General features: G+C 43.5%; 13 protein-coding genes across 13 annotated transcripts; 10 read left to right on the top strand and 3 right to left on the bottom strand.

The window, feature by feature from the left end:
• Positions 1-23,749: 23,749 nt before the first annotated feature.
• On the top strand, positions 23,750-24,723 carry K441DRAFT_657328 (uncharacterized protein; the record flags this gene model as incomplete). Its single annotated transcript, XM_067648161.1, has 5 exons — positions 23,750-23,913; positions 24,001-24,079; positions 24,126-24,220; positions 24,250-24,294; positions 24,442-24,723. Exons 1-5 carry the CDS (start codon positions 23,779-23,781, stop codon positions 24,721-24,723), a joined length of 636 nt encoding a protein of 211 aa, XP_067506119.1. The 5' UTR covers positions 23,750-23,778.
• A 1,667-nt stretch (positions 24,724-26,390) lies between these two features.
• On the bottom strand, positions 26,391-28,501 carry K441DRAFT_676009 (uncharacterized protein; the record flags this gene model as incomplete). Its single annotated transcript, XM_067650905.1, has 7 exons — positions 26,391-26,812; positions 26,865-27,216; positions 27,268-27,556; positions 27,611-28,035; positions 28,093-28,205; positions 28,259-28,365; positions 28,419-28,501. The coding sequence occupies 7 exons, from the start codon at positions 28,499-28,501 to the stop codon at positions 26,391-26,393; spliced, it is 1,791 nt and encodes a 596-aa protein (XP_067506118.1).
• Positions 28,502-30,090: 1,589 nt separating this feature from the next.
• Positions 30,091-32,364, top strand: K441DRAFT_551550 (uncharacterized protein; the record flags this gene model as incomplete). Its single annotated transcript, XM_067643106.1, has 2 exons — positions 30,091-30,514; positions 30,566-32,364. The coding sequence occupies 2 exons, from the start codon at positions 30,091-30,093 to the stop codon at positions 32,362-32,364; spliced, it is 2,223 nt and encodes a 740-aa protein (XP_067506117.1).
• Positions 32,365-32,967: 603 nt separating this feature from the next.
• Positions 32,968-34,818, top strand: K441DRAFT_676007 (retrograde regulation protein 2; the record flags this gene model as incomplete). Its single annotated transcript, XM_067650904.1, has 2 exons — positions 32,968-33,017; positions 33,162-34,818. The coding sequence occupies 2 exons, from the start codon at positions 32,968-32,970 to the stop codon at positions 34,816-34,818; spliced, it is 1,707 nt and encodes a 568-aa protein (XP_067506116.1).
• A 1,078-nt stretch (positions 34,819-35,896) lies between these two features.
• K441DRAFT_657321 (NAD-specific glutamate dehydrogenase) lies at positions 35,897-39,816 on the top strand. The gene is made up of 4 exons (XM_067648160.1): positions 35,897-36,625; positions 36,682-39,391; positions 39,441-39,541; positions 39,600-39,816. The coding sequence occupies exons 1-4, from the start codon at positions 36,294-36,296 to the stop codon at positions 39,631-39,633; spliced, it is 3,177 nt and encodes a 1,058-aa protein (XP_067506115.1). The 5' UTR covers positions 35,897-36,293; the 3' UTR covers positions 39,634-39,816.
• Positions 39,817-39,916: 100 nt separating this feature from the next.
• On the top strand, positions 39,917-41,040 carry K441DRAFT_51479 (uncharacterized protein). The gene is made up of 2 exons (XM_067642107.1): positions 39,917-40,146; positions 40,237-41,040. The coding sequence occupies exon 2, from the start codon at positions 40,289-40,291 to the stop codon at positions 40,952-40,954; it is 666 nt and encodes a 221-aa protein (XP_067506114.1). The 5' UTR covers positions 39,917-40,146; positions 40,237-40,288; the 3' UTR covers positions 40,955-41,040.
• A 410-nt stretch (positions 41,041-41,450) lies between these two features.
• K441DRAFT_704544 (oligosaccharide translocation protein RFT1) lies at positions 41,451-43,283 on the bottom strand (the record flags this gene model as incomplete). Its single annotated transcript, XM_067653540.1, has 4 exons — positions 41,451-41,612; positions 41,673-41,833; positions 41,888-42,587; positions 42,637-43,283. The coding sequence occupies 4 exons, from the start codon at positions 43,281-43,283 to the stop codon at positions 41,534-41,536; spliced, it is 1,587 nt and encodes a 528-aa protein (XP_067506113.1). The 3' UTR covers positions 41,451-41,533.
• A 297-nt stretch (positions 43,284-43,580) lies between these two features.
• On the top strand, positions 43,581-44,162 carry K441DRAFT_551462 (acyl-CoA N-acyltransferase; the record flags this gene model as incomplete). The annotated part of the gene is made up of 2 exons (XM_067643100.1): positions 43,581-43,654; positions 43,709-44,162. 2 exons carry the CDS (start codon positions 43,581-43,583, stop codon positions 44,160-44,162), a joined length of 528 nt encoding a protein of 175 aa, XP_067506112.1.
• A 1,035-nt stretch (positions 44,163-45,197) lies between these two features.
• Positions 45,198-47,918, top strand: K441DRAFT_657316 (FabD/lysophospholipase-like protein). Its single transcript, XM_067648159.1, has one exon. It carries the CDS (start codon positions 45,547-45,549, stop codon positions 47,587-47,589), a length of 2,043 nt encoding a protein of 680 aa, XP_067506111.1. The 5' UTR covers positions 45,198-45,546; the 3' UTR covers positions 47,590-47,918.
• Positions 47,919-50,487: 2,569 nt separating this feature from the next.
• On the top strand, positions 50,488-52,068 carry K441DRAFT_51277 (alpha/beta-hydrolase). The gene is made up of 3 exons (XM_067642102.1): positions 50,488-51,235; positions 51,320-51,653; positions 51,703-52,068. The coding sequence occupies exons 1-3, from the start codon at positions 50,651-50,653 to the stop codon at positions 51,810-51,812; spliced, it is 1,029 nt and encodes a 342-aa protein (XP_067506110.1). The 5' UTR covers positions 50,488-50,650; the 3' UTR covers positions 51,813-52,068.
• On the bottom strand, positions 51,824-53,344 carry K441DRAFT_633098 (WD40 repeat-like protein). The gene is made up of 2 exons (XM_067646369.1): positions 53,025-53,344; positions 51,824-52,965 (listed from the first exon to the last, which is right to left on the bottom strand). Exons 1-2 carry the CDS (start codon positions 53,186-53,188, stop codon positions 52,071-52,073), a joined length of 1,059 nt encoding a protein of 352 aa, XP_067506109.1. The 5' UTR covers positions 53,189-53,344; the 3' UTR covers positions 51,824-52,070.
• Positions 53,345-53,481: 137 nt separating this feature from the next.
• Positions 53,482-55,488, top strand: K441DRAFT_607846 (uncharacterized protein). Its single transcript, XM_067645454.1, has 5 exons — positions 53,482-54,129; positions 54,291-54,475; positions 54,531-54,995; positions 55,047-55,222; positions 55,287-55,488. Exons 1-4 carry the CDS (start codon positions 53,497-53,499, stop codon positions 55,138-55,140), a joined length of 1,377 nt encoding a protein of 458 aa, XP_067506108.1. The 5' UTR covers positions 53,482-53,496; the 3' UTR covers positions 55,141-55,222; positions 55,287-55,488.
• A 1,114-nt stretch (positions 55,489-56,602) lies between these two features.
• Positions 56,603-58,517, top strand: K441DRAFT_686067 (uncharacterized protein; the record flags this gene model as incomplete). The annotated part of the gene is made up of 2 exons (XM_067651952.1): positions 56,603-57,895; positions 57,951-58,517. The coding sequence occupies 2 exons, from the start codon at positions 56,603-56,605 to the stop codon at positions 58,515-58,517; spliced, it is 1,860 nt and encodes a 619-aa protein (XP_067506107.1).
• Between the last annotated feature and the right edge of the window lie 10,776 nt (positions 58,518-69,293).

Here is a 69,293-nt window from a genome sequence, read left to right as displayed (position 1 = left end):
ACTTAGTAGTCCTCTACGAGATATTCCTAAGCAGCCCTATATAGAACTACCCTATCTTTTAGTATAAGGCCTATTTACCCTTTACGTAGAAGGTTAAAGCCTACCTATGGTAGGAGGAAAAAGGCCCTAGCTAGCTATTAATACTCTATTAGGCTGTACTGGCTATTACGGACTATTTAAAGATTATAGACGCCTAGAATAACCTAAGAGCACGCGAGAATAATAAGAGAGTATATAAGCTATAGGCGTTGTTTAACCGTATAGCTAAGTCCTAGTAGGCGTAGTCTTCGTAGCTTTAATTGCTTACGTCTAGTAGCCTTATATAAGGGTTATTTTGGCCCTTACTCGGCTGCATCGCCTAGGGGTCGCCAAGGCTAGCCTTCGGCTAGCCCTTGGCACCTCCTTATAAGCACCTCGGGCTTACAGCCTTCTTTCTCCCCTATCGGTTCGTCTTAGTACGAGGCTATTGCCTACCTCATTACCATATCGTCCTCTTCTATCGACTCCCTATATGACTTATGCTCGGCTTGCCTGCTCCCTACTATACACCCTAGTAATACTGCCTTATACCTTACCTTTTAGCTTAAGGTCCCTTTAGTACGGCCACTAATAGTATATCTACTAACGGTACGTCTACTAATAGTATGTCCACTAGCGCCTCTATTTATCGCGGGATTAAGCTAGTATACGTCGGCCTAGGTAAGCACTATAGCTTCCCCTTCGCCGGCGCCGCCGTAGCCGCAGCTATAGTAAGGGCCTAAGTCTAAGCTTAAGCTTAAGCTCTAGCCTAAGTAGCCGCCTATATATTGTATATGCTACGCGGTAAAGTCTATACGGGCCCTTTAGCGCGAGTAGACTAAGGGGCTTAAAGGTAATCCTTTTATAGTAGCGCTAGATTCTAAATAGGGCAGTAGATAGCGGGCTAGCTAGTAGAATAAGCTCTAATAATACTCCTTATAGCTTAAGGTTATTAAAGAGATTAAGCGGGTTATATAGGCTTAGAGGGTTAGTAAGAAAGCGGCTATATAGTAGGATAATCTATAGTAGGAGTAGATATAGTACTTATTAAATTAGCTTTATAAACGGCTTTAAGTAGGTAAAAAAGCTATTAAATAGTATATATCTCTAAAATACTAAGGAGTTTTTTATTAAAACCTTTACCTATAGCCCCTTAGGGGCTTATTTTAGTGCAGTATAAGTTTAGTAGGGTGCTTATATAATAGTAGCGCCTAACTTAAAATATAAATATCTTTATTAACCTATAGCTAATTTTTACTATTCTAGTGTAAGTAAAGAGCTCTTAGCTAGCTCTATATATAGCGCTTAATAGGTATTAAAAGCGTAGTATCGCTGGCGATTATAAATTAACCGTAAATATAGGGTAATATCCACATACGCTAAGCGCACGGGCCTCTTCGCCTGCAAAATCTGACTTAGCGGCTGATTTAGCCATATAAATCGAACCGTAGATATATTAATATGCACGACTAGCTTCTACCCCCCCCTTTAGCGAGTGCTCTAAATTTTTAAATTCGGTACGCGCATCTAATCTCGCTAGTAATTGTAGTGAACGGTTATAGCTACACGTAAGGACTATCTTAGTTGCTATAAAGAATTATTCTAGTTGGCCGGGAGAATTAAATTTAGAACTTGCTTGACAACGCTCCCCTAATATATTTCCTTAACGTACGCTTCCTCTTTTGCTTATGCCTTCGCCAAAACGTAAATACAAAGCCGTCTCCGCAATTGCCGATAAAATTTAGCAATGTTGTATGGGTGGAAACCTACAATATTAACGAAGATCATAATACTATAGAACTAAAGTTCTTGCAGCCAAGTATGCGGCTTCGCTACAATTACTATATATAGTTAGTGGCAACTAGGCGAGATTAAATGCGCGTACCGAATTTAAAAATTTAGAGCCCTTGCTAAAGGGGGGGGTGGAAGCTAGTTATATATATTAATAGTATATCTACGGTTCGATTTATATAGCTAAATCAGCCGCTAAGTTAGATTTTGTAGGCGAAGAGGCCCGTGCGCTTAGCGTATATGGATGTTACCCTATATCTATAGTCGATCTATAATCGCTAGTAATACCGCGCTCTTAATACCCGTTAAGCGCTATACGTAGAGCTAGCTAAGAGCTCTCTGCTCGCACTAGAATAGTAAGAATTAGCTATAGGTTAATAAAGATATTTATATTTTAAGTTGGGCGCCGCTATTATATAAGCACCTTATTAAACTTATACCGCACTAAAATAAGCCCCTAAGGGGCTATAGGTAAAGGTTTTAATAAAAAACTCCTTAGTATTTTAGAGATATATACTATTTAATAGCTTTTTTACCCGCTTAAAGCCGTTTATAAAGCTAATCTAATAAGTACTATATCTACTCCTACCGTAGATTAACCTACTATATAGCCGCTTCCTTACTAACCCTCTAAGCCTATATAACCCGCTTAATCTCCTTAATAACCTTAAGCTATAAGGAGTACTATTGGAGCTTATTCTACTGGCTAGCCCGCTATTTACTACCCTATTTAGAATCTAGCGCTACTACAGAAGGATTACCTTTAAGCCCCTTAGTCTACTTACGCTAAAGGGCCTATATGGACTTTACTGCGCGGCATATATAATATACAGGCGGCTGCTTAGGCTAGAGCTTAAGCTTAAACTTAAACTTAGGCCCTTACTATAGCTGTAGCTGCGGCGGCGCCAATAAAGGGGAAGCTATAGCGCTTGCCTAGGCCGACGTATACTAGCTTAATCCCATAATAGATAGAAGCGCTAGTAAACGTGCCGTTAATAAATATGCCGTCGGTAAATATACTGTTAGTGGCCGTGCTAAAGGGACCTTAAGCTAAAAGGTAAGGCTACTGGACATAAGTAATTAAAGCTACGAAGATTACGCCTATTAGGACTTAGCTATATAGTTAAATAACGCCTATAGCTTACGTGCTCTCTTATTATTCTTATATACTCTTAGGTTATTCTAGGTATCTATAGTCTTTAGGCAGTTTATAATAGCTAGCATAGCCTAGTAAAGTATTAATAGCTAGCTAGGGCCTTCTTCCTCCTACCGTAGGTAGGCTTCGACCTTTTACGTAAAGGGTAGATAGGCCTTATACTAAAAGATAGGGTAGTTCTATATAGAGCTGCTTAGAAATATCTTGTGGAGGACTACTAAGTCCTATAAAATAACCTCCCAGAGGTAAAATAGGAGGTTTATAACGCCTATAGCTGCGAGGTTGTTAATTTAGCCTACCTAAGGGCTGAACTAACCCTTCTAGACGTCTAGCTCTGGCTAAATTATTAATAGTAGTATATTAGGGGGGGCGACGCTTGCCCTATAAATCTTAAAGCAGCCTATCTATAGCGTATAGCTGGCTATTATCTATATAAACTCCCGCGGTAGCGAGTTTAAGTAGTAGCTAACTATTTACTCCTAGTTCTACCTACTAGCGTATCTAATTTAGTCCTCGCTAACCTCTTTTAGCTCCGCCGTTTTAGCGCTAGCGCTTTATCTAATATAGGTCTTCTTCTATAAGAAGACGCCGATATACTAAAACGCCTTAGCAACCTACTCCCGCTATAAGTTATATAAAAAGGCCGCCTTATAGTCCCTAGCGCTGCTCTTAATTAGGCGGATATTATACCACGCTAACCGCTTATTAAAGTCCAGAAATGGCTTGTTGCTAAGGTCTTAGTAATATAGGAGGTAGAAAGCTAACCCGCTAAGTATATAGATAAGCGGCTTTTTATTACGTAGAGCCCTAATAGTCTTAAGGCGGCTATACTGGTTCTACTTACTAGCGCGTATAGTAAATATTAGGGGTATATAGCGCGTAGGGCCTTCGCCCTTAAACTTAAAGGTAAATAGGTCTAAGATCTTGGCGGAGTGCCTATTGCCGCCGTGGGTAAGTATATAGTGGCCTAGTAGGATATCTATAAGCGTGCGGAGGTAGTATTCTAGCGAGGAGTCTCCGTGGGCCTATAGCTGGCGGCAGATATTCTTAAACTTGTCCTCTATATATCCGTCTAGCAGCGTATCCCTACCCTTGTCCGCGAACTAGTCCTTTTCCTACTACGCGTCCCTCTGTTATAGAATCTTTAGGTATTTCCTAACGTTATCCTCCTACGGGGACTAGTGGCTGTTTATCCCTATAGCCTTCTACGCCCGGTAGAGGTCCGTTAAGGCCGTAACATAGCCGCGAACTAAGCGCTAGGAGAGCCGCGTCTCGTCCTAGGGTACGTCGTTACTGGCCTTACGGCTTTTCGCTTTTAGTGGCCGGCCTATAACCTCCTTAACGAGGAAAAGAAGTAGCTTCTCTTTTGTAACGATATTGTTATTATTGACCCGAGGTATAAGTGGTCTATTACTTTCCTGTCCCAATTTTCAAACTTTGCCAAGCCGGTTTTTGATTAGTTAGAAAAAAGTGCCAAGTTAGCTTCTAATTGGCTAGAAAAAAAAGCGCGCGCGGTAAGTTACGGTAAAATCTACGTAACGAATATCAAAATATTATAAATTAAAATATCTTAGTATTGCACCTTCCTTTTTGTCGACACCTCTATTAATACCGCTATATATATAGCAAACATGGCAGATCTTACTGTAATTAAGTGTAGCAAGTGCCATATCTATAAGCCTCGCCTTAACTTTGTTAAAGACGGCCCTTTAAAGAAGCTTTTAAAGCTATATCAGTTATATCAGTTAAAGGCGCGTCTTCCCTATATACTACTTCTACTTCTGCTTACTTTTCTAGATCTCTAAATATAATTTAAATAAGCGGAGAGCTCTTGTAGAGTTAGGTTCTACTACTAAGAATCGTCCTATAAGGCGCCAGTGAACTACTCTACCTAAAAACAATACCGAGAACATCTTCCTGCCTCGCGGCCAGAATAGCTAAGATGCCCCTAAAATAGCTTAACGGCGGAAGACAATTAGGGCAATACAACGGGAGCACTGCCTTCTCGTTTGGTAGGGTGAAGCTTACTTACCTACTTCTCCACTATATACCACAGATAAAGCTAAAAGGGGTATCTAAGAGGGCCTAAATGCGTCCTTGCCGGGACTAGCTCCAATGCCTACTCTAGCGCTAATACCTGCTCTAGCGCCAGTACCTGCTCTAGCGCTAATACCTACTTTAGCACTAATACTACCTTCCTTATAGCAAGCTCCGGCTTCAGCTATACTATACTCTATTTTAGCTGTTAATTAGGAGCAAATTAAGAAGTTTAGGAGTATACTATAGGCTAAACGTATAGAGATATATAGTCGTTATAAGGAGCAGTGGTTCCAAATGGGCCTAGCTACAGAGGGTGACAATATAGGTATATGTAAAGCCTGCGTTAAGGATGCCAATAGCCTTAAGGATTTAACCCTTCTTTCCCTATTTAGTGAAAGCAACGGGCTCGATCTGGGGCCTATTCCTAGCTTCCTACCTATACTTACTGCGGTGGAGGAGCTTCTAATTGCGCGCGTATACGTTTATCTGCAAGTCATGCGTATACGCGGCCAGTAACACCGCTATACTAGCCACGTTTGCTGCTTTAGCTAGAACACACTAAAGACTTAGAGGCAGCTACCACGGCTACCTATTAAACTTAATATACTAGTCGTGAAGCCTACGGCAATAGAGGGTGGCAAATACCTAAGTTGGCGGTTTACTAAGCGGTATACCGTAAGGCGCTCTACTATAGTACGGTGGCTTTACTTTCTAAAGGTCAATTATCCTAATTATCGCGATGTTAAAATATGTAGCACCTAGCTTACTAGCTTACCTAAAAATGGCTCTATATTAGATTAGCTACCTTATATTAATAAGTTAGAGTCTAATTTTAGTGGCCCAACGGCTTACCCTGCTGCTCCTATACAATATTCTTTTATTATTAATCCTCTGCCTACCAAGCTTGGCAGTAATATACTAGATAGCGAATTCGATAATAATATACTAGATACTTTAATTCCTAATCTAGTGCCTAACCTTAATGAATTAGAGCTTTTAGGTCGCGAGGTTTAATACTAATAAGACCTACGAGCGGGCTTAGAGATTCCTACTGTGCGATAGATACCTCTCTCTAAGCAATTAGCTAACTTCATTATGCGCGGCGTCTTTCCTACTCTATTTCCTTATGGCAAAGCCGATTTTAACATACCACGAAGCCGTACGGTTACCCTAGCTGCGTACGCCAAGTATATACTTAAGTATTAGGACGGTCAGTTTAGCCGCCACCCCTTATTTCGCTACTACGTATTTAATCGGATTATAAGAGAGTAAGCCCTTAACGCCACCTGCTTCCTTTGCAGCCGATTAGATAAGAATAGTCTATCTTTAAATAAGCTTAATAATCTTATAAATGGTAGTAGGGGTAACTAAGTTTTAAATAAGATTATATAGTATGTATAGAAGCTTAAGGGCACTAGGCCTTACTAGAAGTAGAAAAGAAATAAGCTTACGGCTTATACTAAAAATATTAAAAGCGGGTCTTTATTTTTTACACTTAGCGCTGCTAATCTACATTGGCATAATCTACACTCTTATATACCTTTATTTAACGAATATAAGGCTGCCGATAAGGCTTAGCGCTACTAGATTGCTTCTTGGAATCTTAATAATAATCTATATATTACTGCTTACTAGCTATATCGCCGCTTTAATCTGTTTAGGAAGCACGTGCTTATAGGTCTGTTTAATAGCACTAACTTTTAGTCCTAATATAAGTGGTAGGTGTAAGGTAGCGGCTATATATATGGCTTCTTATAGAGTTTAATAGCCCTAAAGCTAGATCCGTTAACTAGTAAATTAAGGGCGGCTTTTACTAAGCACTGGGCTGCTTTTATATCCGCAATAAATCCTAATTAATCTAGGCCTCCCGATCTTTAATATCCTTCTACTCTTAGCTATAAAGAATAGCTTAATACTAGTAAGCTTCTTACTGCCTACCTTAATCGATTTTAACGGCACCACAATTGCACCGAATTTTACTGCTTAAGATTAAAGAAAGGCTCCGCTGGAGTAAAGGAGTGCCGTTTCTACTTTCTACGCCCTCTCCGTGATAAGGCCGCTATATTAAAGAATTAAAATCCATATTATTAGACGTTCTGTCTATAGCGTAATAATAAGCTTCTTAATAGCTACAATGCAGCTATAATACTGGCGTGGATGGCAAATATTAATACGTCGCCCGCTATAAGTATATTAGTAATAGTTAACTATATAGGCAAATATTGCAGTAAGGAAGAGAAGAAGTCGACTTTCTACCAGGAATTACTCTAATTAGTATAGCCGTACGCTAATAGCCTTTATGCCTTTAGTTCGGTCGTGGCTAGGTTTATAAATAAGCTTATTGCCAAACGCAATTAGTTAGCGTAGGAGGTATATTATCTGCTTCTTGATATTCCCCTTTATAAAGGCTTTAGGACTATAGTAACTTTAGACTACCACTAGGAGGACAATTAAAGCGCTATATATAAGCTTAAGGATGGACAGCTAAGAGGGTACGGACTGTCTGACTATAAGAAATATAAGCGCCGCCTAGATAGGGTAGAGGACGTTACTTTCCTTAATTTTCTACTCTATTTTAATTACTCTACTTATAAGCGTTGACTAAGAGCAAGGCCTTAAGTTATATCGTACTTTCCGCAATATAAAGACGATCCCTCTTATCCGCAGTATTCTGAGTTCTGCCGTATAAAGCTTATTCTTTATTATCCATAAAGGGAGTATAAGGAAGTAACTACTTATACTAATAGATTCGGGGCCCCTAATTATATGGCTTCCTATTAAGCTTGCGTTAACTCTTATTAGTACCTACCTAACTACTTCTGCAATCGGAACCTAGAGGAAGGTCGCGAAACTGCTAATAATATTAATAAGTTTAAGGGCGATTTCGTAGACGACTTGGAGCTATACTAGTCCTTTAAGGCCCTGTATACCCGCGTTTGAAATACTAACGGAGTTAAAATTAAGGATCTTAATACGCTTGGTAATAGGGAGCTTAATTATAACTACGACTAGAGTATATATTGGGGTACATACCCGCAGCTTAATAAGAGGACTTATTAGCAGAAAGCACGGCTATAGCCTCTACCGTAGAGCCGCCTATCCTAAATAGCAACTCCGTCCTCCTTATAACCAGGCTAGCGTTATATCTATAACGTTATAGTTAATTACTATAGGCAGATTTAAGTGGGCCTTGGCCCCTCCCTACTGCGGATTAATGTTAATAGAGAGGCAGGAACCGGCAAATTACATCTTATTACTGTCCTCTCTACTACGCTCTATAATATGGTAAGGGCTAATAGTAAGCCAATGCTATTAGCTCAAGCGGCCCCTACTAGGGTAGCTACCTTTAATATTAACGGCAGAACTATATATAATCTATTAAGGTTGCTAGTAAATCGCCCGTTTAAGGAATTACCTACTACTAGTCTTACGCCTCTATAATAAGCTTTTAAGGATATTTACTATCTCGTCCTTAACAAGAAATCTATAATTGGGTAAGTACATCTAGCCTAGATCGATCGCCGCCTCCATTAGATCTACCCTACGCGTAATAATAACTACTTTGGAGGCTTAAATATCTTGCTAGTAGGCGATTTCCATTAGCTTCCCCCTATAAATTAGGCGGCCTTATATAGCAATCTACCCGCTAGGCTGTTAAAGCTCGCTAGCTACGGAAAAGGAGCCTATAAGGCAATTAACCAAATAGCTATCCTAGATTAAGTTATGCGGCAAGGCGGTGATAACGCTAAAAGCTTTGCATTTAGGACCGCCCTCGCAAAGCTACGTAGTAATTCCGTAGGTAATTCGACCTAGAAGCTTCTTCTAACTAGGTATAAGCAGGGCCTATCCACTAATAAGGTTGCGGGCTTTAATAACGTAATTCGGCTATATAGTACACACGCTGCTATAGGTAAGTATAATACTACTTAGCTTCGCGACCTTTTACAGCTAATAGTGGCTATTAAGTCAGTTAATACTAGTGTAGGTGTGCGGAAAGTTACTCCTAATTAGTGCGATACTATAGAGAGTTTAGTCCTATGTATTAGCGTAAAAGTAATGCTAATATAGAATATCTGGGTTAAACTAGGCTTAGTAAACGGTACTACTAGTATAGTTAAAGATGTTATATAGAAGGGACACGCGGATATTAAAAAGGATTAGCCTTAGTTACTACTAATTACGGTAGATGGGTATAACAGACCTACCCTATTTACTCGGCAGGATAGTAAGAAAGTCGTCCCTATATTTTCCGTACTTCGTAAGTAAAAGGGTATAAGAGGCTTTTACTTACGGCGTTAATTTCCAATTACTTTAGCTTTTACTCTTACCGTATATAAAAGTAGTGCTTTTATTAAACCAAACCCAAACGGTTTAAACTATCTTATTAGACGTTTGATTGATATCAAACTGAGTTTATTTGGTTTAATAACTATTAATTAAACCAAACTCGATTAATCTAGTTTGACAATTAATTGTTTATATTACTCTAGCTGCAAGCCTACAGCTGTAAACCTTTGTGCAGTGCTCCTATTAATCCAAAAAGTTTTATTAATGATATAATTATCATTATTAATTATTATTAATTGGTTTGATTATAATAATATCCACGCCATATGGCGTAGGCACCCTTATACTAAGCAATAGGCGCCTTTTACCTAGCAACGGGCGCCTCCTACCTAGTAACGGGCGCCTTCTACCTAGTAACGGGCGCCTCCTACCTAGTAACGGGCGCCTTCCACCTAGCAACGGGCGCCTTCCACCTAGCAACGGGCGCCTCCCACCTAGCAACGGGCGCCTTCTACCTAGCACTAGCACGAGGCTTGAAGGATTTTAACGCCTCTAATATCTATGGCTATTGGCTCTCTACTATCCTACTAGAGCTTTATTTCTACTAAGAGATTAGTTCCTAAGGTAACTAGCTTATAATAAGGGCAGGAAGATTGTTCTAGCAATTTATTAAACCAATAGACGATTGATTTGGTCCAATCAGTTTGTTTAATTAGTTTAATCTATATTAAACAAACCTTAATTGGACCAAATTAATTAAACCAAACAACCGTCGATAAGGGTCCGGTTTAATGAAAGCACTGTATAAAAGCTAGGGCCTAATACTTAACTAGGTAGTTTTAGATATTAAGGAAAAGAATAAAATAGCCGGGCTAACCTATATAGCAATCTTATGAGTTAAGAAGCTTTTAGGGCTTATATTTAAACGTAGGTTTAATATAAAACGATTTTAGTCATCTATAAGTAAGACCAAAGAGGCACGATAAGAAGATTTTGTATAGAGGCAGCAGCAACTACTCGTAAACGACTTTTCCTAATTAGGAAATTATATACTGGCTTAAAGGTAAGCGGAGAATATAGCATTCGTCTTAGTTTCCTACCTTTTAAACAACTTAACCGCGAAATCCAATTTTCTAAATTTTAACCCCCTTATCTGTTACGGACGCTTTAAGTACAATATTACGACTACTAGGAGAGGAGTTAGAAGAAGCTAGTTGGTTAATACAGGCACGGTCTAGGATAAAACCAGTAGAACCATATAACGAGGAATGGTAACCGAGTCACGTAATGTAATCTGTATAATCTGTAGGATCCGCGTAATCTGTAACAGAGTAGATAGAGCATACGTACCTCACGTACAAGAAGGATTTCATAGGAGTACGGTTGTGTATTTAAGGACCCTTAGTCCCTACCTAGATAGTTCCTTCCTTGTAGTAATTCTCAGAATACAATTAGAGTTAATCTATTAGGCAACTACTCCACCAGTTGTTATTATATTATTGACTTCCTGTAATACCTACACACCTAGCCTATTAACAGAACCCATTGTAGTTACTACTACAAGGTTCCGTTACACAATTACTACCTAGTTACGGTCTTAAGAAGTCGAATAATATACCATTAAAAGTAGCCACCACGACGCTATTAACGGCGGCAACTACTTTAAGGTTAGGGGGTGACACTAGTATAGCGGACACTAACTCGCAACAACCTATAATAGTAGGATAATTATAAGAAATAGTTAACTAGTTAATAGAAAATAATATAGTACTCGAAAATAAGATTAACGGGATAGGTGCAGTAAAGGTTAAGTTACTATCGATTGAAAGATTCTTAGGAGAAAGATTAAAGCTTAAAGGATTCCTTACGTAAATGCACTTTAAGGTAATACAGGAGGGAGTAAAGCTGGTAATACCTATGGATCAAATAGCGTATGCAGGACTATTCTTAACAGGAAGGGCACTTAAATAGTTTAAGCCTTACCTTACAGAAATATAGGTAAATGGAATAATAACTACAAACCAAGAAGTACGGTTTATATTTTTAAGCTAGAACAGATTTATAGAATAACTTATATAAATATTTAGAGACCTAAAGGTAACAACTATAGTAGAAAAAAAACTCTAAGATATTATATAGTAAACCTTAGCAATTAAGTATATAATATAGTTTTAAACATTAGCAATATAAGTTAAGTAGAATAATAGGGCGCTTATGGCACAGTATAAGTAAGGACTTAAGGCTAAAGTCTAGGACGTAATTATTCTAATAGAAGATGCGGACACCCTAAGGGAATTAATAGATTAAGTAATAAAGATTAATAATAGGATCTACTAAAGGGAACAGACTAAAAGAGGTTAGGATAGAGTTCTATAGTTATATAAGGCGTAAAATACGCAATAACTAAAGCTAAGTTAGAAACTATAGTATGGCGTAGAGCTAATAGACCTAAGCGGTATAAAAGAAGCCTATAAGAGATAGAGTAAGAAATTATAAAAACCTAGAGGTTAAGGATTTAGTGATTATAGGACCAAGGAGTAGAGGCCAAATTAGGGATCTTAGCAGTAGAAGACGTTTAGGCGGACTCTACAGCAAAATTAATAGTTTAGAGGCGGAGCTTATATAAATTGCAAAAAACAAGGTCACTTTGCGAGGGATTATAAAGATAGTTAGAGTTACTATGTAATAAAGGGAACTAGGCTAATAATAGAAGACATACATATATAGAGGGATAATAGTATACTACAAGGAACAAAGGAATGTTTAATTAGAAGCTTTGCGTTTTATTACAACAATGCATACCAAATTTATAAAGACGCTAAGTATAGCGTAAGCTATTAGCTATAGGAGCCAAGTTTATCAAAATATTAAGGAACTAATAAACTAGCTTATAGATTGGACGTTAAGGACGACGAATTTAATAAAGGCGAAGCATTTCGTGACGATAAGGCAATAAAGGCGGTTTACTGGGAACACGCGGCTATTAGAGATATTACACTAGAGGTAGAGGATAATTCCACTATAGAATAGGGAACATTAGTAGGGATTGAAACCCCACTAGATATAATATCTATCGCTTTATAAGACGTAAGAGAAGTAGGATAGCGAACCACTTTGGTACTTAATAAAGGCAAAAGGCTAAAGGCTTAAGATTCTTATAATGAGATAAGAGACGACTAAGACGACTAAGACGAGATAAGGCAAGCTTAAGGACCTATAATAGACGATAACCGATGGAGTAGAGTAATAGCTTAGTTTAGTAATATACGAATGAGCTTAGGACAAAGTTTCCTAAAGGCATAAGACTCTTAAAGTAAGATAAGTGAGATTTAAGACTCTTAAGATAAGATAAGAACACTAAGTAAGCCTAGTTAGACTAAGGCTGGAGCTAAGCTTAAGCTAGAAGCAAGCTTAGGATTAAAGGATTTAAGGGACTAAGAATTCGGAGTATAAATTAGAACACCTATAAGTAAGAGGTAAGGAGCTTCTTTATAGATTAGAGAATCTATAGCGCAAATAGTAATTAGACTAGGAGACAGGTATATAGACCTAGAAGACTTACTAGGGGAACGCAGTGTTTGGCCTAAAGATTAAAAAGTTAATACCAAGATTAAGAAGTAAGAAGACTTTAAGGATTAATCTATAAGACGCAAACCAAAAGAAACTATAGAAGAGTTTAGGTAAAGAATTATTATATAGCAAGAATAGAAACTAGATAAGAGATCTAGCATATTAGGACGTATAAGGGATAGAGCACTAGTATAAAGAATCACTAATAGGCCGAGAGTAGGCATATTAAGAGCTAAGTGGCTTACTAAACTAGAAGATAAAGAGGATTTAGGAATCCCTACTAGGTTCGAAGAACGATATATAAAGGGCTATTATAATGCGGTAATAAGAAGATACTTTCTTATAGATAAGCCGTATACACTCTAATAGCTATACTAAAAGTGGTATAGACAACGACACAACGATAAGTGGGAAGATTTTTATATATGGTTGGATAAAAAAGTTATCTAGGACTACCTAATTATGGAAAAGGCTATAACTTATATTAAGGGAGCCTTAATTATAACGTTAAAGGATCTAGAGGAATAATTAGAGGACTAGAGAAGTAAAAGGCGCATCTTAGTACCTATAAATAAAGTTATAACGTTTAGATTAGCATAATAAAGGTTTAAACTTAAGGATAAAGACGAGCTAAGAGTTAACCTAAAGCACCTAGCATACTATACGCTATTATAGATTNNATNCGTAGANNATATATACNAAATNTATAAGAATCNAAAGNAAANGAATTAGAAATACCCTATAAGGATATACTAGATAATAGATAAATAATAGTATAGAAATACTAAATATATGCATAGATAGCATCTAGTAAAGGTTTAAGAGGAAGAAGACTTAATACTTTAACTAGGAAGATTCCTTACGGAAGAATGCTTAAACGGACGATAGTGGTGGGAATATCTAAAGAATACATGTCTATAGTATATTAAAGATAAGAAATAAATAAGGCATTGGCTAAAGAATAAGCTAAGTATAATAGGATTAAGTAGCTAACAGTTAGGAAAAGTAGAGGCCCACGGGACCAGAGGAAGCTAGTAGTAAAGCCTTAGACCCTTAAAGGAATTTAAGGACAACACCTAAATTTATAAGTTAGATGGTAGAATTAACAGTTTAAGGTATTAATAGATAGTAGAGCAATAAGGAACTATATCTCGCTAGCAGCAGTTAAAAGAATAGGGTTACTACACAAACAGAAGGAACGTTCTTACCTATTAGTGATAATTTTAGAAGATCTAATAGCCTATAGAGGAGGTATTATTAACCTTAAAATAGGACCTATTTAGATAACTATTAAGGGAAGACAAATCGAGATGTCTTTTAATATCCTACTATTAGGAAGGGATAAGGCAGTATTAAAGATCAATTGGATTACTAATTAAGTCGATATTAGAGATACTTAATGCCGCAAAATATAATAACAAGCTAAGTTAGTATAGTACTAGGTCGGAGCGATATATAAAGAGACTAAGTAGGGCTTAAGTTATATACCAAAAAAATACCATAAGTATAGTAAGAAACTATAGTTACCGGAAAGTAAGAAGTTGTTAGAATATATAGCATAGGACTATAAAATAGAATTAGAACTAGGAATAAGTCTAAGGTTCTTTCTAATCTATAAGCTTACCAAAGAAGAAGGTAGAGCATTAAAAGAGTTTGTCTAAGAAAACCTACAAAAGGGATACATTAGACTATCGCAGTTATTAGCAGGTTATCCAGTACTATTTATACTAAAGAAGAATAGCAAACTAAGGCTATGTATTAACTATAGACAGTTAAATAGCATCACTTAAAAGGATAGGTATCCTTTACCCTTAATTAGCGAAATTTAAGATAGGATAGGTAATATATAAATCTTTATAAAGATAGATCTGAGATAGGTATACTATTAAATTAGGATTAAGGAAGGCGACAAATAGAAGGCAGCCTTTAGGTCAAAGAAAGGACTATATAAACTATTAGTTATATAATTCGGGCTTATAAACGCACTAGTAACGTTCTAAAAGTATATTAATAATATATTAGGAGAACACTTAGATAAATTTGTTATAGTATACCTTAACGATATTATTATCTACTTAATAACTAAGGAAGAATACGGAGAACATGTTAAATAGGTCTTAAAGAGACTATAAGAAGAACAGATGCTAGTAGCAATTAAGAAATATAAGTTCTTTACTAGGAAGACCGATTTTGTTAGATTTATTATTAAACTAGGCCAACTTAGTATAGATCTAAAGAAGATTGAGGCTATAGTGAATTGGTAAGAACTAGAAAATATAACACAGTTAAGGTCATTTCTAGGGTTTTGTAATTACTGTAGAAGGTTTATAGCTTAATAGTTAAAGGATATTAAGCTACTTACGCAATTAACAAAGAAAGAAGAACTATAGGTATGGGGAAAGAAACAATAAAAGCTATTTAAAAAGGTTAAAGAATTGTTTACCTAGGAGCCAGTTCTTAAGATCTATTAACTAGGACTAAAAACGGTTATAGAAACAGATATATTAGACTATATACTAGGGGCGTGCTTTATATAAAAATATTAAGATAGATAGTACCTAGTGGCATATTATAGTCGGAAGATAATACTATTAGAGTTAAACTATAACATCTATAACAAGGAGTTATTAGGTATAGTTATAGCACTAAAAGAATAGAGAGCATTCTTATAAGGTATAGAGAAACTATTTATAGTTAAGATAGATTATAAAAACCTAATAGGATTCCTAATAATAAAGAAACTTAACTAAAGACAGATTAGATAGGCAGAGATGCTTACGGAATACCATTTCAAGATTTAGTATACTAAGGGCACAGACAATACGCGAGCAGACGCTCTAAGTTAAAAGGCTAAACTACAAAATAATAAGAAGCCATTAGGGGCTTTATTGCGAAAAGACATAGATAGGTTAATTAGATATAATTATCTAAAAATCGCAGCAACTTAAGAGGAAAAGTTAAAAAGAGTCTACGAGATACTAGAAAGCTTTTAGGTATAAAGAATTCTAAAAGCATAGCTAGAAGATCTATAAACGGATATATACGAGAACCGTAAAGCTAAGTATATCCTAAGAAGCATAGCAGAGTATTTTATAGAAGAATTTTATAAGGGAATAACTTAAGGACATAACGGAGCTAAGGGCTTAGTGTTAAGACTCTAAAAGGAGTATATTATTAATAGAATCTAAAGGTTAGCACGAAAAATCACTAAGGAATATCTAGATTACTAAAAAAATTAATTAATAAGGCATAAGCTATATAGAGGGCTATAACCTATTAAAATACTAGAGAGACTATGGGAGGTTATATTATAGGACTTTATTATAAAGTTACTAAAGTTAAGAGATCCTATTACCGGATAAGATTATAATATAATCTTAGTAATAATAGATAAGCTTATTGTTTGTATCAACTTAATGATACAAGTGAGTCATATCCCGGGGCACGAAATACGTATAGTATCGTATGCTCTTTGGGATGGTGGTGACTGTCGATTCTATTGAGGTAGACTACGTGGTCTATATACTGACGCGCCTCCCCCTGATTAGTCAGCACCTAAGTGGTTGGTGCACCAAACGCGTAACCACGCGTTTGGTGTACCACGTGCTGTAATCATACACTTATAAAATAGGGATACTTTATAGCATATACAGAAGAAATATTAGCGGAAGATATCGCTAGAATCTATATTAAAGAAGTATTTATAAGATACGGAGCACTAAGTAAAATTATATCAGACAGAGATCTAAGATTCGTAGCAGTATTTTAGGAAGTATTCTTAGTAGAGCAAGGAGTTTAAGCAGCAACTTCTACTATATATTATCTACAGACAGACGGTTAAACGGAGAGATTAAATTAGACACTAGAATAGTATTTAAGGCATTATGTTAATTATATATAGAATAATTAGGTATTGCTATTACTAGTTATATAGTTTATATATAATATAACACCTTAAGAAGAAATAGGCATATTACTATTTAAGGCGAATTATAGGTATAAGCTAAAAACATTATTATTACTACGGCAAGTAAAGAAAGTAAGTAGTATAGCTAAAGAAAGAATAAAGACGTTAATAAATCTTTATACAGACCTTATAAAAACAGCTAAGGTGGTATAGTAAAGGATGAAAAAGTACTACAATGCTAAGAGATCTAAAGGACTAGATCTTAAGGAGGGAGATAAAGTATAGCTACTATATAAAAATTTTAAGAGTTAACAACTAAGTAAGAAGTTAAACTATATTAGACTAGGACCTTTTAAAATTATATAAAAAATTTCATTGGTTATATTTAAGTTAAATCTACTAGCCAAAATAAAGATCTACCCTATATAGTATATTGCAATACTAGAGCCGGCACACGAAAATATTAAGCTACTAGTCTATAAGGCAGATATATATAGAGGATAAAAGGAAGATAAATAGTAAGTTTTAAAGATCGTTAGTTATAAGGATATAGACGATAAAATATAGTACGAAGTAAAGTAGATAGGCTATAACAAGACTACCTAGGAGCCACTAGAGAACCTAAAGAACGCTATAGGAAAGGTATAGGAGTATTAGAAGAGAAAAGGTTAGGTAATATTAATAAAGAATCGCCAAAGAATAAGTCACCTAAGGGGGACCTAGGAAGAGCAGTTACCGAACTACTTAGATCTATTTCCTTCTCTATTAAAAGAAAATCCGTTCTTTTATCGCTAAGTTCCTACAGACCTTATTCTATAAGTTTCTACTCTTTAAAATAAACCTTCTTACGAACCTTCTTAAGACGGATTAACCGAGTAAATGTAGCCAGATAAGAATTAAGGGCCCGTTGCTGAGCATTAGCCGCCTCCCTCTTAGCGTCGCGCAAACGACGAAGTTCCGCTAGGATAATAGATAGTTTATTATTAAGCTTTGCAGCAGTAGATTAAATATAAAACCCTATAACAAATTACTTAGGGAACTTAGAGACTATTAAGAGTTATAGGACACGCACACTTAGCGTTAGAAATTAAGCGAACATTATAAGATAATTAAATATTTACTTTAGTGCACTCTAAATAAGAAGAGGGTTATTAAGATAAAGGATTCGCTAACGTAACATATACTAACCCCTTTTCCATATAATAAGAACACAGAGATGGTATAACCTCACCTAGCGATAGTATAGAAGAAACTATACGCGTACAATAAAGGGTAGAAGAAAGAGAGAATGCTTTAGGTATAATAAGTAACGATATTAACTAAATTAATTAGACAGATATTATACCTCTAGTAAACAACTTAGAGATACTAGGTATCTTTAAGGATAAAGATAAAGAGGAGGGAGATAGTGTTACGGACGCTTTAAGTACAATATTACGACTACTAGGAGAGAAGTCGGAAGAAGCTAGTTAGTTAATATAGGTACGGTTTAGAATAGAACCGGTAGAACTATATAACAAGAAATAGTAACTAAGTCACGTAATGTAATCTATATAATCTATAGGATCCGCGTAATCTATAATAGAGTAGATAGAGTATACGTACCTTACGTATAAGAAGGATTTTATAGGAGTACGGTTGTGTATTTAAGGACCCTTAGTCCCTACCTAGATAGTTCCTTCCTTATAGTAATTCTTAGAATATAATTGGAGTTAATCTATTAGGCAACCACTCCACCAGTTATTATTACGTTGTTAACTTCCTGCAATACTTATATACCTAGCCTATTAACAGAACCTATTGTAGTTACTACTACAAGGTTCTGTTACATTATCCGTCCTACCTTCTTACCGCTTCTAGAGCTATTAGATATACATATAATGGTATATAGGGAGAATTAGCAGTACTGCCGGATTAATATTACTGCTGTCTATAGCGTTAATCAATTTTTAGAATTTTTCAATTTTTTTTTAAAGGGCGGAAATGTCGCTTATATAAGAAGTCACATGACCTTTAATAATACTTGGGACCGCATATTAGCAGCCACAACTTCTCTACACTATAGTTAAGATTTTATATATACCGCATCTAGAGCTACTTGCAATCACTATTACCTATAGATCTGCCGATTTATAAATTAAAAATTAAACGTGGTTAGAGCTGTCAGTAGGGGTCGTTAATCGCGCTCCCCGTGACAAAATTTTGGATTTTAGTGATCTAAACTAACGAATTAAATTAAAAGTTCGAAACGTCTAAATAAGGTTCTGCTAAGACGCTAGCTAGACCCTAACCTAGACCCTTTCTAACCTATTAAATTCTAAAAATGACGACCTCTACTGAATTAAAAATTAACCTTATTTAACAAGCTATCTGATTAGATTTAATGGTTCTTTATTATCCAATACATAGCTAAAACTAACGAGGTATAGTAGTATAGCGACCTATTTAAGAATAAAGACGATCTTCTAAAGCTAGAACTACTAAGTCGGCCTATACTAAGGGATATACTACCTACGGCTATATTAATAGCAAAGCTAGACCTAAACCAGCTTACTGCCTATAACTAGCTCTACGCTAAATATAATGATAATCTACGCGTACACTAGAAGTAAAAACAGGCTATAAATAATATTAATAACTACATCGTTCGCACTACATCGGTAGCCTACCTTCCACTCATTAACAGCCTTAGTAGTCGGTTACATTAAATATTTAAGGCGTCTCTACTACTGTAGTAGCCACTGCAGTAACAGAGACACCCTGTGTTTTAGTAAGTAATTAAGCCCATCTTATATAAGAATCTCGTGCTATTCGTACTTACCAAATCACGTGCTCGTAGGGCCTCCTCCCGTCTATAAATACTCCCTCTTCTATACCTTCCTTTCTTCTTTTCTTTTTCCTTATAAGAGCTAGAGGTGCTCTAATACTCCTCCCTAGTCCCTACTGAGGGATTTATTGGTTGACGTAGCAATATAGATAGCATCGGACGACAAGACGGGCGAGAGAGGATAGGAAGGACGGAGGAGCCTCCGGTATATGTTAGTTAAGTAATATCACTAGCTATATTATAGCTGCCTAATCTCCTATACTCGCAGGCCTCCTTCCGTCTATAAATACTCCCTCCTCTATACCTTCCTCTCTTCTTCTTTCTTCTTCCTTATAAGAGCTGGCGGTACTCTAATACTCTTCCCTAATCCCTACTAAGGGATCTATTAGTTAATGTGGTAATATAGATAGCATCGGATAAGGAGACGGGTAAGAGAGAAGATAGGAAGGACGGAGGAACCTCCGGTAGGTATTAGTCGAGCAACATTAACGGCGGTTTTCGTTACCCAAAAATTGCGTCACGTAATGACATTTAGGAACGCAAATATATACCCCTGTCCCATACTTATACCACTACTAAATATTTCTAGATTTTGCACTTAAAGCCACTTATAATAGGCATTCTTAAAAGATCTGCCAGTTTAAAGCTCTATAATTAAACGTTATTAACGTTTTATATTAGGGTCGTTAATTAAGCTCCCGGGACATAATTTTTAAAGTTTAATACTACACTAATATTATAACCTTCTTATAGTGGCCGAGCCACCCCCAATCTCCTCCCCCTCCTCCTCCCTCCTATTACTTGGCGCTAAGCTATTACATCGTCGCCAAGCTATTGCGTTGTCATACGTCTAAACTAGGTGGGCAATAATATAGTTACTTAATTATGTTAAACGTCTTTATATGCAGTTATATCTCTTCCTACACGCATATTTAATTAAGTTAGGGTTGTAAACTTACTTTAATTCCAGCTATACGGCGATTTAGTTATTAGGTATTAAAAATATTTAGTATATAAAGCTTTAAATTAGAATTATAATCCACTATATTAGATCCTACGTAGAGGGCTCCGTATTAAAGCTCTGCAGTCTAAATATATACTAAATTCGTAACCAATATAATCTTTAAGCCTAGCTTAAATAGGGCGCCTCGGTTACTATAGTAGATCCTTACCTAGCAGTAACCAAGGCGCCTTAATCTTACTACTACTTCTAAATTAAGTAAAAGCTCTATATAGGGGGGTCCCAGGGGGTCTCCTCTTGGAAACCCTTATCTCTATATATATTAATTAAAGTCTATATAATAAAGCTCTAAATTAAAGCTTTGGGTTAATTAATTGGCTTATAAAACTCGGGTCAAAATTTGAGTTGGGGGACTAACTCTCCGCATGTTAGTACTGCTTCTTTTTACAAAAGGCCTAGGAAGACACGCGTTAGCTATAAGTATACTGCTCTGTAAAGCATCTAGCTACCTACCTTAAACTCCTTCTGCTTTAGCTTATAATTTAAAGACGTATTTTTAGGCCTCTTAGCACGCGTAAAGGCGAGGATGCTCTACGCGTTAGCGCGTAGTTTGGCATTATTCGCGACGTTAATCTCTACGCGACTAATTAACGCCATTTTTAAGATAGGACGCTGCTAGAGAAGCTGTACCCTAGGGGGGTTCCTATTTTTTATATATACGCAGACGTAGACTGGGGAGGAGAGGCAGAGAAAGTATACCTACCGCTCAGCGACGCGAATAAGTAACCTTACCGTATAGGGTAAATACATGGGCGCACGGCTGGCCTAATGGGCCAATAGTACGCGCGCATTAGCGACTCAATTAGCGGGGGTAAAGACATTCGAAGATGTTCACGGCTTAGCTGTAGGCTCGGCCGTGAACATCCGCGAATGTCGACGGGGGTTGTATGTGTCACGTGCGCCTCAGCGACTAATCGGGCGCTCAGCCGAGCCGTGAACACCACTGTAGCTTCAAGTCTATTAAAAGCTTTAAGCCTATCTAAGGTCTTACAGCCAAGCATAGGCGTTCGCTACAATTACTATGTACAGTTGGTGGCGATCTAGCGAGCCCGCGTACCGAAGCGAAATCTACTTTTTTTTGTACGCAGCAGCATGNCATCTAAATTTCGCTTGAGCTTCGCCTAAATTAGTATGTAGAACTAGCGGAATTAGATGTAGTGGCCGCCCCATTTAAAGCTATTCGCAATATCTCTTCCTTACTAGTATCGTGATCTTTGCTCCAGATCATAGTGTAACTCTCGTCATCGCCTCCGTCGAATATGGCGTTAAGATGAGTGGTTGAGGAGTAGATAAGGACAGTATTGGCGAAAGTCGAGGCCTTTAAAGGGGTGGACGAGAAGGACCTCCAACGGCGGCAGCGGCAGTACGTTTGGAGCTCATATTGACGAGAGGAAGGCTCTATTACACCAAGATCTAGAGCAAATATCACGATATTAGTAAGGGAGAGATATTGTGAATAGCTTCAAATGGGGTAGCCACTACATCTAATTCCGCTAGTTCTACATACTAATTTAGGCGAAGCTCAAGCGAAATTTAGATGCCATCGCTTCTGAGAGACTTTTCCTTGTTTGTACACCCCTTAGGCGAATCGCAGATTCGCTACTGGCATTTAATTTCGCTCAATCGCCACTAACTCTACGCGGTAATTGTAGCGAACGGCTGTGGCTGCACGCAAGGGCCTTTTTCGTTGTCCTGGACAATCGCCCCGGTTGGCCAGGAGATTCGAATTGAAGCAATGAAGAAGTTGCCTGACGTCCGCTTCCTCTTCTCCCCTTTTCTACCTACGCCTCCGTTATGACCGCCAAAACTCGAATACAACGCTGTTTCTGCAAAGAAGTCGATGAAATTTGGTAATATCGTACAGGGTGAAAGCCTCACGATATTTGACAAAGATCGCGACACTGCGAAACTGCGGAGGAAGGCGATCACGAACAGAGGCGTTCGCTACGATTTCTATGTACAGTTGGTGGCAATCTAGTGAAATTGAATGCCCGTAACGAATCTGTTTTTCGCCAAAGGGGGGGGAAGCTGGTCGTGCACAAAGCTGTATGTGGAGCAGTTACCTTCTTAAATAAAATTAATCTACCCCCCCACAACAGCTATTATTTTAGAAATACCCGTTAAATTGATCCGCAGAAGCAGCTCTATAATCGATCAATATATCTACCCTATTAGCCCCCGCGATGTTAAGCAGAAAGCGGCGCCGCCGAACGGGCGATTCGCCTGCTCAGGCTCTGCACGAGGCTCTGTGTGAAGCTCTGCATGAAGCTCTGCACGAAACTCTGCACGAAGCTTTGCATGAAGCTCCGCACGAAACTCTGCGTACGGAGGCTCTGCACCAAGCTCCGCACCAAGCTCTGCGTACGGAGGCTCTGCACGAAGCTCTGCACGAAGCTCTGCACGAAGCTCTGCACGAAGCTCTGCACGAAGCTCTACACGAAGCTCTGTATACGGAGGCTCTGCACGACGACTCTGCGTACGACGGTTCTGCGTACGACGGCTCTACTATGGAGGCTCTATATAAAAGTTTTGTGTAGAGCTTCGTGCACAGCTTCATGCAGAGCTTTTATACACGGAGCCTCTGTACGGCCTACCCAAACAATAACTACCTAGGGTTCTTTAGGGTAGCTATTATATATTTATATAGGTTTTATATATATTAGCTAGCGTTTAATAAAGTTATATATGGTCACAGAATTGCTAATAACGCGCTTTTTTTTTAACGAAAATAATCATAAGACCTAAAAATACCTAAGTAATAAAAATGATATATTCTAAAAGCCTACGTTCTATCGTATAATCGATTAACTTTGGGGAATAATATAAAATACTAGTGTTGAGTTATTTTAATATCTGCAACCTCCGCAACGCGGATATCATTGGATTTACTAAGAAACCTCGGAAATGTGGCTCAGACGTGATTCTGGTGGTTTCGCACAAACGTAGTTAGTTGGCTTGCGGACCGATTAAAAATCCGCACCAACAGAATCACGTCTGAGCTTGCTGAGGTAACCTCAGACCAACATTTTCGATTTTACGTGGAGCGGATATAAAATTATTCAATATGTGGTCTGAGCTTGCTGAGGTAAGGTACTCTGTATCAGAACCATCAGCCTTCTGGCTCTCCAACTTAATCATCTCAGAGAGCTGGATAAACAGCAATGCCGCCATCACAAAAGGGGACACCTTTTAAAAGGAAAGATATTGCAAAAGCTTTCTTCCATCTCGATCTCTATAATGCAGGACCCTTAAACGCAAGCAAGAGGGCACCCAAGCCGACCGATTGCAATCATCTAGTTACTACTCAGCCTCCTGCTACCAACAACGCCAAAGGAAACAATAAAGCCACCTTTTTAACATTGCCCGTCGAAATTCGACTTTAGATCTACGACCTCCTCGTGAGCCGATTCAACAGGATGCAAACCCCGTTATGGGCATTCGGAAACACAGATCAAAGGCCCCGTTCTGCTCTACATGATCCAAACTCCTCAACATCTAACAATGGAAGGCTTACTGCGAACATATCGAATAATGGAACTAGGCATACTGCGAACGTGCAAGCAGATCCACCACGAAGCAAATCCGATGCTCTACTCGCAGAACGTATTCGCAATTAGTGAGCCAGAACACAGATATTTCGATTTATTGTGCAGGTGGGTCTTGTTAACTATAAGTTGGTAAAGACACTACATATCTAGGTGCCATAGAAGGCTGAACTCGCTCCGTGGCTACAACTTCTCCATATTTTGGCTGAGGAAGCAAGCGGGCTGTGATCTATTGATCTTGGATGGGGTGCGAATTGTGACTTTCGCTGGCCCCTGAAGCAAGGGGCTAAGGAGAGGGGCTTGGGTGATAGCCTGGACTTTATGCGTGCGCTTAGAAAGATCCAAGGGCTGGAGAAACTAGTTATTGGAGGGTACTATGCAAGGAATTGGCCAGTATATTTGGAGGGGAGAACAGGTGTGCGGGTGCGAGCTATATGTGGCTACTGTCGTGAGGAGCGTGAGTTGGGGGAGAGGGAGCTGAACGATGAGGAATTGGAGGATGAGAAGGAGTTGCAGATATTCAAGGAGTATCAGCAGGGAACAGAAGATTTGATTTCATAAAGTATGTAACATCTTAGGGCGGAGCTATTGCATGCAGCCGACGAGGCCGCCGTGTGATAAGATAAGAACCTTTGTGCCCGTCGTGTTCGCTTACCTAAACGCTCACCATCTCTTGCATTTACCTCTACCTACCTACCTCTACTTGCCTCTTTCTTTCTTCTCTAACTATATATAGTTCTTTCTATTCCTTCTCTTCTAGTCTTCTCTACTTATTTCTTCTTAAAACTATATTTATTATATTCTTTTATAGTATTATATTAACGCTAAACTTTTCTATTTTTAGTGTATAAATATCCTGGAGCTCCAAGGAGCTCTTGGAGTAAAATAATTTACTAGCTGGATGGAGTGGACCCAAGGCCAGATCCACTCTACTCCAGTCCAAAAAGATCACTGCTGTAGTGTTCACCATCGTGAACACGGCAGCAGAGTCCGTGATCCGACCACGACGATTCACCTACTATGGTGTCGTCAAGGTTTCCGTGCTGTTCTCCTTACTCTTTCTCTGGGCATACTCGCGTCGGCTTATCGGCATATGCTGCCTGAAGATCTAGGTCAATCTGGTTCTGGCTCGTTAAGGATCAAGGGCATTAGAAAGGGTCTTTGGGATACGATGTGTCGATCGGAATATCAAAGAATGAGGACTCTGTCTATTGGACGTGGCTCTAGGGCCTCTATATATACATAAGAAAGGTGTAGGAAATAGGAAAGAGAAGGGGGGAGGGGGGTGGCAATGGAAACAAGGGGTAGGTGACCGAGTCAATGACTAAGTCAATGGGTAGGTAGCTGAGTCGGGGTGACAAGACAACCTGATTCAGGTCGACACGATGACAATGCTTACCATTGAGTCCTTTGGATCCATTATTACAACTAGCATTGCCAAGCATTTGCAGCATGTATTGTACTCGATTCTCATATTCCGAAGGCTTGGAAAGCTTGGAAAGCTTGGAAAGCCTGGAAAAACCGGGAGATACTAACTTGGCACGAATACCGAGAAGATGCCTAGGTACTCCAGCTCCCTCCTTTCTGCTGATGCAATGTACAGTATGACTCCCCCTATTTCGGAGCTCTATAGCTTTATAGCATAGTTCCATAGTAATTGCAAAGCGTATAACCAAATATATTCGGATCCCGAAGCTTGTCTTCTCCAAAAAGGTAAAAAGGCGAGCTTAGCGTAGGATCGGGTTGTTTCGGAATATCACAATGCACGTCAACGCAACGTACAGGCATGCAAGTAGATCACGCAGAGCGATGGAATCTGCCCCTAACTTAGCGTGACTGTGAACGACGTGGGGCTTTTTCATGTGTTGTTTGCTGCAAGCGTCATCTAATTCAATTACAATCACATATGCGGAGATCAGCTCACTTTGACGAGGGATTTCGCGATTGCGATAGAGGGACGTCAGATAAAAAAGCAAATCAATCAGGATATGCATATTTTCCACCATGTGAGATCAAGGCGCTGGGGCCTCTCAAAGCCACAGCGCACGAAGGTGATCCGTTGGTGGGCATCTATCCAGCCATCCAGCCATCCATTTCCTGAGCCAACCGATCTTGAGTTCGTAACACCCACGGCAGCTAAAAGCAAGCCGGATCTAATAATGAGAAAGTGGAATGTACAAGCAGGGGACAAATGCCCTTCCTTTTCATTCAGCAACCCCACAACATGCTCACAAATGCGACCCACGCATAGCGAGACCATTAGCATGACCGTTCGTGGTTGCATGTGCGCCACCACTAGCAGTAGCAATCAACTGAGCAACTTCGTCCTTGACATTTTCTCGCTCCCGATGAGGGTCATACATGCGGTCTTTGATGTACGAATCAAGTTGCTCATCAGTGAGATTGCGAAGGGAGAGCTCGCGGTCAACTCCGTTCTCTTGGGCAGCCCGAATGACACCACGAGTGACGATAACGCTAACTTCGCGGATGCGGCGAATGTCTGGGTATAACCAACCGGCAGCAACTTCTTCAGCATTAAGTGAAGTTGATAGTGATTCGGCAGAAGCATAGATCATGTCTTGTGTAACGTTGACGGCTTTGGAGAGAATTGCTCCAAGCCCGATACCAGGGAACACGTACATGTTGTTACCTATTTAGATCAGCTCATGCGCCCTGCAGTCGGAAAGGGGTATATTACTGACCTTGACCTGGCGTAAGAGTCTTCCCATCAAATTCTAGCGAGGGGAAGGGGCTGCCGCTGGCGAATAGCGCCCGGCCCTCGGTATACCTGACTGCCTCCTCGAACGTACACTCGGACTTTGAGGAGGGGTTTGATAGGGGGAAGATGACAGGCTTGTCATTTAATCCAGCCATTTGCTCTAGGATGCCTTTATTGAAGGCACCGCCGATGGTAGAGAGACCCATGAGAATGGTAGGCTTGACGTAATCGATGAGACGGGACAGGCTCTGGATTTGTTTGCCGTCATTGTCATTACGAGCAAAGTAAACCTTATGTTCCGCGAGTTTGTCACCACGATCTAGAGTGACAAGGCCCTGTTGGATGTTAGATCTTGACTTTGAACCTAAAAAAATAAGAGCACCTACGTTTGAGTCCACAAACCAAAATTTGCGTCGTGCCTCTTCTTCTGTCAAACCTTCCTTAATGAAATATTCGACGATTTGCCTAGCAACACCAACACCGGCACTACCTGCGCCGAGGAAAATAGCACGGTGGTCCTTGACAGGAGTACCGCTAGCTTTCACGGCGTTGATGAATCCACCAACAATGACAGCACCAGTGCCCTGAACATCATCATTGAAGCAAGTGTAGACATCCTTGTACCTTTCGAGAGCTGGAAATGGATTCTTGAAATCCTCAAATTGGATGACGATACTGTCACCATGTTAGTGAGAGCTAGTAGAGGACATAGGAAATGAAGTGACCTACCCCGGCCACCTTTCCGTTAGTGCTGCCATAAGCTCGTCTAAGAAATCCCGCTCTTCTTCGGGAGAGATTTTTGGTATCCTGCTGCCCATGTACAGTGGGTCTTCCCGGAAAGCTTTGTTATTGGTTCCCAGGTCTAGCTGGAGCGGTAGGGTAGCATCCGGTCTGATACCAGCACACGCCGTGTACAGAGCCAGCTTGCCAACTGGAATACCCATGCCGTTAACACCAAGGTCCCCGAGACCTAGAATTCTAGATCCATCCGTGACCACAGTTATTTCCACATTATGAGGCCAGTTGGCAAGAATTGTGTGTAGGTTTCCACGATCCGAGTAGGACAGGTAGAGACCTTCTGGCTGTGTGTAGATTTCGGACCACCGAAGGCAGGCCTCTCCAACAGTGGGCGTGTAGATTAGGGGTGTAATGTCCTGGAGCTAAGTTAGAACTATATTGTAGAAAATGGTGACTCACTGCAGTCAATTCACCTTAATGTTGTCTGCCAAAAGACGGTAGAAGAGATGGACATTCGTAGCACGCAGATGAGTCAGATACTGGTATTTCTCGATGGGCGTCGGCTTCATCGAAAGGAGATTCAGACCTACAATTGGTAAGCAAAATTGAAGTTGAGTGTACCCGGAGTATAATGCTTACACCGCTGTGCTTGTATCTCAAAACTTTCCACAACCGGAGGAGTCAGGCCGTAGGTTCGGAGGTATTTGCGAACCTCTAATGAATTGGCAGTGTCATAATCGCCGCTCCTACAAGCTTGTCGTCAGTCATTGAAGGGGGCAGACAAGAAATCAAGACGTACATGGTGGATATTGGTTTTGACGACACATGGTGCTGTGACTGTTTAATGTTCGCGTGTGGTTGGGCAAGCTCGAGAGAAGCCATGGTGCGGAACGGACGAGTGGTGGAGGCGATTGAAATTGAGAAGAAATTCTGGAAGGGCGGGCGAGCTTTTATGGGGTTGATTTTTAGCATTGACAATCAGGGCGTGAAGCATGCTGCGGCATATGTGGACAAAAGAAATAGCAGTTTAGGTAGTGCGAAGGGGGGAAGTGAGAACCAATCGGGCAGGACCAGTTAGTTGGATGGAGTCGGTAGTGGCCGTGGGAGTCGTGGAGAGCCGGCGCGCTGAGGATGAGTGGTACAGTCCCTCATACGGACAATGTCACAAAAATTTGGCTTCGGGGATTGCTGGGGTTCGCACCGACAGGGCTGGAGTGGCGCGACNCATGCCGGCGGTCGCCTCTCAACAAAGATGGATCGTGGGGGAGACGAGTAGTCTCAACCCGTTGGCGCCCGAAGTGCATCTGTGTTTGCGCATTAAGGACGAAGCTGGCCTTTTCGCTGGTGCTCTCGGTCTAGAGCTGGGATGAGAGCACAGCAATTCTCCACCTGTGAAGACTACTTTGACGTGACCGTTGACGCTCTTGAGTGTTCGAAGAAGGGTGAGCAGGACGTATCCGGGACGAACCGGAGGGAAGTGTTTTTCGTGTTGAATCGTGCAAGCCCGAGCGCTGCAGCTTCAGACACTCTGTAATTGGCGGTGCTATCTGTGCTCTTCGGTCTTACACTTTCGGATTCATCGAGATTGACCACGCGCTTCAGGACCGGGAATGCCTCTGGGGGACTTTGGAGGAGTGGTCCAACGCATCCATTTGCACACCGACCATTGCTCTGCGTGCGAGACGCTTACGTATTTGCCAGTAATTGCCAAACACTACTGGGTAAGCAGTCAGATGCGCAGTCAGATGCGTGGCCAGAGTGTGCAAAGGATTGACTCCGGCATCCACCATATGCGCCGTGTCTTGGGGGTCCGAAGAGAAAAAAGGGCAAAAATTGTCAGCCTGTACGGCATTGGCTACCCGGGATAATGGCTTGATGGCAGAAGTCCTCGCATTTGCCACGAGGCACACACAGACAGCTCTCTCCGCATTTCGCTAAAAAAGTTCGGAATAAGCTCCATGGGGGTGGCTTTATGGTAATAGTGCTACGAGTGCTTCCGAAGATGCTGGAAAAAGTCCAAGAGTCCTCCAGTGCTTTGTGGGGGATTGGCCTTTTTATTCAGGTAGAGATTTGCGCAAGGCTGCATACCAAGAACTCGGCCTCGATTATCTTGCACATGCCAAAGCAGGTTCCTGCGCCTGTGCTGAGGAACTTAAAGGCCAAATCGCGAGTGCGAACGCGACGCAAGAGACAGTCGGAAATATCCCAGTGTCAGAGGAAGCTTGAATGAGTTGTTCTTCACAGTAAGGCAGAAATTTTTGAAGCTGTCCAGATACTTACTGTGCGCCAGATATGGCGTGTTATATTAGCTCCACAAGAGTAAAGAAGGCTTGGCTTACTACGACGTAACTGCGTCATAACATCAAGCCAATATCCATGGAATCCACCTACAATACGAACGCCTTCGCAAATAGCCACCATTTCTGCAATGACTTGAACGACACCAATTGAAACTTCCGGACCTCTCCAGAATGTCTTCCTGTTTCGGATTCCGTAAGTCTCGGGCAGATGATCGCCAACCTCTACTTCCACAGTACCACGATGATACCTCGCTCCAGCGGCAGCTCCACCAGAAGCTGCATTCGTATCAGATGATTCGGGCGCTGTCAAAAGGATATATGCCATCAAACGAGCAGGTAATCATCAACTTGCGGACACTGCTTTCTGCCGACATTCTCAACCCCGATAACCCAGATATGAGCGATTCTGGACGCCTCCTTGTCAAATACACAAAGCAATGGCTCCAAGAGTTTATAGAATTTCTCCAGCATAAGAACAGTGAGGATCAGATACAGGATTTTATCTGGTTCCTCTCAAAGTCTAAGGTTTCAATCGATGTTGACGACATCGCATCACGGGCCTCGAAGGCTAAAGTTAAAGCGGATACAGCCGCCGGTACGCTAAAGCTATTGCGATCTTACATGCATAAAGCTAATTGGTATGCAGCCTACCGAAGTCTACAAACCGTTGGCTCCCTGCTCCTCATGAATTCGGATTTCCGCCTCTTCCTCTCTGATCTCAATGTCATCGGCCGTGAAGTGTTCAAGGATACTGCGTTTACGTTATCTGAGGTTGCAAAGGATGCTGGCAAGCGGCTTGAGCCTTCTCAAGAAGAGCAGCAGGCTTTGAAAGAGCCTAGAGCGGATGCTGGTGCCCCGCCTTCTGCGGGCAAGCTCAATGGGGAGCTCTCAGAAGTAGCAGACGTTGTTGGTAATGGTGCTGTCACGGTTGTAAAAGAAGCTGAGCAGAGTTTGGCTGAGAAATTGACCGGAGATGAGAAAGCATCACTGCTCTATCGACTGAAACAGGTTGTGTTAAACCTCCGAAAGCGAACAGATTACTCCGATTCGGTATCTACCATATCATTGCTTCTAAAGCGGTATGCAATGACATACTCTAGAGCAATTGGGGATACAGTTAGCACTATTCAAGATGATATTAATAGTAACCATGCAATGGATCGGGCTGTACAGAATTTTTGGACATTTCTAAGTTCATTTGGAGAAAGAGAGGAATGGAACAAACTCGAACAAATTTTCAGGAGAGTCATGGACCACCGTCAAAGAGATCCGGAATTCGAAGACTTGATAAAGGATATGGGCAATTCTTTGCAAAAGCTTTTGATTGATCCTGACTTCTTCGACCATGCTGATGAGAAATTCAAGGAGCTAAGAGAAAAATCTCGTGGAGTAGGACCCGACTCATCACTCCGGAAGGATGTGGACGAATTCTTTGGGCAAGTTCAAACGACCTTCAACTCCGTAGTTCACGATAAGGACATCGCTAGACTGATGAAAACTTCGACGGAGATATTTAAGATTCTCTCTCCTGCTCACACTTATACCAACGGAGAGCTTGTTACTGATGTTATCAACGTCTTCATTCCCTTACTTGTGCAAGCTATTCAATACATCCCAATTCCTCGTCTTGAAATATCTACCCCTGATATCGACCTTCTCCTTGAGAATCTCATTATTGAACCAGGAAAAACTGTGAATCATAGTTCCTTCCTACCGTACAGACTTCGTGTAGAGACTTACAACGACCTGGAGATACGCAAGGCACGGTTCCGGACAGTGTCCAAGGTTACGTCACTGGTCACCCTTAAAATAGATGGTCTATCTATGCGAGCAGACGAAATAGGCTTTTTGCTTAGAGCCCATTCCGGCCTTCTACGTTTGGCAGATGAAGGTATCGCCTCGTTCCATCTCGATGAGAGGGGCATCGACATCCACCTCGATTTGGAGATTGGCAAGGAAAGGCTCGAGAAAATCGTCACATTAAGAGCTGTCCGCGTACATATTCACAAGCTCACCTACAAAATGCGCAAGAGCAAATTCTCTTTCATCGGGTGGCTTTTCAGACCTCTCCTTCGCCCAATCATCCGTAAAGCCATGGAGAAGCAGCTCGCATCAGCTATTGCAGATGGCCTGCATGCCGCAAATCGAGAGCTTTTGTTTGCTCGTGAACGACTCCGTGCCACTCGCATCTCTAATCCAGAGGACATCCGCACCTTCTTCAAGGCTTTGATGGCCCGTTTAACGCCGGAAGATGACCCCGACCTCTACATTCGTGTTGGCATTACCGAACCAGGGAAGGGCGTCTTCAAAGGAAAATATGCACCTGGCAGTATTGTGAAGTTGTGGAACGAGGAAGCTACCAAGGCTGGCGAACGTGTCGACGATTATGATCAGGGCGGCTGGAGAAATGAAGTATTCGACATTCACACCGCAAACATGACCTAGCAGGTCGTCCTTACTCATCAGATATGCTTAATGTCTACAATTCTTCATGTACTAATCTTTGGGCGGCTTGGTCAACCTTTGATGGAATCGGGAACCAGTATATTGTTACGAATAGTGGACGAAACTTTCATTGTCCTATGCAATGTCTAGGTGAAAAGTCATATATGAGGTTGTTTTCTGGGCTTCTTTTGGATCATGCGTTCATGAATCTGTAAAATTACCATAAATTGAAATACAAATGAAGTTATCTTAAGCCTTGGGCACTTTAACTGACCTCAGGCTCAATATTGCAAGCGGTCCAAACATTGAATTATGCAGGACTACGTCAGTCATCCACTAAGATGCATTATTTGCGACCAACTTCCTATTTTTCTCATCTCCAAAAGCTGATGGAGCGCGCAGTCACATGAGGGTGCAGAAAAAGTAACTTTTAGGTAATGGGCGTCATTGCGCGACTATTCAAAAATCTCTCGGGTGCTCATGGCGTTACGAGATCCAATACGGTTAAAGCAGAGTTTTCGTTCTTTGCCTCTCGACAAGTCATATTACGTGCTCTTGATAAGCTGAAAAACCCCATCGCTTCCGCCTGAGACATACTAAAACATGGCGGCCTCAATTAACCAGCATTACCACGGTCTCGTGGATATGGGAAGGTATGTAGGTGTCAGAAAAAGATTTTTGTTGAGAGTCAGTATCACAACGGCGGCGGGTGCCTTTCTGCGGTCCTGTACGAATGCGGAGCGAGCCTGGGGGATCGGCTGAGCTGTCTTACCCATTCTGAGCTAATTCGGATCTAGCAATGGTATTCGCTTTTCAATCACGGACCTCGCGCTCAGCACGCAGCGCATCTTACCAACCATTTACCAAGACCGCGCCGCTATCTCGCTCTACGACGCGCAGTGGGAAAACGGCCAGGCGGTTGCGATTCCGGACCCCGTGATCAAGCAGGTAGTGCAGGCGCTTCGGCGCTTCAAATCAACGTGCGAGGATCATGGTGTGAAAGAAGAGCACATCCGTATCGTGGCCACGGAGGCGACGCGGCAGGCGAAGAACTCGGATGACTTTCGCGAGCAGATTCGCGCCGCGACGGGGTGGACTGTCCAGCTGCTACCTAAAGAAATGGAGGGAAGGGTTGGCGCTTTTGGCGTGGCGAGCAGCTATGATTCTGTTCATGGTCTTGTCATGGATCTGGGTGGAGGAAGTACCCAGGTTACTTGGATGATGACAGAGAACGGTGAGGTCAACATAAGTGAGAAAGGGTCTATAAGCATGCCGTACGGGGCTGCTGCTTTGACTCGTGAACTAGAAGTGGCGAATAAGAAGGGCTCTAAAGGCCGTGACAGCTTTAAGCAACAAGTGATTCAGAACCTCAAAGCAGCAATCAAGGATCTAGGGATTCCAGATAAGTTGATGCAGGAGGCCAATAAGAGTGGCCTATCGCTCTATCTTTCTGGTGGAGGGTTCCGTGGTTGGGGCTTCGTTCTCATGAGCGAGCACCCAATCAAGCCATACCCAATTCCAATCATTAACGGGTTCCATGTTACAAAGGACGCGTTCCACGACACTGCCATGGTACAGGCAGCCGTCCTGCAAGCGTCCTCGGAGATGACACCAGAGATATTCCGGGTCTCTCAACGTCGTGCTTCCCAAGTGCCCGCAGTGGCTTTCCTCGTCTCATGCCTAGCTGAAGCACTTCCATCCATCCACGATGTTCACTTTTGCCAAGGAGGTGTGAGGGAAGGGATGCACTTTTCAAATCTTGAGCCATCAACTCGGGCTCTGGATCCATTCATTACTGCAACTCTTGCAAATGCTCCAGAGTCTGTGACCGAATTGGTTCAACTGTTGCTTACAGCTGCACCCCTTCCCCCCTCTGCAGGCAAAAATTCAGGATCGTGTGTATTCAGTGTGTCACTACTTACTGCTTTCGTCCAGGCCATGTACGTGCACGCTGCGCTGCCCAAGGATCTCCGGGCGGGAGCAGCACTTCGCTGCACCACGACCGGTTATTTAGCAGGAACACATGGTGTTAGCCACGAGCAGCGTGCACTACTTGCCCTACTGCTCTGTGAACGCTACGGCGGCTTAGGCTCTATCAGCCCTAGCGAGCAGGACTTCTACCGTCGCATCGTTCAGCTAGTCCCAGAGAGTATGCCTTGGTGGTGCATGTACCTAGGCCGTGTCGCCGCAGTTGTTGCGAGCGTTTATCCAGCTGGTTTGGTGAGGCAGAATCGTCTCGAATTGAGCACGGTATGGAGTCAAGGGAAATCCCATTTGTTTCTGAATATTGATTTCACGTTTGGAAAGCGCACCGAGGNCATGGAAGCTTGGGATGAGGGATTCCAGAAGGCAATTAATGCTGTAGAGAAGGCGGGAAAGAAGAAGAATTGGGCTATAGGTGGAATTGGCTATAAGGTAGCTGTCAAGGTAGACGGAAAGGATTACAGTACATAGAGAATGTGAGATTCAGTTGCTTAATAGTTCAAAAATTGGTTGGAGGCAGTAAGGGAAGTATACGGGAAAGTTTCGTACGCATCGAAGCACACCGCTGTTTTCGTTGAGTAATTAATGCAAGCGTTTCCCGTTTCCCGTTTCCCCGCACACGTTGATGGTGCATGACGAAAACTATCGTGACCTGGAAGCAGAGTCATTAATTGACAAGCCGAGCTGAATTGAGCAACCTATACGCGACGGAGCCCTCACACGTGCGCTGAAAATATCCAGTGCTGTGAAGACACGTTGGGTTAGTGGTAGGATCTGGAACGATTCCATAGTTAGAAATTATCGTGAAAGGGTAAGACGCGCGTGCTACAACAGCTTTTGCGCCGGCTTTGGTCCCAACAGCATGGCTCTCGATGACACATTCAAACAGCAACTGGATGCTAGATGGAATATCGATGCTCTTTGAGGAGTACTTTCGGTGATAGGTTCCTTCCTAGTCCTCCTCGTCCGTTAGTATTGGCCATCTTCAGTAATATATTCCTCTTCCTGGAGTTTCCGGTGCGAGGCGCAGCTCAGGGAATAATTCCGGTGCAGCTTCGTCATTGCTTCCGGTTGGCTTCAGTGGTCAGGGGAAAGTTGGATTGACTTTGAAAATATGCGGAGAGGACTCCGTGAGGTCTAAGGTTGTACAAGGGGGGTATATGTGCGGATTACATGGCGTAGAGTGTATGATAATAAGCGTTGTTGTCCTTGTCACTTTGCCGAAGATGATTGCTCTGTAAAGCCTTTCGTTCCTCTAAGGGTCAGGTCCGCTACTTAAATTTTCCATCGGCGGATTCCATTACGTGTCAAGTATATGGCGCGTGAGGTGATTAGACGAATACTGGGCTTACCCTTGCCCCTTGTTCCTGAGTGGCGGCTGGCGATCGTGCCGCGTCCAGCCGTCTTGTTCACGATGTTGCACCTGATGACTTCACTACGACTCATAAATAGAGGGTCCGCCTCTGACCTCAATTGACTCGCGCCACTCCTCTCACTTTCTTTTGAAATTCACCGCCGTGAACTCTCCTCCTAATTCGTCTCCCTGCGTTGTGTTGCACTGCCAATCGGCGCGGCCGCCTCAGCTTCTAGCTTTATAGACAAGGAACGCTGACCGCTTAGCCGCAGATAATCAAAAGGTTTGAATCTTGCGCCAATTAAGCCCTGTCTTTGGACCCCGTAAAGAAGTAGTGTTACATGCGTCATTTCCTTAGATTATCACTGCCCTTGCTACCCGTTCCTCACATGTGCATATAACCTGCCACTATGTTTACCTCTTGACTAAATTCACGTACTAACTGAAGCTATTCGCAAGAAATTTGGGTTCATTCCCGCCTATCTATCTCTCCAATTTCCACCCAACCAGAGGGCTCACGCGAGAGCCTTGGGCCTCAACCTCAAGCACCAATTCGTGTGGTGAGAGTCTCTCTCGTGAACTCATCGCCAACATGGATACCCCACCAGCCAAGATGAATACCCCATCAACCAACGGAGCTCTTAACAAGCTATTGGATCAAGTCATTCGCACACCAGGACGGCAGCCATCCCCTCAACCGACACATCTCAACGTTCCCGGTTCTACCACCCGAATCCTTCCTCAGGAGGGCTCAGGATATGTTGCACCCAAATTTGAAGGCAAGGAGCAGCAAATGGAGGCCGTCATGGATGCAGTCGAAGAGAAGGGATTTATCCCGCAAGATTTCGTGGAATCAGAGACAAGATGGTTCTACAATGAGCTCGGAATTGACGACATGTACTTTTCCACCGAAAGCGTGGAAGCGTAAGTGCTAAAATAAATCATTACAACCGGTTCACTAGGCTGATGGTTTCTTCCAGAGTCGTCAACCACATCCATTCCTTGTACGCCGCCAAAGTTGCAGCCTACGCCCGCGACGACAAGCGCTTGGAAATCCGATTAGATAAGGAGGCAGTCGATCATGCTGTTTATATTGACACTAGCAAACCTGGTATTTCGGTTGTGGATGGTCCTCGCTATGAACAACGCATTGATGAGAAATATTTGAATGGGTCTAAGGGCAGCATGGGCTATCGCGTGGAAAGCTTCCGCTCCGCTAGCCCTCTCCCTGGTAGTCAGGAACACCAGCTGCGATGCTATTTCGTTTACCAATGCGAGTTTGGTACACCAGACCCAGCCGATGACGAAACAGATTTGGAAAAGATTGGCGAGAAGCGTTTCTTGCAAAAGGCCACGAAGAATACGAAGGAAATCTACCAGGAGGTCATCGCGAGTGCGGTCAGCCGTACTGGTCCCGTTATCGAATATTTCGAGATTGAAGATTCAAGGGAAAAGAGACTAGTTCTTGCCTACAAACAGGGGTCAGCCTTAGGCTTGTTCAGTGCCTTGAGCGACCTTTACCACTACTATGGCTTGACCTCCTCGAGGAAGTATGTCGAACAGTTCTCGAACGGATATACAGTGATGTCCGTCTACCTACGTCCGGCGTCCCAGCTCGCCAACTCATCACGATACCCGGCCATTGAGGCCTCGATCCATCAGATCATAAAAGAGATCTCGTTGCTCTACTGCATACCCCAAAACAGATTCCAGGCACATTTCGCAACTGGACGGCTAAGTTTGCAGGAGACTATCTACGCGCACTGCGTGTGGGTGTTTGTGTCCCACTTCCTTAACAGACTAGGGTCTGAATACAATACGCTTGCATCACTTCTAGATACGAACAACAGTGTGCATGCGGAGCTTCTCTCCAAATTAAAGCGCCGTCTTCGAGCAGAGACTTTCACGGCCGACTATATCCTGGAGATCATCAACCAGTATCCCGAGCTTATCCATTCGCTGTATCTTGCTTTTGCAAACACCCACTACGTGCAGGCGAGAGGTGAACACGATGACTTCATCCCAACACTAAGTTTCTTGCGTCTAAAGATCGACAAGGTTCTCGGCGACGATGAGCTTACGGATCTCATCACTAAGAACGTAGCCAACGAGCACCACGAGATGGTCATGACAGCTTTCCGTATATTCAACGGCAGTGTCTTGAAGACTAATTTTTACACGCCAACCAAGGTCGCCCTCAGCTTCCGACTAAACCCCATCTTCCTTCCCCCACAAGAATACCCTCAACCACTCTACGGAATGTTTTTGATCATCAGCTCAGAGTTCCGCGGCTTCCATTTGCGCTTCCGCGATATTGCGCGTGGTGGCATTCGAATTGTCAAGTCGCGGAGCCAAGAAGCTTACGCTATCAATGCGCGCTCACTCTTCGACGAGAATTACAACCTCGCAAACACTCAGCAGCGGAAGAATAAGGATATCCCTGAAGGAGGCTCCAAGGGCGTTATTTTACTAGATGTGCATCACCAGGACAAAGCTAGAGTGGCATTCGAGAAGTACATTGACAGCATCCTGGATCTGCTTTTGCCTCCAACCAGTCCTGGTATCAAGGATCCCATTGTTGATTTGCATGGGAAGGAAGAGATCTTATTCATGGGTCCAGATGAGAACACCGCGGACCTAGTTGACTGGGCGACGGAACATGCGAGGGTTAGGGGAGCACCATGGTGGAAGTCCTTCTTCACGGGCAAGAGTCCGAAACTGGGAGGCATCCCGCATGATCGTTACGGCATGACCACCTTGTCCGTTCGAGAATATATCCTTGGAATCTATCGCAAGCTGAACCTTGACCCAAGAAAAGTCTGCAAGCTTCAGACCGGTGGGCCAGACGGCGATCTTGGGTCTAATGAGATCTTGTTAGGCAACGAGATGTATACCGCTATAGTGGATGGTTCTGGTGTGCTAGTTGATCCAAAGGGTATCAACCGTGAGGAGCTAGTACGTCTAGCGAGGAAGCGTGCTATGATATCTCAGTTCGACACGTCGAAGCTCTCCCCGGAAGGCTATCGCGTCCTTATCGATGAGAACAACGTCAAGCTTCCAAGTGGCGAGGTTATTTACAACGGAACGACTTTCCGAAATCTGTTCCACCTTCGTGGCGGCTCTCATTATGACATATTTGTGCCGTGCGGTGGTCGTCCAGAGTCCATTGATCTCAGCTCTGCTAGCAAACTCATTGTTGACGGAAAGTGTGTCATACCGTACATTGTCGAAGGCGCCAACCTGTTCATTACGCAAGATGCAAAGCTCCGACTCGAGAAGGCTGGCTGCATTCTTTACAAGGATGCTTCAGCGAACAAGGGCGGTGTCACATCTTCGTCGCTTGAAGTTCTTGCGTCTCTGTCATTCGATGATGCTGGCTTCATTGAGCATATGTGCGTACGCGAAGATGGAACGGCTCCTGAATTCTACAACAACTACGTGAAGCAGGTACAAGAAATCATTAAGGACAATGCAGCTCTTGAATTCGAAGCAATCTGGAAAGAACACCAAGCGACGGGAGAATTAAGAAGCACGCTCAGCGACACATTGAGCATCGCAATCACCAAACTAGACGAAGAGCTTCAAGGAACAGAATTGTGGGGGAACTTAGAATTGAGGAAGTCTGTCCTCGGCGATGCTCTACCAAAACTTCTTTTGGAGAAGATCGGCCTCGAGACAATTATGGAACGGGTGAGTGCATTAGGCCGATGATCTACTATGTTTTAACTCACACTTGCAGGTGCCTGATAATTACCTTCGTGCTATCTTCGGCAGCTACCTTGCTAGTCGATTCGTATACAGCTATGGTATCTCGGCCAGTCAATTCGCGTTTTTCGCTTTGTAAGTTGTCCCCGTCGCAACACACCAAAAAAAGAACAACAGACTGACATTGTCCCAGCATGAACAAGCGCATGGCCAAATTAACTACTTAGGGAAGGAAGTTAGCGGTTCATTATACACAGGGACGGGGAATATGCAATGGGCACGGCACCTTGAAGCGTGCCTGGAGTTCGGAATGAGGGGAGTTCGAAGAAGGACGGTGCAATTAGGGCGCATCCTTTGTGATGCTCGAGGGACCTACTTGACTTATGCTTATAGAGATTTTTCTACGTGGGGACGGCCATGCATNCATGACAAGTCTAAACTAAAAGCAATATATGAATTATGCTTCTACCTTTGGTTGGTGGCATTGTTGTGGTGAGTTGTGAAACCAACAAGGCTCGCTTGCCTGCTCTCCAGCTCAACCACCGATCCAAAAGCGTCCACCTCCGCTCCTCCACCATCAACAAAACAAACCCGCCCCGCCCACGACCAACTTTACCTATTGCCGCTGTACAGATAGACCTGAGTCGCGTTTCTTCGTAGAAGAGTAAGCCAACCGATTTATTCCGCTTTCCCCCGCGCGCGTCTTGTTTTTGCCCCATTATCGCGCGCTATCTTCGCACGTCAGTCTCGCCGGCGCCTTCGCATTTCCTGGGCGCTCTACACCGCACACATTTCCCTCCCCTCAAGACCTATTCTAACACAGTCGCCAGCACCTTCCAAACCGCTCCGCACATTTCTCCGTCCGAATTCGCCTCGCCCGCAATGGCCACGACTCGCGCAAACACAGGCCACTCGAAGCCTCGCGTGTTCCCGAAGGTCGAGGAGGTGCCCGCGGTCAAGAAGTCGGGCCCCAAGAAGGCGGGCCCCAAGAAGGCGACGACCAAGGCCAACACGTCCAAGCCGCGCGCGAAGAAGGTCGCCACGGGACGCGTGACGAAGCCGACCGCACCGAAAGAGAAGACGACGACGGCCACGCCCAAGAAGAGCGCGCCCAAGGCCGTCGCGGACAAGGTCAATGGCGCCGTCCTGAAGGCCGAGGGCGCCGTCGCGGGCAAGCCCGGCAAAAAGGTATGTCAATTCTGCACCGAGCGGCGCGTCCCGCCGCTCGTGTTGTTGTGCTGCCGGCTGACATGCGCGTCGCGCTTTAGGCGGCTGGCACGAAGAAGGAGAAGTCCACCCCGACCACGACTAAGAAGGCCGCAGCACCCAAGACCAAGGCGAAGGCGTAGGCGGCGCGCGAGCGCTGCTTCTGCCGTCGTCGCCGTCATGTCGTTGGGCGTTGAGGCTGGGTCAACTGGGTCGGGGGGCTGGGGCGGGGAACCGGGTCCGGGGGCAAAGGGCAGGCAGAGTAAGGCAACGGGGTCAGCTTGCGCTGGTGGGAGGCGTCTGGGACATGGAAATCAAACGTATACCGCGTTGCTAGAGTAAAGCGCGACGCAACATCGACTGCCGTTGCTTTCATGTTCTCGAGGCGTCAAGTCTACCGTCTCTTAGCTGTTATTTCCTATTATTGTTTTGGGTTACAGATTTCTTTTAGCTCTCTTGGCTTTTGCGGAGGATCTGTTTCCTATGATGGTTATCTCTTATTTTCCCTTTGGCTATGGGTTATTGCTGTGGGATCATGACTATTCTATTGTTTCTCCGGGTGAGAGGTTTGTATGATATCCGAGGCCGGTTTTTGGTAGTGCCATGGACTATATTGCTTTGCGATGAGACTTATGAATACGCGAGCTTCTATATAGACGCGATTTGGTATGGCAATGCTCTCGGGTAGGAGGTATCACACAGGAGTTGGTCGTATAATAGCAATGTTATGATTACATGATCTAAAGTCCTTTCGGACCCAACTCCGAGTCCTAGTTTACAAGCCTGGTGAGCACTCCGCTTTTAAACAGCCTCTAATTTCTAACAGCCCATTTCCGTGACTAGGCAATCACTTCTAAATATCCCAATGACTAAACCCAGCGAGTAAATGGAAGCAGAAACTCTCCCTCAGTGCTACTTACTCTACTGGCTCTTCCTATCAGTATTTTGAGGTCGTACCATACGGTAGCAGCGAATAAAGTAGTCGCGCTCATTGAATAGCCTGACAAGAATATTCTGTCAATCTTTGAAGGCCTCTGCAATGAGTAATGGAATGACTTACAATTGACAACCAAAGGCCACAGCAATCCCACCGGTCCGAACAAGTTCTCCAGCGAGCCCATACTGTTTAAATACCCCAGAGGATCCGCGAAGAGTGCCTGGAATAGCCACCGCAGCCGCAATACTGTACATGGATGGAAGAGTTGGGCGGATATCGAAGCTCTGGAGAGTAGTCAGTATTCAAAACAAGGTCTCCGTAGTAGGAGTGTAACTCACAGAGCCATTCTGCCGGAAATAGCTTCGAATAAAGCTCATATTCCAAATAATCCGTAAGGCCATGTTGACGCAGTTGGCATACACCAACCCTTGCGCACCTAGTTCCAGTACTCGCAAAAACAGGTATGCTGCCCCGGCGAAGCCGGCGAAGAATGCGCCCATGTACAAGGATTGTCTGTGCAGCTGCGTATTTGTAGCGACGGCAGCTGCGAATGCTTCCGTGACACCGTTCAACGCCAGAAGCGGGATGTAGTAGCAGTATGTCGCCAACACATCACCTGCGCCTGTTTCAGCCCATTTGGATCCCGCAACAACTTTAAGCAGTAGAGGCGCTATGGTGGGGCCTAGGGCACAAGCGGCTAGAGAGATTAGGTTGTAGAGTTTCAGAATATCGCCGAGGATTTCTCGAGCCTGGCGAATGCCATCAGGCGAGGGCTTGTTGGATGGCGGATTGGAAGCGCAGAGCTTCGCGAAAAGGTTCCGGCTGCTTTCTTCGATTGGTTGGAAGAGCATGCGGGCGATTAGACCTCCGTAATTTGAAGCGAGCGCGTAAGCGCCCTGGTCGCGCAACGATGCCAACGAAGCTATGAGAATGGAATCACCTTGCGTCAGGATGTATTTGACACTTGATTGGATGTAAAGGCTAAGCGAGAGGCGGCAGAGAGGCTCGGAGAAGTAAGAGAGAATGTATTTCGTTTTGCTTGACTAGAGTTAGCGGCTGCAAAGTCTGGGACGGACACATGACGTACAGTGAAAGCATCCGACGTGGCCAAAGTGAGAACTGCTCTTTTACAGACACGGGCCACATGCGTATAGTATAGACTATCAGCAAAGCTAATGCATAAGCCAGCTGCCCAATGGCAAAGGGCAACACCCCGATATCCATCCCTGTTCTGCTGGCCCAGATTGCTGAACCGCACGTGCCGAGACATCGCAAAATAGTGGCTGCCGTCTCAGCAGATGCTCTCACTTTATACAGCATCCCGTACTGGACAGCTACAAATGCAGGCTCCGTGAGAAGTTCAATGAATGTAGCAAAACAATAGAGGCTCAAAGCATCCACAAAATAAGGGACTGGGGGAATCTCCGTCCGAAGCCATAAGATAGCAAGGGCATATATCAAAGGAACTCCCAAGACAATAGCAAGATAGGACAGGTTGACGACTGTCTGAACGCCATGAGCTTGACGCTGTAAGGCCACGCGGAGACTTTCCCTCGCAAAGTAGAGGACGGAGATTGAGTACAGTTCAAGTTGTGCAGAGACTCCGAGAAGCTCCGGAGAAAGGAAACGTAGAAGAACTTGATTGACAGCAAACGTGAGTGCTCGAGAGCCGACTTGTAGAAGTATAAGAAATGTTGCTCCCTTCGCCGAAGCTGACAGGATGGAGCCCGACATTTTTCCGGAGGCTGGTTGAAAACCCACTCTTTGTTAATAGAGAAGAGGTGGGATTTGATTGATTCTTTCAGGGGAAATATATCATCTTCAATATTGCGCTTCTCTCACTGCTGCTAATTAAAAGGAGTTGGTAGGGGTTTGCGATGGGTTTGATGCAGCATTATCGTCTACCGGAGTGCTACGGTGGCCTGAACACCACCATAAGCCGCGATGAATTTTCGAAAGCGCACCTAATTTTCGCTTTGGAAAATGGCTGGAGACAAAGAGGAGGCTGAAATCAGAACCAGGCGACTTTTAATGCGCCCATTGCGCCTCGAAGATGCTCCAGACGTTTTCCTTATGCGCTCTTCCACAGCAGTTATGACATTTACGTGAGTTTCCTATTCTCAATACACAACGTATAACCATATTGATATCCTATGTAGTCCTTCAATACCAGAGACTGACGTAGAGCAGTCCAGAGAATGGATCGCCAAATGCCTCGAGCGCCCCAACTGCTGGAACTTCTCTATGGAACTTCTGCCTAGGAATATCGATGATACCTTACACAAACCTAGAGTCATCGGTGTGATAGGAGCTATCCGGACTCCAGAAGTGGGATACATGATACACACTGATTTTTGGGGAAAGGGTTATGCTTCGGAGGCACTCCAAGCATTCATGCCCGTCTTCTTCGAACACTATTCAGGCAAGGAAATATACAGTTTTGCAGAAGCCCATGTTGATCCTGAACATATTCCCAGTCGAAAAGTCCTGGAAAAGGCCGGTTTCATGCTGTTGGAGGTGAGGAAACAAGACTTCCAGAGTCCTACGCTGGGTATGAGGGACACATGCATCTATCGGCTTGAACGGCCTGGGAAAGCACTTGAGACAAATTAACGCCTAGCATAGCTACTTGTGCTGACCTCCTTATTCTCAAAAGTCGGAGTCATAATTATCAGGGCGTTCCAATACTTCGCGATACTAGTAAGCCCTCCCAAGGCGTTTTTCTTAAGTTGCACAAGCCCAGGGTCGGGCCCACTTTAACTCTCATGAACCACAAGTTGGCTATGCTGGATGATTTGATCCTCCAAATTTCACTGCGCCATGAAAATCCTCACATATTTTTGACTGATGCCTGATTTACTACACCGCCTCTTTACATCTTGGCGATCGAACGGCATACGTATTTCTACCTATTTTAGGTATAACTCCGCGCAGTTTGATCGGCACGATCAACACACGCTTACAATGGGATGCAAAGAGATGGTGTACCTGTATTACAAGAAGTTTCACATCCGTGAGCAAGAAAGAGTGCAAGTGGACAACGAACGGCTTTCTCAATTGCATGGTACTTTGAAAGTACCTTTAAATATCCTCCCATAAATTGTTTTAGGATGAAGGTTTCATAGCGGAGTCAAGATAGGCTCCATGAATAAAGAACCTCGCCACAGGCCCCCATCATCCAATAGCCGCACTCCCATATGCCAAGTCTATCCAATCACCCAGCTTCCGCTTTTGAAGCAAGTGGCGTTATAGGGCTGACTTCAGGGCAGGCGCAGAGCCGCGACCTCCACCACGCTTTGGGGGCGCAGTCAGAGATCGGCATTGCAGCCCCCATGACCATTGCCTGGTTAGATTCCCGTCCACCCATTAAATCTTTTGCTTTGCGCTTCACAAAACATTTTGTGCGAATGATTCGTACCAGGATTCCAGGTCCTCATCAACAATTGGACGCCCATTTCGAATTTTGCTGCACGTTGCCGGCGGCTGCTGATGGAGGCCCAGCACAATTAGAAACAGTTGCCGTTCAGCCTCAACACTTGTGCACCTCCATTCTATTAGGTAATGTGGGGATCCTAAGGGTTGCAGGCTTCGCATAAGTATACTTAAGAGAGCACCAGTTCATTGCCTGGACAACCATATCTCCTTCTATCACTATCCAATTATCGGCTTCTTCTCTTTCTAGGCAGTCGCTTTCGCTTTCGCGTTCCTCGCACTTCTGACCCGCAAAAGTAATCCAAGGCGATCAACTTACAGCCGTTCCACCGCATACGAGGCTCTCTTACTGACTCACGCCTTACTCGCTGTCATCAAAGTTTTATAGAGTCATCAAGCCGGCCTCCCCAGCTTATATACTCTCAGAGCCAGGGTGTCCCCGAAGGCACCAACTATCTTGGAATCAAACCTTGCTTTTATTCGCTGCCACGCAAACAATATTACTAGCTATCCATCCGAAACTTACCACTTGTGCGCACCCGGCTCCAACCTGGCTAAGGCCACGATGGAACTCTCTACTCCTGAAACCAACCCTCACGCGCCATTGCGATTACTCTCGCTTGACGGTGGGGGTGTCCGCGGTCTCTCCAGTTTAATGGTTTTGGATGACTTAATGGAGAATATATCGCAAGAAGAAAAAAGACTAGGGCGAAGAGCGCAAAACGACAGCACCCCTCTCAAACCCTGTGATTACTTTGATCTGATTGGAGGGACGAGTACAGGCGGTATCATCGCAATTCTGCTCTCGCGTCTTCGATTAGATTGTAAAAAATGTATCGGTATTTACACACATCTAGCTGAAGAGATCTTCAAAAAGGATCGGTCAATCACGATAGCTGGAATGAAGTTACCCACTGGCGCGACCCGCTTCTCAGGCGTCGTTCTAGAAAGAGCTATCAAATCGGCTCTTGTGAAGCTTGACTATGACGAGGATGAACTCATGTGGGATGATTCCCTCTTTGAGGAAGTCCCAGATACGGATATGCCACGAGATAGCATCTGGGGGGATGCTACTCCTAAAATCATTACCGACTCGCCCAGCGCATCTACAATGACGGACAGTCTCTTCCCAGACCGAAATTCCACATCCAGCTGCGCCGACGTCACCAAGGCTCCAGTGAGCAACATCGCTGATGAGCAATTGAAATCAACTGTTCCAGTGATTGGCCCAACCAGAAAGCCTACTTGGAAGATGCATCCGCGGGGTTCTGTACACAAGAAAGCTAATATCAAAGGGTGTCGGGGCTTTGTTTTAACATCCCTCAAGAATGCCCTTGGCCTACCAAGAATACTCTCAACATATGATCCAAATGACCGACAAACAAGAATTTGGGAAGCACTCAGGGCCACGTCCGCAGCGCCAACATTCTTTGAAGAAATGCAGTTCGGCACTCCCAAGGTCACATATCTCGACGGTGGTGTAGGCTTCAACAATCCCTGCGCTGAGGTCGATTACGCAGCAAAAGCCCTATGGGAAGGCAGATCTATCGGAGTAATCGTATCCGTAGGAACTGGTCTACAGTCAATTCCTTCGGTGAAGAAGATGGCCTCTTGGCTTCCTTTCGGCTTAGGCACAGACATCTCCCTCGCCTCTGCACTCGCAAGCATGGCAACCAGCACCGCACGAGTTGATAACGAGATGAAGCGGATGTGCTACAATACTGACACTCGGTATTATCGATTCGACGTTGATCGGGGCCTTGCCAACATCTCTTTGGAACAGTGGATGAAGGAAGATGAGATGGCAGCTCTGACCGAACAATACATGAGAGACGCGAAGCAGCTTCGGCGGGCACGAGGGCTCGGCGAGATCATGGCTAAACTTAGCATGCTCCCACCGAGGTTTGAAATCAGCGCTCTCCAATTCCAAGTCGGCATGGATGGCTGCGGTGTCATCGATCAATCGTTTCACCCCGTCGAAGTCGACTTCAAGACCGGTATGCCGCTTGGCGTGCATACACTCCTCGAAGACTTCCCCAAAATGCCCCAATTTCGCAACTCCAGCCCATCCGGCGAAGGCGGCGTGGCTGTTGACGAAGACGGCCGCATGCGCAAGATCTATCCCATCGCGCTCGACCTAGACGGTGATGGCAGGCGGGAAGAGAGCGCGGTGTACCAGTGTATCAAAACCGACAACGTGTGCCTGCGCACGCTCCGTACGGGCATCCCCCAGGGCAAGTACCGTGTCGTTTTCATCGTCGCTTTCCACGACAGCAAGCATACCCCTCCAACGGAACTCGTGTTCTCTGTCGGAAAACCATTCGACCGGAGAACGTTCGCGTACCGGTACGTGGATGTTAAGATCACTCCGGATATCGTCCCCGTTCTTCTGAAGCCGGATGCTGTCCGTGTTAGAGTGGGCCGCCGCCGGTATGCGGAGAAGAAGGGCAAGGGTTGGGTCGAGATCGAGGGCGATATTGAAGTCTCGGTGGGGCTTGATGGAGCTATGGGCTTTGTAGTTAGCAAGAAGTATGAGGAGGATGTTTTCATCGATGGCTGGAGCTTCGGTGGGGTTCGGTTGGAACCCGTCTTTGGAAACTCGAGGTAGACATGGAGCTATGAAGACGTTGAGCATTCGGGAAATGGCGTTTTTAATTGGCTCTAGACTTGAAGATATCCCGTATTCCTAGCTTGGACGACACAATTTGTCTTTTTTGACAGGCGAAAGGAATTTTTGGTCTCAATATGAACGCGCCGGATCGCTAGGTTCAATCTTACTTGTTTAATGCTTGGTAGGTTACCTGGGTTAATATTTTGCGCTTTAGATCCCAGTACTAGTTTAACAATTGGTTCGTTTTTCGTTGGCATTCTCCTTGCACGTTGGTGTTGTTCTGCATTTGTATTATAGACTTAATTCAAGAAACTTTTATGAGCGGATATTTCTCAACTATTGCGATGTGCTTTTCGCAGAGCGGCTTTGCTCGCCGATTGGTCAAGAAACTTTCCAAGCAATTCATGGATAGTGTCGACCTGGTGCCGATCACTACTATATTAGGGTTAGATTAGGGGTGCTTATGACTCACTATGTATATATAACTAGTCTTATTTCCATTGTCATCTTAATCATAGACGCCCACAATGAACTCCCAACAAGATACACCCGTTACTGTCTGTGGTAGTTGCTCAATCGCATCCTTTCCTGCATGGCACCAACAGTTAGGCCATGCAGGAGAGGACGCGATTGAGCAACCGCCACAGACAGTAACGGGTGTATCTTGTTGGGAGTTCATTGTGGGCGTCTATGATTAAGATGACAAATGATGCAGTAGATGGCCTGGGCTCATAACTGTTGAACAGGACGATCAAGGATGAGAACTCTGGTCTATTGCGAGAGGCTCAATATACATGAGGTAGCGAAGACTGACGTCGATTCTGACCACGATTTGAAACTGTTACGTCATTGCTACCCGATCGACAGGATCTCCGAAGCTCCCAAAAGACTTGGCTATTTCCCCTTCCAACAACTGCCTCTGGAACTCCGAATCATGGTCTACTCGTATCTCATTCCAGACAAGATCGTACCAGAATATCGGAACCCAACTGCGCGAATTCGCCGTGGACGGCTAAACACACTACTATATTAAGCTTAGTTAAGGGGTGTTTTGACCCATTCACTTTCGTGTCTTTAATGAGGCTCTAAGGGCTCCTAGAGCCACCTTGAATAGACAGACTTCTTATTCTTAATTTTGCGATTGACAGATCCAGCCGGCTGAGACGCGCGTTAGCGATTGCAACACCAATTACAACTATGCTCCACGGTAGGTGACTTCAGTTACGCAGTAAGAGAACGATGTTCCTGTCTGGGCCTGGTCCATCAGAACAATTAGTGATAGAGCTACAAACATACAGTTTGACCGATCAATTCTGGCACTGTCGTCACGAGTGGTATTCAAAACTTACTTCTATCATGCCTCCCTTCCCAGACCAACGCGCCTGATTTGCATCTTTGCGAATTAGCTGAGGTGAACCCATCTTATCGACCTAGCTTGTTATTGAATCAGTATGTAACAAATACTAATAATGCGCAACGGAAAAAAAACTTCCCCAGCAGGCGAGTTATGTCAAATGAATGGCTTGGTAGAGCCTTGCTGCTGTTGCCGTTGCCGTTATTGTTGAGCGGTGGTTAGATCATTGAAGGTTTCTAGTTTGGGGTTGAGGTAAGACTGGGAGGTTGATGTTCGGGTTGGGTGAGACTGAGAGATTGGTGTTTAGTCGCAGTTGAGCACAGGTAAAGTTGCTAAGGAGATCACTTCAGCAGCTGCATAATATGAGATTGTCAATTCATAGGCACTTCAAAATTGGGAAATGGTCGCTGGTTTCGGAAATACTTCAGTAGGTTAGAAAATATAATCTATGGATCAATATAGTGCAACTGGGATAATTTAGCAAACTGAGTGACGACGACTATTCAGTCTCATGCCTTATGTATCATTGAATGTGATACCAAGGAGCATACCAGCTATTATTTTACTAGTTTAACGTACGGTTATGCGCAGCAACCTGTCATAAAATATCATAATTGCTAATAACAGAGACTCTCGGGTACCGAAAGGTCTAGCACATTCCAAGAAGACGGGAGCGGTGTACGTAAGATATCGGTGGGTAGGACTTTTCTCCTACAAAAAAGAACGCTACCATGCTTTAGACCGTCTGCCTATCACTAAAGCAGTATAAATGCACGAATTCTTGACATCTTATGCTCCGTAGAGGAGGAAACTTCATTTAATATCCCAGTTAGCCTTCGCGAATGGCCTTAGATACTTAATAAATTTGATACAAGCTCCTTATATATTAAGCTTTAAAGTACTTTAGATGCTTATATAAAATAACTTACTAAGTGACAAGGACTAAATGAACGGCCCCTCACGTGGATGTCTGTATGAACGACGCATAGGATGGAGATGCTCCCTAGGTCTCCCTCACTAGTCCCATCATATCATCTATGGCGTCCCAAGATTCCAATTATCCCTGGTTCAGTATCTCATATGGACTTCTGTATTGCTAGTAGATTGTGGTCTTCAACCGGATTCTCTTTGCTCCATTCCATTGATGGAGGAATCGAGCAGTGGGAGGTCGTTGGTAGTCGATGCAGCGTTCGGGATGGCTTACGTGATGCTAGTTCTGATTGTTGTTTTGTTCAAAAACACCGAGGAAGGTCTTAGATGCTTTTTGCTGTAGGGCTGTCGTTGGGGCTTCGGGGAAGAGAGGACTTTCTCAAAACTAAGCTAACTTCAACGGGAGTTGACACAAAAATGGTATTAACCGAACTTCTGACTACTCGAAATAGTATGTTCAATATTATTTCACCCTTCCTTTGCCTCAACTATATTTTGATGCACAGTGTATCTTCAGTGACTATAAAGCTACGTGCAAGGCAGCTGAAGAAGTAGACGAAACCCGAAGCGACGTCTTGGCCTGGTTCATTCAATTCAACTCCACCTCGTATCTCGTATCCAAATGACTCCGCCTCAGACCTCTAGTCATGAACTAACATTCTCTTATCACATTAGTCTGACCCCACCTAGCCATGGTTATATACGGTTGAATTCCCATCTACTGCTTCGACATTTCATTACTCGTTTCTCTTTCTCTTAACATCTCCTCCCAATATGTCACTATTACTGTCCCTGTTCCGCCCTCTTTACGATTCAATTTTTAGTACCCTGCCCTTCCGTTACCGCTGGCGGTTGTTTATTCTTCAGCCCTTGAGTCTCATAAGTGCTTCCCTAACTGTCACACCATGGATATTCTCCCGGCGATACTCTGTTCACTGGTTTCCGACTCGCAATGGCGGATCTGTAAGAGCTATAGTGTTCATACCGCCGAAGAAGGAGGGAGACAAGCGCCTCAGACCGCTGCATCTGGACATGCACGGCGGGGCCTTCATAGGGGGTCTAGCGGAGTACAACGCGCGTTGGTGTGCGAAGCTATCGGACGAAACAGGTGCGGTGGTTGTAAGCTCAATGTACAGATATGCGCCAAAGCATACCTTCCCCGCCGCCATCGACGACATTGACGATGTAGTTGGGTATCTGTTCAAGAACGCAGAAGTCAAATTCGGTGCCAATCCCGAGTTGTTCACTGTCAGTGGATCCTCAGCGGGAGGGAATCTTGCACTAGCAGCATGTCAGCAACCTGCGTGCCAGCATCCATCGAAAACAGCCGTCAGGGCGTCAGTGACTTTCTATGCCCTGGTAGGAATCTTCCCTTGAAGCAATCTCAATGCCTCATTCTTAGTACGATAAGCTTAGCTATTCGGAATACCTAACATTCTTCAGATTGACCTCAGACTTCAGCCGAAAGAGAAGCCGATGCCACCAGGATTCCCCACGATAGACCCCCTGCGGTTTCTCTACCCGCTCTTTGACGCCTATCCGGCTTCAGCACGTGCTGAAAACTTTGAAAACCCACGTATGAATCCCATTGTCGCAGACATCAAAACTCTGCCTGACAACATGCTGCTCATTATTCCGAGTATTGATATATTGCTTGTCGAGCAACTGGCGTTTGTAGAGCGAGTAAAGGCTGATATTGAAGCTGAAGGGGATGATGGTCGGCCAAGAAGGGTGGAAGGGATGGTCTTTGAGGACTGCTTTCATGGGTGGCTTGAGCGTAGGTCGGCATGACTGAAGTAGAGGAGTTGTTGGCTGACTCTGTGTAGTGCCCTCGTTTTTTATCCGGGAGAAAACTCGTATGGATGCTTTTGGCGCTGGCTGTACGCTTATCAAGGAAGTTCATAAGAAGTATGGGTTTGATCTCGCAGCAGTTTGAGTATACTGCACAATCTTCTGTTTTGGATCATGTCTACTCCGCTTATATCTTTTTCGTCTAATAGATACCCACTCTGTTCTGTAATGGTACATCAGTATATCCTGTCGCTATGCAACACATACCGCTAGAGGCAAGGAATTCTGCCATAGATCCCCCAGCATATATGCTCGCTATATCTCATTTTTGGTCAAGCCATGACACATGCACATTCATACAATCCCTCAGCCATAAACGCCAAAAACCACTTATCGTGCCTCATTATGGACCCATGATCGCCCTGACGTCCCATACTAGAACCCTCTCATCCCATCCACAACTCGCGCACCATCCCTCAGCCCCAAAGAGACACCAATCCACACCGGTCACAAACTCCGTGTGCCGGCCCATCCTCCCCATCTCCCTCCCACTTCCAAATACCATAGGGTCTGCCATCATATCGTCCTTCGAATGCCCCGTAGCGCTGCCATCCGTCCACACGCGACATGTCATATCGTAGCTTGCGCTGAGCAGGATGTCGGACAAATGCGGGCTCCAAGCAATGCGGCGCACCGCGTACTCGTGGCCCGGCAGCACGGCAACCGGCCCCGCGCCCGGCGCGCGGATGTCGAAAGTGCGAATAGCGCGGTCAACGCCTGCAGTCGCCAGCACGCTGTCGCGGTATTTATTCCAATCGTGCGTCAGGGCCTCGCTAGGCGGGATACCGATAGGGGGCGCGAGTCCCGGACGCGCCTTCGGCGGCGTGTGGATCGGGATGCTGAGTGTTAGGTGGTTTGACGCACTGGCGGGAGTGCGCAGATCGAAGATGCGCAAGTGGCTGTCGGAGCTTACGGCACTGAGGATGCTGGGAGAGTGCGGGCTGAATTGGGCGCTGTAGTTGCAGGAGTGGGTCGGTAGCGTTGTGAGCGAGACCGGGTGGGTGGGGTTCCAGATCTTGATCGTCCCGTCCCAGGAGCTGGAGAGGAAGGTGTCTTTCGCGACAAGGTTCCAGTGCACCGAGAAGACTTCGCGCGCGTGCTCTTGCCAGGATTGTATGGGGAAGTTGTCGAGATTTATGTCAAATAGCTTTATGCTGCCGTCGCCGGACGCAGCGAGGATTTGGTTCTCGTGCGATTCGGACCAGGTCGTGTCGAAGAGCGAGTCTTGAGTGTCGAACCTGGCGGAGAAGCTAAGTTAACTGGATATGCGCCGGGAAAAGGTAGAAAGAATGCATACCATTTCTCGGCCACGATCCCATTTGCCGTCAGGCCTAGAATGTATAATCTCCCATTTCCTACAAGTCCAAAGTTTGCCGCGGCCGCGACTGCTATACGAGAGTCGAAGAAGGGAGAGTATTTGACACTGTAGCCATTATATCCCTGGGTGCGAAAGTCGAGCATGGTGACGGGTCGGTCGTGTCCGGCGTGGAAACTTTGGGATAGGAAATAAACACTCAATGGCAACCTCTTTTTCTCATGATTTGGTGTCAGACTTTAACATTGGAACATAACAATTGATGCAATGGGCTGGGAGAGATGCGGGAGAGTCGCGGTGCCAGCCACTTCCTGCCCCTACCTAATCGATAAATTATATACCGAGGTTTTAATTAGGCTACTGTCACATGATCTCGTTTTCTCGCGTCAGCTTTGAAACCAGTTCGCTGTTGTTGTGTCGTCGTGTGAGCATATTTACAGGGCAAGCAAGCACTATGGATGCCTTTATTTCCCGGAAACGGACGCGCCTCTCTGACCAGAATGACGACTTAAAGCAAACTCTAGCATTAAAAGCTCGAAATGACACTCCCGAAGACGAAGACTCTACAGATTTCAAGCTGGCTCTACTGGCTTCTTTGCATTCAGGCCATGACGATGAAACCCTTCTTGAAGCTCTGCTAATATCAGAAGGCTCTGTTGGAAAGGCCTCGGAAGCTCTGAACTGTAATTCCACAGTTTCACCACGGAAGAAACTCGCTACTTGGAAGAATGGGATAGGATATCAATCTTCTCTGTCATCGTTCAATATTAAAAGAGACAGAGTGGGTGATAAAAATGCTAAAGGCAAGAAACCACTCACCAAGAAAGGCAGAACCCTGCATCTGTACTCCCCAGAAGATATCGAAAAGCATACACCGTGTTCCATCATCCACAACTTCTTGCCGCCAGAAGAAGCTGATGCTTTACTACTTGAGCTATTGAAAGAAACACCTACTTTCCATAGAGAAACCTTCAAGCTCTTTGATAAAGTTGTACAGAGCCCACATAGCATGGGCTTCTACGTAGACACTTTGGACGAGGCAGAAACGCAGAAAACCGATTACGTGTACAACGGAAGTTATATAGAGGTATTATGAAGCTCCCTTTTAGACTGGATACCTTCATCACTTTTTTTAAAGATCACGTGCTACACCAAACCATAATTAACCGTTGGGGATTATGAATGCTTTCAGGCTTCCATAACTGGTCGTGCAATAGAGAAACGACAAAGTTGCTGACTCTAGCTTAGGACGTTCGTCGAACGCTTCCTGAAATGCGCAAAGTTTCTGCAAAGGTGCAAGCCACCGTCAACGAAGAAATTGAAAGGCGAATACGGACTCATTACCCTGGAGGGAAGAAACTCAAGTACCAGTCACCACACCCTTGGAAACCTAATGCAGCTTTCGTTAACTGTTATGACGGCGGTGCAGAAAGGTCGGTAGACATTTCCTGGCTTCAAACAACTCGGGGAAGCTTATGACTATTCTAGTGTAGGATACCACTCAGACCAATTGACGTACCTTGGTCCTCGCGCAGTCATTGGAAGTCTTAGTTTAGGTGTGGCACGCGAGTTTAGAGTCCGGAAAATAGTCCCTCGGGGTGAGAGTGACCAAGGAAGCAACAGTACAGACAAGAAAGCCGACGAGTCCCAAGCGGATACTGAAGGCCAAATTTCAATCCATCTGCCGCATAACTCTCTATTAGTGATGCATGCGGAGATGCAAGAAGAATGGAAACATAGCATTGCACCTGCTCAGGCTATTGATCCGCATCCAATAGCGAAGAACAAGAGAATTAACATCACGTATCGGTGCTACAAGGATAGCCTCAACCCACGATTCACGCCGAAATGCTACTGCAAAGTGCCGACTGTTCTTCGTTGCGTTCAGAGGAAAAAAGAGAATAGAGGTAGATACATGTGGCAATGCCATGTAAGCTACACTCCAGGCAAGGGGTAAGTATTGCCCTACTTTGTGGGTAAATTATGAACCTGACAAGGTTTAAGATGTTCATTCTTTCAGTGGGCCGAGTTTAATGATGACGGAGAACCGCCTTGGGTGAAAACAAAACAAAGGGAGGGCGAAGCACGAACTATTTAGTCGTTGCCCCAACACACATTTTTGGCAAACTCTTGAAGGCCCATAGAATGAAACTTGTGGAGGAACTTCCACAACTTTTTAAGTAAGCGAAGACCTCCCTAAAATCTTACTACAATTGTCTACAAGCTCTGCTAAAAGCCCTAAAGCCATTCATAGGGGAATGCTAGGACAGCCGCCCAGCAACGACTAAACGACAGTTTCCTGTGATCAATCCACTTCAGAAGACTCTGAAGCCGGCCATTAGAGATGGATGTCTTGTTCGGAATCCGGACAAGTTCCTTCGTCTCGGCTTACTGCGCCTCAAATGGGTCCCTGAGCATTCATTTCCGTCGACATGCTTGGTGTGGCTTGCGTCGGATGTTGGTCTGCAATCTGGCCAGAATTCAGGATCCGTGCAAGGCGTAGCACAGCTTGTACGAGCTCGTGTCCCCCCCCTGTGTGTGTGCGCAACAGCAATTTGCTTTGTATGCACTAGAGAATTTCAAGTTTAACTCTTATAATTAAGCTTAAAAAGTTAAAGGCTTTGGATGGTGCACTTGACTAGTGACTACCGAAATTGCTGAGTGTGTTGCGCGCGCATAGAGGGGCGGGACACTGGAGCCCGTACAAGCTGTACTTTAGGATTCGCAGGACTGTTCATCAAATCGATAAGGCAAAGTGGGAAGGGGCGAGGCTGAGGACATGTTCAGCTTCGAGCACGAGTTGGTGTTCATCTCACCAAGGGAGCGAAACGGGCGACCAATAATAGACTTGACAGCGGGGATGCCATGCACAAGGCGCAAATATGCCCCAGCCGCTATCCAATCACGTTCCCAAAGAGCCGGTACCTGACGCTAGTTTAAATTGCAATACCGTTTCATGAAACTAGGCCAATCCGTTGTGTTCCGTCGCCTGCCCTGCCGTCAGTCCGCCTGTTCACCACCTTCACCACTTACTCTCTTCCAGGTTTCCATCGCCTCCTCTATTCACCATATCGTTCTCTTCCGTCGCGGCCAGGCTGTCGTTCGTCCTTCTTTTATCAACCTCAGCCATCGCATTCGCTCTTTTCTCACCAACTAATTCCGCTCTCTATTGTTTAGTACGTGTCCATTCCAGCCTAAATCGCGTGTAGAGCAGAAACAGCCTCTGGAGCCACCCACATTCCTTACGGCAGTTAATCGCAATCCAAATACCGACCTCTCCTTTAGTGGGAAGATTTACTTGCCTTCATAATCCTTACGATACATTCTCAGTTTATCTTCCAAGACCACGAGCTTGTCGCAATTCGAAGCCTACACCGACGTAATCGAGTTATCCACGCGCAGTCTCAGCTGGACGGGGCACTGGACGAAACGCTATTATTGAAAACTCTTGCACGCGATTGCACCGGGCCGATCACAATAACAGCTTATCGCACGATATATTTGAGGACCATTCCACATAGATTGACCATCTGAAGCACAACGACGATACTCGCGGCACCATGCCTCACGATCACCGCCGATCGCATGTTGCGCATCGGCACCTCGGAGATGCTATGAATAATTTGGAAGTGCGACAGCCGGACGTTGCGACAGTCGTCTCGATTGTCTACGTAACAGCAGCTAAGACCTTCAGTGGACCTGCCATTTTAATCACCGATGGACCGGTCATGACCAAAGGCTCACCAGTACAAACGTCAGTTGACTCCGAAACTACCAGTGAAGCCAAGTCCCATGGGAAAGCGTCAGATGCGAGTACCAATAAGCACACCAGCACAGTGATATCATCTTCCTTGGACGAAAGCTCTACTGTTGCGCCATCATCTGCTTCCCAGAGCTCGCAAGGGAACCAGCTCCTCGCTGTCTCATCGACATTATCTGCGAGCGCCGTCGCCGCAACATCCGCAACTGCTACTCCTACTCCATCAAGTGGAATGTCTGGAGGCGCGAAAGCTGGCCTTGTATTAGGCATTCTCATCGCAATCGCTGTAGTTCTTGCCCTAGTCCTTCTCTTTTACCATAAGAAGAAGAAGAATATGCAGCATCAAGAATTGGATAACGAAAAGGGCAGCATAGACAATGGTGTTGCTGCGAGCATCAGAACTGCGCGAACCATGTCTACCGCACCACGCTTGAGCCTCCGACCCGTCACTCAATTTTCACCCAATTTAGCAAACAACCGCAAGAGCGCCGGGAATACTCTGGAAATGGCTGCTGCACCTGCAGCCGACTCGCATAGCGACTCGCGCGGATTCTTGACTCCTGCTGCACAGCCTTCCAGCGCTTGGGAGCGCCCAGGTGCAGCGAACAACGCAAATGATCCTGCAAATCCGTTTGGCAACCATGCAGAAACTGTGGAACCTGCATCGGCACCAATGACACCGGAACCTGCTCCAGCGCCCACAACCAATACGGCCGCAAAAAGTGAAATGTCTCCTCTTAGTGCTAACCCTGTTATTGAAGAAGCACCAGCTGTTGCAGCTGCTGTTGCAGCCCCGCTTGCTTCCCCAGTAGTACGAAAGGGTGTGCCTGAGCCTCTCAGTCCCAAACCAGATATGTCGGTACCCATGGCCATGCCAAGCCCAGCTTGGACTGATGATATTCCTGCTTCACCTGGTCCTGCTCCAACTGGTCCACCACCGATCGCAGCTACTGGCGGTGTGGCCTCTGGTCCTGCCCCTGTCCCGAATAACGTTCACCGTGTCCAATTAGACTTCAAGCCCTCTATGAACGATGAACTGGAGCTTCGTGCTGGTGAATTGGTTAGAATGCTTCACGAATATGATGATGGCTGGGTAAGGCATAAATTCTAGTGCAAAATATTCTGTTGATGTGCTAACAACGTTACAGGCTCTCTGTACTCGTCTCGACCGCTCACAGCGAGGTGTCGTTCCTCGTACCTGTCTCTCGAAGCACCCCGTGAAACCTCGCACCGGTCCCCCTCGACAAGGTCCTCCACCAGGAGCCCCAAACATGCGTGGTCCTCCCATGGGTCCCGGCTTTCCGCAACCACGGCCTCTATCCCCAGCAAATGGACGTAACTCACCTCGTCCAATGTCTCCCGCTGGTGGCCGTAACTCTCCAGGCCCATACGGCCAACCTCGTGCGATGTCACCAGCAGGTGGCCGTAACTCTCCAGGTCCATATGGCCAGCAACGCCCCATGCCCCCAGCCGGCGCTCGTGGCCGGTCAAACAGCAACGCTCCCTATGCAGGACCTCCCCGATCAATGTCCCCTGGCCCCTATGGCGGCGGTCCTCAGCGCCCAATCCCTCCTCCTGAAGGCCGCCGCCGGTCCAATTCCGCAAGTCAAGTCATGGCACGGCGTGCATCACCTCCAGGCCCAAGCCCCATGAACCCGAATCCATACGGAGCACCCATTCCAGCGCGGAAACCCGTTCCTGGTCAAGCGCTGTAACATTATATCAGTAGCTCTTCTTCCTTCGTTGAGTGAACTGAAGCACAGCGGCAGGTCGGGCACGTTATGAGACGATGGTCATGCTTTCTTTTGTTGCTGCAAATCTGCTCATATATCAGAGCGTTCACTTAAAGCTCCTTATCATTTCCTTTTCTTCTCTTCTCTTCTGCTAAACTCTTTTCACTTTATTCTCTTCTCGAGCGGGGTTTGTTTGCAGCGTCGATCATCCCCCAAGCTCGATTCCTTAATCCTGTGGATTTTCTTGACTGAAGGCGCTGGCAAACGGGCAAGGTTAATCCGCTGGGTCGCCCTTGGACCTACTTTCTGATCGGGTGTTTTTTCTTTTTCTTTCTTAGGGTTTACTATTCTTGTCCATATCCGACCTGCGGCAACCTACCTCACCCAAGATTCCTTTTTAGACGTCCGTAATGTGTGTTGAGAGCAAATGTATTTTCCCATTGAAGATGTGGAAGCAAAGTCACGGCGAGAGAGCGAGGTGTTGGATGTATGGATTGGGTGGCCTAGCGTGGGATGAGATGTAGTTATCAAGTTCAATAGATAATGGAATATATAAGGAGACTGCCTGCTGCCTCTGTTATAGGATCTCAATCGCGATTCCAAGCCGTCATGTACCGCGGTATATGCAAGAGCGTACCGAATCCTCTGCCAAGACTGTAGATCAGGCAATAAAAACGCCTTAACCGATCCGTCCAACAGCATCGATCCAGAGTAGCTTAACGGTCTCAGGCCACAACGCGAGTGCCCCCGCAGCCACTCGTACCTAGAAAGCGACCAGTTTTTCAGGCGTAACACCATATTTCAAATGGTATCGAATACCAATCTTTCAAGCAACCTGACCCACCATTTATTGACGACTCCATCACCGCTTTTCATATCAGTACTATTCAGTTTTACAACCGTAGCCCAATGACGAAGCCAACCGTCCCTATTTTAATTCATCGTGGGAAAGGCCATCATAACTCTAAGTACGATTATGTCGATATTGTTCTTCCTCGAGATCAAGAAGAGACACGCTTTGCCAAGGCTAATAACATGGTCGTTCGCTGGACCAAGCAGTGATGGCAATAACTATAAAGTCATAATCAGCTATACGATTGCGGTTATTATATAACTAACTATATAACTTAGCTACCCCTTATCCTATAGCTTAATCGGTTTCAGCGCCTCCTATACTATCTTAACTAACCTAATTATATCTCTTCTTAGTAGTCGTACTATTGCCGATATAAGATCCGTAACACATTAATAATAAAGATTTAGTATTTAGTAGTAGGGAGAAGAAAAATTTATAGCTTTCTAACCCTATATAGGAGTAGATACCTTATATACCTACCTAAATATCTAATAAGGCCAGTTCTTATAAAAAGGACGATAATATAAAGGACAATATATAAGAGGATACGGTTTAGGTAAGTATATAAGAATATACCTTAATTACCTTAGGGGTCTAAAAGACTACAGCAAAACTAAAATATACTTACTTAAGCTAATAGAGAACCATAGCGAGGCTAAGATAGACTTGCCTTAACTAAAAGAGAACTATATTAAAGGCTTATCCTGTCACGGCACTGACCTTACGCGTTGTTGTAGCTCGGCTGAGCGTACGCGTATGCATGAGCACAGACCTGACCCCTGAGCGACGTGTATATATACCACCTTACCTCCTACATAGATCCTCACACGACATCGTTTGTCAATGATATACAGTCACCTCGTACCTCGTACCTTGACAGTCGGCACGTACTGTGACATATCCTAGTAAATAGATACAGTTATAGGTTCTAAAAAAATTTTACTAGTACCTAAAGGTATATTTATAAAACACCTATATTATTTAGCAATACTAATAATTAAGTAGAGAATGGTTTAGTCCCTATATATCTATTTAAAGTGTTAATAATTTCTGTCTGTATAAGTAGAGGTTGTAAATTGCATTATGCGCAGAGTGTATGCGGCAGGGGCCGTATGGCGTAGCGTAGGTCACCTAACCACCTACGGCCCGATAGATAGCCCGACCTTTACTACCCCTTTCTTTCTCTTTTGGTAGATAAGACAGACACGAATGAATCAAGAACCAGTTACCTTATATTGCAATTGCAGTACCCCCCCGGGTGATACCGACACTGATTAGTGATATCACAGATCAGAATCCGGTGTTATTACGAAGAGAGATAACACGCGATTGCTCCTACTAAGGCCCGTCGATCTTGTCGCGTTTGTTAAGGAGAACCCTTCCTACCAAGGCCCTGGGAACTCAAAGAACTGGCTCCTACCAAGGCTTCGTCCGGTTTGCGTCCATCACGCATACCAATACCCAGTACGACCTCTTTACTGAGCCAGTACACCCAGCAGCGTCAGCAGCACCCAGTACCTACCTATAATCCCGACACCGTCTGCTACCTTTGTTGCAGATCCGCTACGTTAAAAATCACATCAACAGCACGCCCTAAACGCCAGCGTATCCCCTTCCTTCCTACGGCCTTTGTAAGCCATAAACACCACAACCCACACTACAATCTATACTAGTTAATTATGTCCAATATAGGAATCTAATGTCCGGACTGGGGTAACGGGATTACCCTAACCAATAAGACTACCGCAAAAGACATCACTAACTATATTAACTTTAAAATTAATAAGTATACTAAGCATAACTTTAAGGATAAAAGCTTATGGGAATTATACTAAGAGGACTTTAATAATTTTAAGGTATAGACATTTAAGGACGCTTATAGGTCCGTAATTAAGGAACTTAAACAACTACTCTAACGTAATAGAGTATGGGTCTTTAATAAGAAGAGTAAGTTAGTACCACAAGTACTATACAACGTCGCTTACGAGGACGACCCTATGGAATAGTTAGATAAAGAGATTAAGCTATACATTAACAACGAAGGACCCTTTAATTCGTATATTATTAACCGCCGTCTTAAATCACGTTTATTAACTCCCTTAATATTATCTACTACCCCAGTACTAATTCCAGCTGTCTTAAATAACCCTCCCCCTACGGCCGAGCCCCCCTCGCCTACGAATGTCACAGCTCCCTCTATAAACGTCACGGCTCCCCTTATAAACGTCACAGCTCCTCCTATAAAAGTTACAGCCGCCGTTAACTATAGTAGAGACTTAGTAACCCTAGTAAAGATATATACGGAGGAAAGCAAATATAGTGGAGAGGATAATAACTTTGACCGCAAGCTTACGATTTTCAACGACCTTTGTAACAGAGTTGGTATACTATAAAAGGTAAAGATTAAAGGCTTTCCAATAATACTACGTGGTATTACTCTTAACTTCTACTATAAGAATAAGGCAACCTATACTACCTTTAATGATATCTATAACGCTATACGCAACTACTTTAAAGGACTAGAATATAAGTGTAGAGTTCTAACAAAGTAGAACGCTATAACTCTTAAGATAGTAATAATAAAGAGCGAGGGTAAGTCTATAGAGGACTGCCTACAGCTATTACTTAATAACCTCCGTTACTTATAGTATGGTCTTAACGCCAACCTCCATAATAACGACTTCCTCTATAATAAGCTTATTGTCGCTTACTAAGACGTCGCTGCTTACTAGGCAGCTTGCTCTAACCTACCTACTATACTTACCGGCCTTATAAATAGCCTATAATCGTTAATTGTTACTTATAGGAAGATTAATAGTACTATAGGATAGCCCGCTGACGTGTTCTTTACTAACCGTTATTATTACTAACTGATATCCCGACCAAGTTTATTAAATAATTATTACGGCAATAATGCTAGGATATGCTTTGTGTGTAAGAAAGGAGACTATTAGTTAACTAAGTATACTAAAGAAGAACGTAATAAAGTAAGAGAAGAATTTAAAAGACGTGTCCACTACTACCTTATAGATAACGATATTAACGACGATTTCAACAAGGATATAACGGCTATAGCACTTAATATATTAACTCCGACTACTACTAGCAGCAATTTCTTCTATAACGACTATGGTGTTAAGCACTTTATAACTTTAAATAGGCTAATACTAATTGAAACTGCTAAGAATATAGTTACATCTATAAATAATAATGCCTTTGTTTACAGCCTTACTAGTAGCATAGAACCCAGTAGTACGGAACCTAGTAGTACGGAACCTAGTAGTACGGAACCTGGTAGTACGGAACCTAGTATAGCAAGACGCAATAATAAGGGCAAAAACGCTACCTACTTCTGCGATAACGATGATGACGTTAATATAGAGAACCTCACTATTAACATCAACTTCCTTAACTGTCATTTCGACGACGACGGATAGGACTTAACCCTTCCACCTATTTTACCCTATAGTCTATAATAGCTCTACAACTCTTATACCTTCTAAAGCCGCCACACCTTTAGTTCTGACTTTAACTACACTCTGTTACGGGATACCTCAGTAACACCTTATACGTGCCTGTCACGGAAGTAGGCACGAGCTGGAATACAATGTACTAAACAGGGTAGTAATTGAAGAAGGCTACGTACGCGTAACTATGCGTGGTTGATACAAAGACATTTGGATGCAGAAACAGAACAGGTCAGGTACGGGTATAAATAGGGGTTGTAGGGGAACGTGCGTAGGTGTCTCGGGACGAACGTGAGCACGGGTCAAGAACGTTAAAACGCGCAGAGACGTGAGAGCGTGTGAGTCCCGTGACAGCGCCTACCTATCTCCACCACAATATCCGAATATTCACAATATCCGCAATACCCGCAATATCCGCAATATCCGTAACAATATCCGCAACGTCTGCAATATCCATAATATTCGCAATACCCAAGACATTCGTGATTACTGCCCTAAGCACCTATTAACCTATATACTTCTCCTTTATACTTTCTTACCTTCTTTCCTTTTTATAAATATCGCTAGTATCTATATAAGTAGAGGTTGTAAATTACATTATGCGCAGAGTGTATGCGGTAGGGGCTGTATAGCGTAGCGTAGGTCACCTAACTACCTACGGCCCAATAGATAGCCCGACCTTTACTACCCCTTTCTTTCTCTTTTAGTAGATAAGATAGACACAAATGAATTAAGAACCAGTTACCTTATATTGCAATTGCAGTACCCCCCTAGGTGATACCGATAATTTCTAATACTAAGATCTTAAATAGATAAGTAAAGTATCTTATATCCTAGTTACCTACTTATTATATAATAAGGGATATAATACGTCTTTAAACCCCTAGTTATAGAGAAATTATATCTTTATACAATCTTATTATAGTAATATACTAATATCCTACCTAAGGTTTAGCGGTAGCTATATTGTAAAAAAACTTTTATTATACTATATTAAGAATTCTTATTACCTCTACTATTATGCTAAGATATATAAACCGCTTAAAGATGTTATAATAGAGGTAGCTAAAAGAGGCAAATTATATCAGTAAGGATATTAACTAGGAGAGGCATTAAAGGACCTATTAAAAAAGCTATTAGGGAGAAGGTTATGTAGGAGAAAAAAAATTACACTATAAATAGAGCTCCTAAAAAGCATAAGGTATAAGAAATTTCTTAAGAGAAAATATTTTCGCAATTACGTTCTTTTGGCATTTATTAGGAATTAAGGGGTTATTTAGTTATAAAACTGTTAGATTAAATATAAACTAAAAGTCTAGTAAAAAGAACGCGTTCCTTCCTAATTTAACACGCGTTTATAGCTCTATAGATTATATAGACATATGCAAATATAAAGCCTCTATATTAAACTGGAATTTATAACAGGAGCTTCGAGCTCTATATTAAAATAATGCTAAAAGCTCTATTTTAAAAGCTGTATACGGTAAAGTTGCCAATATTTTAACGTGCTATACTAGCGTTTTATAAGCAGTAAGAGAAATATTAAAATATTAATACTGTATAGATAAAATTACTCTAAATTAATATATTATAAAATGAAATTTAAGGCCTTAACTAAACGACCCCTAAAGTGTTAACTAGGATTTCTTTAGCTTATTCTTTTATACGTTATAGCTAAGTAATATTTTATTACTATTTAGTTAGTTCTATATTAAGAATATTTCTTTATTACTTATATAGAAATAAAGAACTTTTTATATATTAGATTAAAGTTAGAGACTTGCTTAAAGTAAACTTAATAAGCTTGCCACCTCTATAAATAAAGTGGATTATTATAAGGCATATTGCTAGGGTGTATAGTAGGGAGTAGGTAAGCCGAGTATAAGTTACAAGGAGAGTCGATGGAAGAGGACAATATGGTAATAAGGGTAGGCAATAGCCTAAGTATAGAGAGAGACGAACTAATGGGGGAGGAAGGAGGCTGCAAGCCTGAGGAGCTTATAAGGGGTGGCCAAGGCCTAGCCGAAGGCTAGCCTTGGTAGCCCCTAAGAGCTCCTAGAATATAGCCGAGTAAGGGACCAAAAGTACCCTTACAATTATAGCTTTAATTATGCTAATATTTAGGAAACGCTACCTTAATAACCCTATAGCCAGTATAGGTTAGCCGCCCTCCCTACTAGTAGTAGCGAGTTTAAAGTATTTATGCTTTAATTATTTACTATAAATACCGCTAAATATACTATTACTAATACCATTCTATACAAAGAGGAAGTCGCCTTATAGCTAAGCATATAGTAAAAGTACTTATATTTACCTTAGATAGAAGTCTTAGTAATAGGCTTTACTTAAAATAGTTAAACACTATACTTAAATAAGCTAGACTTTAACTAAGCACCTATAATATAGGTAGATGGAGCCTATATATAGACTATACCTTATAACTTAATATTAAATCCAAGTATCTATTAGTTACTCTGCTAGATTTTTAAGTGCAAAGCCGTTTACACAACTCGCATATTAAGCCTCTATTTCGCTACGTAATTACTTTAAATCTACCTAACTCTAACCCTTATATACTTGCTATTAATACTAGTCGGCCTAATAACTAATATATAGTACTTCTTATTCCTTAGCCTATACTTATTTTTACAAAAAACCCTCTTAATAATAATATATAGTTTAGCATAAAGGTCTTTACTCGCCTTAATATTATACTAAATCCACACTATTTCTACTTTGCCTAAATCTAAAATAATATAGCTTATATCCCTTTGTTCTAGGCTATAGTTCTAGAAAACTCCTACGTCGGTAACTAATATATATTTGTGCTTGTTATTAAATCTAAGCTTATTAATCCATTCTACGTCCCTAAAGGGAATGCCTATAAACTAAATACCTCCGTTATATACCATCTATAACTAAGCTGGCATAATTAGGGTCTCGTACCTAATCTGCTTTGTCTTCTCCCCATTAGACTTCTACCATAGGAGATTCCTATAGGGGTACGGCTGAAAGATGCTGTATCTGCTTTAACACCTTCTAGCGCGTACAATACGGGCCTTTAATCCGGATATCGCAACACATCTATTGGTCTTCACTATCAGGCCACTCTTTAAATAGTCCTTAGAAAGAAACTGTATAAATTCTATAATACGTCGGTTGCCTAAATCGAGAAGCTGGTTCAGAAATTTTGGATCGAGTGCGAAGAATTTCTTCCGAGCTGAACTAAAAAGCAAGATATTCGAGTTAGAGAGGTATTGGTCTCTTAGGCCCTAGCTAGCTTTAGTTCTTACTATTTCATTCTTGTAAGATTTTCGCAGTACACCCCTTCTCCGCATTCAAAATATGTCTGATTGGCACTGAAATGGATAGTTCGGCCGGAAAAGACCCTTTCCTGTATTACCCAGGCTCGTTTGTTGAGTGGAGCCTGCTTAACGTCGTTGAAATTATTAATGTCAGTGCAGACATGGAATCGCCGGCCTGAGGCTTCTTGAACATAAACAGGCTCTCTGCTCACGTTCCGCCCAAGAAATCTAGCGTTCGAATCCATAGCCGAAGTTGCAGCGATCGTGCAGTAAGCCGAAGCGTAGACGTCTTCCATACGTTGACATTCGCGTTTCCAATCCTCTCCATTATCCCCAGATTGAATTGTGCAGAGGGAGTCGATCCAGAGGTATTAGATGCCCAGCTCCCGGGTTACTTGGACTGCGTCCCGAAATGTGTTTGGTAGCTCAGAGGAACTGAACTGTTTTAGTCGTATTTTGATGATTTTGGCTGTTGTGAGGAAATTAGGCTTTTCCCCATGTTTGAGTCCCCAGCAACGGGATAACGCGATGTATTTCATGCTGTCTTTTTTCTTAGGACAGTAGAGACGCAGGACACCTGGATCGGGATCCGCAACGTAGAGGAGCCTAGTTGGCAATGTTGCTTTGGATTCGGCGTCATGTTTGTTGCAATTGTGGGACTTGTTGCACCAACGGAGCCATGCGCGGAGTAGTGCAAAACGTGCAGGACTTTCCGGTTTGGGTAAGACTGGGTAGCTGATCTGAATGTCTTGACCAGTATCAGCCGAACATTCTGTGGTAAATATATGCAGTAAGTAATGGCTCTACATAGCGAATGTAAATTGAAGATACTAACCTGAATCAGAACATAACCGGAGAATTCGAGGCCCCTCGATTGCTATTTTCAACGCTGACCGTTCCCGAATGATTTGAACATTTAGTCCATTATCACGACAGTGGCGTTCAGCTGTACTGAAGAACAGAGCGCAGAGACGGCAATTGTCTTTAGTAACACTGACTTCAGAAAGATTAATGTTGCAATCAGCCGCCACAATTGAAGCACAGCAGGCACGACTGGCTGCGTCAAGCTGAATCGGGTAGCACGCTGGATCGCAAGCTTTTAAAGAAATCCCGGGCAAAGTTATTGCCGAAGGTATAGCGCCAGCCGTCGAGCTACACTCGTATTAGTACTTGTTCAAGGGCAGACATCAGTGTGTCCAACAGCCAGCGCTCAGCGAGCTTCTTGGCAGCGAGCGAGAGCTAGGGCCACCAATCAAATCGCTCGCTGTTCGCTGCACCAAAATAGGCAGGCTCGCTGTTCGCTGTCAGCCTAATTTCCTAATTAGGCAAATTGTAGGGATTGAATAGTGTTTTACATTGGATTTTTTGGCAGAACCTCTGTATATACAATATTGATATTGCCCAATTAAAAATCCTCCTTAATTTATCCAGTACAGTGTTTAAATATAGTGGAAACCGCTTAGCGCGTATAGAGGCTTAAATAAGGTAGGTAATAAGGTGGTTACAAGTCGGCTAGACCACGCTAAAAGGTCGGCCTACCATAAGCGCTAATGCACAATCCCTGTACGGGGCAGCCCCAGCTCAAAATACTAAGTCGTATAGTTAACCGAGCCCAAATCGCTTATTCTACCACACAACTTACCTCCTAATTAAAATTAATTATTATAAGTAACTAGTTATAATATATTTAGAACGTATTTAGAACGTATTTAAAATATATTTAGAATATATTTAGAATATATTTAGAACGTATTTAGAATATATTTAATATATATTCTAATTTAAATAAATTTTTTAAGCTTATAAAATAGTATCTTAGAGTTAAATATAGCTATAAAATTTAATTAAGTTTCTAATGTCGGGAATGAGGCAAGTTGCCGTCGCATGAAGCATATTGCCGTCACGTGTCGACGTGGCCCTAGCGTGGTGAGGAACCTTAAGTTCCTCACCCCTTTCCTCATTCCTATCAATAAGAATTAACCAATATTACTGTAACCCTACTTAAGTAGTCGTTATTGGTGAGTTACCCTATGTTTTTAATACTAATCAGTGGTTAAATATACAGTCAACTATAGAGCAGCTAGGTTTTCGAATAGAAGAGACAGTCTCGTATAGGGGTGCTATATGCGCTCATATGGAATAGATCCCGGCGATACTGTGCTACCTTAGACTTGCAAAAAACTAGTAATAGAAGTGTCACTAAGTACTAGGAGATACTAAGTTACGTCTATTATATAGAACAACCACGTTTATAAAGATTTAGTTAAGTACTTTAGGTTAGAAGTGTCACTAAACCTATGGTCCCAAAATTAATGTCCGAAACGCGTTAAACAACTATATATACAAAGATTTGGTTAAGTACTTTAGGTCAGAAGTATTACTAAACCTATAGTCCTAAAGTTAACGTCCGAAACGCGTCGACAATATTTTAATTGCCTACCTTTTAATAGTAAACCTATAAGATTCTATAAAGCTAAAAACCCTACCTACCTTTAACGTACGACACCCCGTTAATTTTATATCTACTATAGCGTTAACCTACCCAAAGAAGTATAAGAAAAGCATTAACCCGGAGATGTGGGATATAGACATTGACCCTATAAACGCCAAAAAACAGGACCTAAATAGATTCTTAGTATACCGCATAGTATACTATATAGACAGCGAATATAATAATACTAAGCTATAGTGTTATATAAAGGAGGACTTTATTAAATAGATAAAGGAAATATAGGCTCTTATAAAGAAGGACGTCGTATAAGACTTCCGTAACTTCCTTTAGGAGAATAGAGTATTTATCCCTATAGATGGGGGTGCTATTAGAGATAATATTTAAGAGTAAGTTATTAACGTAAAAGAAGAGCACAAATAGACTCTATAAGAGGTTAAGTACTAACTACGCACTAAGAGGAAGCTTAATTTATAATAAAATCTAAACAATACGCCAATAGAGACGCGTTTTAATTCCATTACTTTAGGTATAAGTTCTTATATTCCGTATCCATCGCTTTTACCTCTATCTCTAGCTCCCTAGGATCTACTAATTTAACTAGTAATATTAACTACTACCCCTTAAAAGTAAGCGCAAGATCCCCTTACTTCGCGATTTAATAACCTTTAAACTCTACTA

The sequence above is a fragment of the Cenococcum geophilum genome, assembly GCF_001692895.1.
Source record: "Cenococcum geophilum 1.58 unplaced genomic scaffold K441scaffold_13, whole genome shotgun sequence".
Classification (NCBI taxonomy): domain Eukaryota; kingdom Fungi; phylum Ascomycota; class Dothideomycetes; order Gloniales; family Gloniaceae; genus Cenococcum; species Cenococcum geophilum.
This window is presented reverse-complemented; position numbering and strand designations above follow the sequence as displayed.

Coding starts and splice junctions, on each gene's coding strand:
- K441DRAFT_51479 (XM_067642107.1), top strand. CDS start 40,289: ATGGCCACGACTCGCGCAAACACAGGCCACTCGAAGCCTCGCGTGTTC.
- K441DRAFT_607846 (XM_067645454.1), top strand. CDS start 53,497: ATGGATGCCTTTATTTCCCGGAAACGGACGCGCCTCTCTGACCAGAAT. Junction 54,130..54,290: donor ACAACGGAAGTTATATAGAG/GTATTATGAAGC, acceptor ACTCTAGCTTAG/GACGTTCGTCGAACGCTTCC. Junction 54,476..54,530: donor TATGACGGCGGTGCAGAAAG/GTCGGTAGACAT, acceptor TGACTATTCTAG/TGTAGGATACCACTCAGACC.
- K441DRAFT_51277 (XM_067642102.1), top strand. CDS start 50,651: ATGTCACTATTACTGTCCCTGTTCCGCCCTCTTTACGATTCAATTTTT. Junction 51,236..51,319: donor CAGTGACTTTCTATGCCCTG/GTAGGAATCTTC, acceptor AACATTCTTCAG/ATTGACCTCAGACTTCAGCC. Junction 51,654..51,702: donor CTTTCATGGGTGGCTTGAGC/GTAGGTCGGCAT, acceptor GACTCTGTGTAG/TGCCCTCGTTTTTTATCCGG.
- K441DRAFT_633098 (XM_067646369.1), bottom strand. CDS start 53,188: ATGCTCGACTTTCGCACCCAGGGATATAATGGCTACAGTGTCAAATAC. Junction 52,966..53,024: donor GGGATCGTGGCCGAGAAATG/GTATGCATTCTT, acceptor CTTCTCCGCCAG/GTTCGACACTCAAGACTCGC.
- K441DRAFT_657316 (XM_067648159.1), top strand. CDS start 45,547: ATGGAACTCTCTACTCCTGAAACCAACCCTCACGCGCCATTGCGATTA.
- K441DRAFT_657321 (XM_067648160.1), top strand. CDS start 36,294: ATGGATACCCCACCAGCCAAGATGAATACCCCATCAACCAACGGAGCT. Junction 36,626..36,681: donor TCCACCGAAAGCGTGGAAGC/GTAAGTGCTAAA, acceptor GGTTTCTTCCAG/AGTCGTCAACCACATCCATT. Junction 39,542..39,599: donor CAATTCGCGTTTTTCGCTTT/GTAAGTTGTCCC, acceptor ACATTGTCCCAG/CATGAACAAGCGCATGGCCA.